This window comes from Rattus norvegicus, chromosome 11 (genome assembly GCF_036323735.1).
Source record: "Rattus norvegicus strain BN/NHsdMcwi chromosome 11, GRCr8, whole genome shotgun sequence".
Taxonomy (NCBI): Eukaryota; Metazoa; Chordata; class Mammalia; order Rodentia; family Muridae; genus Rattus; species Rattus norvegicus.
The window spans coordinates 5,125,687-5,197,775 of NC_086029.1; the positions used below are offsets into that span (position 1 = coordinate 5,125,687).

General features: G+C 43.1%; 1 protein-coding gene across 1 annotated transcript; it reads left to right on the top strand.

The window, feature by feature from the left end:
* Window positions 1-30,694: 30,694 nt before the first annotated feature.
* Window positions 30,695-32,882, top strand: LOC134481123 (Y-linked testis-specific protein 1-like). The gene is made up of 2 exons (XM_063270959.1): window positions 30,695-30,818; window positions 31,851-32,882. The coding sequence occupies exon 2, from the start codon at window positions 31,993-31,995 to the stop codon at window positions 32,656-32,658; it is 666 nt and encodes a 221-aa protein (XP_063127029.1). The 5' UTR covers window positions 30,695-30,818; window positions 31,851-31,992; the 3' UTR covers window positions 32,659-32,882.
* Window positions 32,883-72,089: the final 39,207 nt, after the last annotated feature.

Consider the following 72,089-nt stretch of genomic DNA (forward strand, 5'->3'; position numbering starts at 1 on the left):
ATTTAATATGAATTATTAATATTCACTATTACACAAGGGTGTGAAAGAGCAGAATTGAAGAAACAAGAAAAAATGCAAGACTATCTCATTATATGCTGAAAAAGCCTTTGACCAAATCCATCATCATTCCATATTAATAGTCTCAGGGAGACCAGGGATGTCAGGCACATACCTGATGCAATAAAATACTAAAATAAATACAAAAAATATTACATAAAATGCAATATAGCAAGCCAACAGTTAATACCAAAATAAGGGGGGGGGAAGCAAAAGGCAATTCGACTAAATTGGAGAATGAGAACAGACTGCTCATCTCGCAGCATCCTTTCAGGAAATTCCTTAAATGTTCAGCTAGAGCAATAAGATAACCAAAGGAGGTCAAGGGGATGATATCGCAAAAGGAGAACTCAGTGTATCGCCATTCACGCATCATATAATAGTGAACATATATGATCCCAATGTTTTACCAGAAATGACCTACATATGAAAAACACCTTCAGCCAAGTGGACGGATGAAAAATTAAATGAAAATAATCTGTCATGCAAATGACAGAGAGGCTGAGAAGAAATTATGGAAGAAATGCCAATCACAATGGATATATGTATATATATTATAAAATATGAAAAATGAAATAACTCTAACTCTAACATGTCTGGTGTGAACTCCAAGTCTCTGAAGAGAGAAACTGAGGAAGGTAGCAGAAGATAGAAAGACCTCTCATGCTCACGGACAGGTAGGATTATGGGAGTCAAAGACGCCATCTTACTTTTGGGTGTAGATTCAAATCTATCTCACAGTCAGGTGTGACATGGTTGCCAAGGTGCATGCAGGACAAGAGGCAATCTTGCAGTCACGTGTGGAGTCAAAAACGACATCTTGTTGTTTGGGTGTGAAATGGTTGCCCAATGGGCACATGTGACATCGTTGGATGTGGAAGCAGGGTCAACCTGAAACATCTCTGCCTTTCTAGCATGCAGATGGTGTCACAATTTCTAGATCACATCAGTCACCGAAAATAACGAGGGTAAAAATCTCTGACAGAGTGATGGCGGCCATTACTGGAGAAGGAAATGACTTTGATGTGCGTAAGAACAAACTGCTCATGCCACGGACATTCTAATACCCCAAGCATCATGGGATGAGGAGCTCTAGATTTAGAGACTGAATGTTTAATGTTTTCTTGGGAAATTTTAGTCTGCTCCCGACGGTTCACTGTTATCAGGAAATATTTGAAGTGGAATACTATGCAGCTATGAAAAATAAGGACATTGTGAAGCTGCGGTCAACTAGATGGAACGAGTTGAGAAACCTGAAACTTCTCTGGGTGAGAGCATTGAAGACCTCGAGAAAAAGGAACACTGGGCCTGGGTCACTGAAGACACAGATGACCATAGAAAATACAAGAGTCATGACTGAGGAAGAAACAGCTGTGTCTACTGGACTATGGAGCAATGGTTAGAGCCCCTACAAGGGGAGATCTCTATTAACAGAAAATTTGATCCAGAAATACTGTTGAGGAAAGCTTGTTGGAATTTCCGACTCCAATGAGCCCATAAAGGAAACACAAAATCTGGTTATTATAATTATAATCTATAAACGTGTATTGGGCAGATCTAACGTTATCATAACTTATTCCCCAACCGTAAAACCCCTTGCTACATGTGCTTTCTCCAGGCCATATGGATTGTTTCCATCATTACTTCCTCCTCTTTTTTTTTTCAGTCCTCTCCCTTCCCCTCTTACCCTCTTCTGACTCTACCTAACCCCACCCTCAAACCTCTAGTACCAACTTTCCCCTCCAGCTCTCAGTAATAGGCTCTAGCATTTACTGACCAGTTAAAATGGGAAGAAGGTTCATATGCGATCACCTGAGTCCATGATAGAGGGCTAGTCGGGGGGAAACCTCCTTTGAGGAAACAGATAAATATCAGGATAAAATTGCATTTGCTGGGGGAAGAGGAAATCTGAATAATGCTTTCCATATCTATCCAGTGGATTCTGAGAAATTGGGAAATATTCTTCCTAAAGACCCAGCTATACCACACCTGATCTTATATCTGAAAAGACCTGCCATACCGCAAGGACATGAGCTCCATCATGTTTCTAGTGGATTTCTTCATAATGACCAGAAAATAGAATTAAGCCAGATGCCCCTCAACCAAACAATGGCTACAGACAATGTGGTTCATTTACACAATGGAATACTACACAGCTATGAAAAATAAGGACATTGAGAAGCTGCGGTCAAGTATATGGAATGAGAAAGTATTGTCCTGAATGAGGTAACTGAGACCCAAAATAACATGTACATACTCACTTAAAAGAGGGTATAAGCCATAAAGTACAGAATTCACACACTATGATCTACGGAACCAAAGAGGATAAACATGAAGAAAGACCCAAGAAAAATGCTTGAATTTCACCCAGAAGGAGGAATAAACTAATGAGAGGAGGCAGATGGAAGGAAAGGATTGGGTGGCTGAGGGGATGGGACGGGAAATGGGGTGTGAGAATCATTTCTTGGGAGAGACGGGCAAGAGGGACAGAGGGCAGGAGAATAGACTGAATCAGTGACTGTCCAGGGTGGGCGCTATCTCTATGATTATCCTGCAGTCTGGGACGGGTGAGGCTGCCCTGGCGTCTATGAGGGTGACTTTAGCTGAGACTCGGTGCAGTGGGGATACGGAGACTGAAATGGTCACTTTCTGTATCCACGGAGGACCCCAGGTGGAAGGATAAGGACACAAACACACCCCCAAAATTTTGACCCAGATATTGCCTTCTCTATAATAGACACAGGGACAGAGATTGAAGAGGAAATGAGGGAATGACCAAAGGATGAGTGGCCGGATGTGAGACTTATCCTATGGGCAGACGGCAAACCCTGACATTATTGATGGTCCTTTCTTGTGTCTGCAGACGGGAGGGTAGCGTTATTGTCCTCTGCAGGCCCCACCGAGCAGCCGACTGACACAGAAGCACAGACACACGGACAAATATCGGATGGAGCTCAGTGAGTCTCACTGAAGAGCTGAGGGAAGGACTGAGAGAGGCAGAGGAGCACAATGGTCCTCACGTGGGGTCACTAACCTGTCGCTTGTCTGTGGATCCTGTTCTCCCCCCCGGCTGCGTTTTCAGGACCTGGTGGGAGACGCTGAATCTCGTCCTGCAGAGACATGATGTGCCAGGGGAGAGGGTGCACCCAGAGGGGTCCTCCACTCTCTCAGAGAAGAAGGGGGGAGGATAGGAGGAGGGACTGTAAATGGTGGGAACCTGGAGGGGTGTGGTGACAGGGCCGCATTCAGAGTGTTACCTGGTGAATAGATACAACCATTCTAGCAAGGAGGGGGCCGGGGACATGACATCACAAGGACGGGGGCGTGACATCATGGTGGTGGGGCATGACCTCGTGGGGGTGGGGCGTGACATCAGGGGTGTGGGGAATGACATCATGGGATTGAGGAATGATATCATAGGGATGGGGGCATGGTATCATGAAGCTTCATGGAAAATAGTTAGAACTAGAAAAAAAAAATCAGCCCGAGAGGGAGCTGAGACCTAGAGACGCAAACATGGCGGCATTTACCTATGGATGGTATCGGCTGTGAGATAAATCTTATTCTATCTACAATCCACACATGCAGAGAGGACACAGGAAAGGAGAAGGCCCGTGAGGGGGAAAGCACCGACCTCTCTGAAAGGAAAAGTGGAACAGATTCTGTGGGTGAGTGAGGGCGACTGAGGACAGGAGAGGAAGGTCGGTGGGGACGATGGAGGGAAAGCGCGGTGCAGAGAGAACCAGCCAGAATTAGGGGACACATGGGTTAATGCAGACACTCGATGGATGCGCTGGTTAATTCATGGTGTCTAGAGGGCAAACTCCGGAGGATTTAATCTGACAGAGAACACAGAGTCTGAACCTTCAATCCTTTGAAATCGAGCAAGTGGGACCTCGGGGTGGGGATGGGGCACATTCAGTGGAGTCGGTGTCTGAGGAGGTCACATGGAGATCCCTGAACAGCAGACCGAGGCTGGGACAGAGATTATAAAGATATAGCAAATGAGGCTTTCCTGGTACCTTAAGCCTCCATCGATGTAAATGCACCCGAAAACCCCTTCCCGCTCTCCAAGGTTTGTGTAGCCCTCGTTCACCCTGAGTAAAATATATGCACACAGCGCGTCCCTGAACACCTTCTAACAGAGCTGTGACACGGAAATCCTTGGAGCAAATACAAAACTCACTTGCAGGCAGAAGAAGATTCTGTTGACCGACTAGTTCCTGAGTCCCTCTTCATCCTTTTGCACCTGGACACTCGAGGCAGCATACATCAGAGATGTGTGCGTGTGTGTGTGTGTGTGTGTGTGTGTGTGTCTGTGTGTGTCTGTTTGTCTGTGTATGTCTCTATGTGTATTTTTATGTGTGTGAGTGTTTGAATGTGTGTGTGTCTGTGTGTGTCTCTGTGTGTGTACGTGTGTGTGTATATGTGTGTATGTGTGTGTCTCTATGTGTGTCTCTGTGTGTGTATTTTTATGTGTGTGAATGTTTGTATGTGTGTGTGTCTGTGTGTGTCTCTCTGTGTGTATGTGTGTGTGTATATGTGTGTATGTGTGTGTCTCTGTGTGTGTCTCTGTGTGTGTGTCTGTCTGTCCGTGTCTCTGTGTGTGTGTCTTTTTGTATGTGTGTGTGTATGTGTGTGTGTGGGTGTGTGCATGTGTGTGTGCATGTGTGTGTGTCTGTGTGTTAATCATGCATAAGCTAACCATCCTCACACACAGACCGTCTGGATTGCTTTTCTTTTGGAAGGTTGGCGAATCTTTCTCTTGTCCTAAGAAAAGACCACCCTGGTTCTCACCTCTCTCTGTGAAGTCATGACAGGTTGAGTGATTTTCATGTATGAGGAGTCAGTCCTTGTGAAAATTGCTTTCATGGATACAATAAACCTTGAAAACCACATCTCAACATTTACTTTTCTTAGTCTGTGATCCCTTGAGGGGATTATTCCATTATTATTATTATTATTATTATTATTATTATTATTATTGTTATTATTATTATTATTATTATCATCATCATCATCATCATCATCATTATCTTTATTGTTTATTATTATTATTATTATTATTATTATTATTATTATTATTCCAGGATTATTTCATTATATTATTTTTGCGCTGTTACCAGTTTGCTAATGTTCACTGATGGCAGGAAGTTTTTGCTTCATGTGGGTCCCATTGGACGGCCATGTTTTGGTTCTTGAAACGGAAAGTTTTATTTACATGTTCCCAAGAGAAAATACATGCAAGTACAGAAAGTTCCTTGGTCTTCTACATGAGAGTGACACCCTCACGTAGTCCTATGATCTATTTGAGAAACAGAATTTAGATAAGCAATGAAATGGTTGGTGACCAAAGACCCAAGTTAGGGAGACATAAGACAGTTTTTCACAATGTTTCGGGCTTTGGGGATTGGTAGACATTACATAACCGTCTTTTCATTCATTGCAGGAAAAGTCAAAATTATCAAATAATAGTAGGCAGAAAATTTTAACAACATGTGTGTGCTGGCTAATTTAAATTCCCGTATTTCATCTCTAAAACATTATATATTCTCTTTCAGGTTCTTCTTGAAATTCTTTGAAGGCGTGAAAACTGGTATGTGTTTATGTGTTCACATTCATAAAGCATGGCCGTCGCTCTAGTGATGGACACGACACGACTGTCAAGAGACAGACTGACTTTCTTGCCAAAGAAATAAAACTTCAACTTAATGAGGCAGTTTCGTTCTTAGGTGCAGAAGTTTAAAATCCCATGAGAAAGCTTCCTACAGCTACCATTTAATGTATATTGTAATATCCTAGGAAATGGGTTTTCTCTTTGCATGTTGTTTCAAGTGTTATAATCTACAAGAAAGTTTGACTGCGTGTACTATTTGGAGATGTTGTTTTTCTTCTTTTCTATAGATGGATTCTGGGTTGTAGACACTCAGGCATTTTCTGAATCATCTCTAACAGTAAGGGCTGCAAATGAGATGAGTCTTCATTAGGAATAAAGGAGAGAAGACAGATAAGGTAATAGATGACTCCCTGATGTATTTATCCCTGTGAATCTGAGGTGACTGTTGTCATCAACCTATATATATAAACTTTAACTTTACAACAAAGTACACTCACATGAGTTTAAACCTTTGTACTTTTCATTGTGTAAATATTTGCAATAAAGAGAGCTTTCAAAGTGATAAAGTTGTGTGATGTGTGTAACTCATTTAATAGATTCTCTTGTATAACTTAAAAGAATATATAAATGGTTTTCCTTCATGTTGAATGTAATAAAGACAGTGACTCTTCTAACAATATATGTAGTACTTTTGGCCTCCATATAATTTAATATGTTCATCCTAAACATCCACCACAATTACTTATGAGATACTTCCTATACTTACTCAGTGTTTTTTCCTAAATATTGACTTTAAAATGCATTTAGCAGAATAGATATTGAGGCAGATCGAGGGAGGGAGGAAACTGAATGGGAGGGAAGGTAGAGAAGGGAGTGGATAGGAGGAATTAGGTAGAGTGGGTTTGGAGGAATTAGGTAGAGTGAATGGAGGGAAAAGGGAATGGAAATCACAAGTGTGGGGTGCGCATCTCTAGGAAGTGCCAGAGACCTGGGAAAGGTGAATCCCCAGGGTGTCTATTGGGGTGACTCTAGCAGTCGGGATACAGATCCTTAATTGTCCACTTCTGTAGCCAGGCATGACTCCCAGTGATGTGAGGAGGAAAAAACCCACCCACAAAACCTTCAATCCAAAATGAACACAGACTACAAGACCTTCAGAAACAGAGATAGATAGAGCAGACATGGAAGGGTCGTCCAACCAATGGTTAGCACAGATTGAGATCTACCCCGAGTGTACCGTGCGTGACTTTCCGCCGGCAAGAAGCACGTGGACATTTAGAAATCCTTGCTATGACCAAAGTGTATTTTAATCTTAAAGAGAAGCGCCCGCCGTGCCAAAATGGCACGCTTATAAACACCCTAGTGCGGCGCAACCACACCTGATTGGTCGCTTACCCATGATCTCAATAGGCACGCCCCGGAGTGGGCAAAGACCTGGCACGAAGGCACTCTTGCACATGCGCACACAGTTAACTTCCTGAAAGGGGGCCGGCTGGCGCGGCGAAGGTTGGCGCCATCTTGTAATGGCGGAGGCTACCCTGGCCTTCCACATGGGGTGCAGTGGAAGCCAGCACCATCTAGTGGTGGCAAATGTTATTGCGGCCCTCTACACCCGAGGGCAAGCAGTGATCTCTGACACTATTAAAGATACTCTATCGTGCTTGCAGACAGATTCCTAGCATAACTGTCCTCTGAGTGACTCTACCCAACAGCTGAGAGAAACAAGTGTAAAGATTCACCACCAAACATTAGCTGGAGCTTGGGGAGTCTTTAAAAAAAACATGTGAAGAATCGAGGCCCAGATGGTATGAGGGACTCCACAGGAAGACCAATAGAGTCAACTCACGGGGACTCTTGGAGTTTGCCAAAGACTGAACCACCAACCAGAGAGTGAACATGGACTGAAACTGAGCCCCCAGGACATAGGAAGGAAATGTGTACATTTTGTATTTTTACAGGTTCCCCCTACAATGGGTGTTGGCATCCCATGAAGATGGAGACCGGTTTTGGGATATAAAGTGAGTAAAAAAAATTAATGAATTTTAAAGACGCAGATATCCCATCTACAGACAACATGTTTTGGGAAAGCCCAATTCTAGTTGTTCGATACCCGCATGAAGACAAAGCCTGTGGAGTGCCTATGCCCTTAGAGGCCATAATCCTTTTCATTCTGTTCTTCCATCAGAGTCCCAAGCTCCACCCGTGGTTTGGATAGTGGGTATCTGCTTCTGTCTGAGTGAGCAGCTTAGTGGAATCTCTGAGAGGGAAGCCATGATGGACTCCTGACTGCAAGCATAACAGAGCGTCATTAATAGTGTCAGGGATCGGTGCTCATCCATGGGGTGGGTCTCAATCTTCACTAACCATTGGTGGATCATTCCTCACTCGCTGCTCTATGCACGGCCCCTGCATGTCCTGTGGTCAGAATAAATTTTGGGTCTAAAGTTGGTGTCTCTATCACTCCATTTGGGTTGCTCTCTGGCTCCAGGAGATGACTTCTTCAGGTCCATATCACTGAGGCTGTGAGTCTCAGCTAAGAAAACACCCATGATTCATGGGCATCTCTTACCCCAGCTCTCTGCCTTTCTTGATGTGACCTCTACCACCCCACCCCATCCATCCAGGCTGCTGTGTCTGGCCTCAGTAGCAGAGGGTGTGATCACAGAGACTGGATATGCAAGGTGAGGGGATACCCGTGGGGTCCCCTCCTGCTCAGAGGAGAAAGGGCTGGGGGAAGGATTGTGAGAGGGGTGAACTGGAGGGGGGCAGTGTGCAGCATGGAAAGTGCATAAATAAATAACTATGAAAATAACTAAGTCTACTTGAAGGTAAGAAGCAGGTGTGTGTGTGTGCATGTGTGTGTGTGTGTGTGTGTGTAACTAAGTGAATTTGAAGATAAGAAGCAGGTGTGTGTGTGTGCGTAAGTAAACGTGACGGTAAGAGCTGTTATGCATGTGTCTGTGTGTGTATGTGTGTGTGTGTGTATATATATATATATATATATATATATATATATATATATATATATGAAGGTAAGAAGCTGGTGGGTGTGTGTTTAATATTAAATTATCACATTTGAGAAAACCGTGGTCTATGCAATAGTCAGGACAGCTTAGGCACTATATTTACAAAGAAGTGGCATTTGCTGAAGATGAAGAAATGATTCGGTGATTAATAGCATTATCGGTTCTTCCAGAGGACCTGGGGCCGATCCCCAGCTCCGGAGTGACAGCTCACAAGTGCCTTAATTTCAGCATCACGGAATCTCACACCCTCTTCAACCTCCTGGACACTAGGCACACGTGAACAAGCAGGTAAAACTCTTACATATGTACAACAAAAATAATAAAAACAGAAGAGCAGTTCCTAATTGACATAATTTGATTTTCGTGAATATTCATGACTGTGATCACAGTCAAATAAACACTTTATTGATCTATAATGCAATCAAAGCCACTAAAAGTTAATGATCACGAGTCACTTAAAATCTATTTATTAAAAAAATTGCAATAAAAATTTGCAGTAATGAAATTAAATTTTTATTAATATACAAATTAATAAACATTGATGTTCTCATATAGAGCTGAAAATAATACTTTCCACATATTTGTTTTGCTTTTATAAATATTGCAGCTTGTGGTTAGTTTGTTGTTGGTTTTTGTAGGAGTTTATTTCCAGGTATTAACCCATAAACTCTATAACCTCATGCAGAATACACTACAGGAACGTAGGCTCTCCTGTGTTGAATCCAGGAAGGTTGCTATCTGTTTTCCTTCTTGTGTGATCAATTTTCTCTACGTACAATTCAAGGATATTTTTGTTCTTAGATTCTTGCAGTTTTGTCAAGCTGACAGCTGATAGCTGATAAATGGAGAATATTTAATTTTTGAAGATCACTTTTGAAGCTATTTCCTGATGTCTGCACTATCAATGTTCTCAATTTTCAAATTCGTGGCCAAATGAACAGCTATTCAGGGACTGAACATGACTTATAGCTACTGTTGTTTTGACTTTTTGAAAGAAGAAATAAGATAGGGATGGTGTTTGGAGTAAGTGACTCTGTTTGGGAAAACGACATAAATAAATTAATAAAATAAATAAACACAAGAAATATAGCAGAATTCAAACTATACAAGTAAATCAGATTTGTTTGATAGGTAAAAGTATGGTTTTATATCTTAACCTAATTTCTGAAATCTATATACTTTAATCAATCTAATGACTAATTCTCAAAAATCAGAAAAATTTAAAAAAATGTTACAAGTAACACAGTAGGTTGACCAAATAATAACAACAATATTTCTAGAACTGTACACTTTCTATGCCCGTATCCAATCCAGAAATCCAGTTGACATTTAGTTATTGCATGAATTATGTCATTCTATTCTGTGATAATTCATCACTATTTTTATCTTCTGTGATCACACCTTTGAAGATAAATAATTACTTTGCTAGAATGTCTCTGAATTTGTATTTACTCAGTGATTTTTCTCTTTTAGGTTGAGATTATACGTATTTGACACAGATACCTAAATGTGTTTCTTGCTTTGCTTATCACAGTTAAGCATTAGGAGGACGCCTGTCATCTTAACAACACACAATTACGGAGCAATGAAATTATTTTAAATTATTTTCCTTTTGTAGATAAATTATTTTAATGTATTGTTCTTTCGTATTTCCTATTAAAGTAATAGAAGTTATAGGAGAATCACCTAAAGCCTAAAGAAAGACTGTGTGTCTCTTCAATACTTTAGGCTTTATTTTCACCATCTCGGTCATTTTTTACTAACATTTTGACCTGAATGGTCCTTACTGCATGTAAGTAGACTCAGAAGCATGAGTCCGAGGATTATGTAATTATTGTCTTTCTGTTAGGGTGACTCATGCCTAAAACATTACTGTAGTTTTAGTGTCATGATAATTTTTCTTAATGTCTTCCATTTTTTCAGCACAATAAAATGGAATTTTATTTTTGTTTCATTACACTCATAAAGACTCAAGATTCTAATTTTATGTTATTTTATTTTCTTGTTGAATAGCAACCTGAATCTAATTATCTGACACTAGCTGACTTTTATATTTGTATTCTGTCACTTGTAAACCCACCTGAATTCCTGTATAATGAGTGCATGCATACTTGTGTGTGTGTGTGTGTGTGTTTGCATGTGTGTCTATGCTTGTGTGAGTGTGTGCTTGTGTGTGTTTGTGCGTGTGTGTGTGTGTGTGTGTGTGTGTGTGTTTATCTGAAACTATGATATTGATGTAGAATCACCTGGCTGAAATTTGTTTAAACAGCGCTATTAGAAATCAAAAAGTGGAGTAAAGACTACTCCTCTTCCAAAATGATAGGCCCTGGGTGCCCAGAACTGACCAAATGGAAGAGAAACCAGAGGCTAAAAATTCACTGTCCTGAGAACTACTTAGCAGTTCCAGTCCAATGCAATGAATTTACATGTACTGAGGGATATGGAATTGTAGCATAACGAGCTGAGATCATTTACAAACAATTTCTGGATTGGATAAGAATGGACACAGAGAATTTTCAGGGCCCCTGAGACATTAGCATGTGGTTTAAACTCTGTCCAGAGTTAAAAATTTTAAGTACTGGACTGATCTACTAAAGTAATTTAGTAGCAAGCAAACTTTACAATTCATTGCAATTAAACATGGTGGTGAATAAAGAGAATACACTAAACAAAGTTATGTTTCTTAAAGTTTGTTTCAAGACAGCAAGAAATATCACAGTGATTTTGTTTTCGTTCTTTCACAGACTTTGCACCTTTTTGAAACAGCACTTTGGGATCCTTAATTACCTATTTATTATCAGAACTTTCTTCTGACCCAGAGTCCTTCTCAGTGCTGCCGTGACTTCTTGGTTCATTAAGCTATAGGTGATGGGGTTCAGCATGGATGTCACTGTGGTATGGACTATGACCAAGAATTTATCAACTCCTTGTGGGTGGTTAGATTTGGGCCTCAAGTAGTTTTGTCCCAACCCTGCAAGGCAACCTATTCCTCATGAAACAATTGCCAAATGGGCGCATACCTCACGACTCATTTGGGTTGCATAGTGAAGCAGGGCCATACGGTGGCCAAAGGCCATGACTGCCAATAGGAAACACTGAGTTATACAAAAAGTGTGAAGAACAACATCTGCGGTGCACATCCCTCCTGAGAGACTCCTCAGATCTCACTCACACGGCTCTCCATATCTTGGGTATGACAGAGCCAGTGTGACCAATTTCCAGGATACATAAGTTCACCAGAAAGAAGTGCATGGGGGTGTGTAGAGATGGACGGGTGCAGATAGCAAAGGCCATGAGAGCAGGATGAGGGTGAACAGAGGGAGCATTCTCCAGGGACCTCACAGTTCTTGGCAATTGCAAAGCATTTGAGAGACAAGCCCCTTTCCTGCCACAAAGTGCAATTGACACACTCGACACTCATCTCCAGAAACACAGAGCAGTAAGCCATTAGTAGGATTCTTGCAGATAAGATATATTATTTTTTTTAGTATTTTAGAGGCTCAGTTACATCAGAGTCAAAGTCTTTGTCTGCAGTCACAAAAATCAAAGCTTAGAAAAGATTTTTTCTCACATAATTTCATAGCTAATACTTTCTCTCTTAACACCAGGGAATTTTTCAAAGTGTGATAAGCATTTAGCCAAGTGTCCAAATACTTACAATAGAAGGTGGAAACATGTAGTCCTGGATCTAATGAAGCTCAGGCAGAAGGTTTACCTTGGGTCTGAGTTCAGTTTCACATGCTGCATAATCAATCATTCAAACGAAGGAAAAGAAAACCTTGACTGTATCTCGATTTTTACCCATTCTTATCATTAACTAGTTATCAATGTTATACAGAAAAACTGATCAATCCACTCATCTCTATGCTTTCCTGATGACACAGGTATAGCCTCTCCAACTACCCTGTATGTGTGTTGGGCCCCGACTATCCTCTGATTGCTATTATGAATATTCAAACCCACACAATAAAGGTATTATTTCCTCAAGACTCATTATTTTTGAAGACAAAGTAATATCAAATAATCATTTGATAAATAAATGATTACTGGTTTTAATACATAGAATTAAGGCAAGGCACATCTCACTATCTGCACAGTAACGACGTCGTCAGAGAACATTTTTAAGAAGTGTACAGTGAGCCATGAAAGTGAAGAAGGATCAACCAAACAACACCAGACCCCTTCATTCCACAACCTTCAATATGACAGCTGGCATTTGTAACTTAATAATTACTGTCTCTTTATAGAATATGTTTTCTTAGCAGACATATCACTGCATAGGCATTAAATGTCTGTTTTCTTAATATTGTTCATGATATTCTATCAATCAGTCTATTGATTTAAATAAAGAAAACAAGAATAAAAGATGTATTGTCTGGATATGTAGTCCAGGCTAACCTGAAATCCCTAATTTCTCTCCCTCAGTCTCTTGAATGTGAGTATTCTAAGAGCAAGACATGGTGCCTGGCTTGATAGAAATTCCTTCCTATTCTTTCATCTCAACATCTTAGAATTCCACCAAACTACCTGTATTTCTGTACACATAGTATCTACACAGTTCATTCCTCTTTGCTCACTTTTGCATATGGCACCTGCTGTGTGCTTGCTTGGTTACTTACATGGAAAACTGTTCAGGTCCAGCACAGCCTTGTCTGTTTTCAAATATCATCCTTCTCTTCTGTCTATAGTTACACTCTGTTTTTCACAATGTGACTGCTAAAGTAGCTGTTAGCTCTGTGGTGGTGACTCTTTCTCACCTTGTTCACATTGTAGCCTTATATGGAGACTGAGTATGGACTGCAAAGTTCTTATCATTATGTTCACCATCCTCACCAATCTATGAGTTCTCGTGTATTGAGAAGCTCCAGGTTTAGCTTACTTTGGATCCTTGGAGATTCTGCCAGTCCCTTCCCATTATATCTTCTGCAGTTCAGTCTCATGTCCCTCAAATATTGGAACGTGGCAAACTCATTTTTCTCCCCGTCTGATAACTTTTCCCTTTAAATGAGATGGCCTTTCCTGTTTTGTGGAGTGTATATGTCTTTGCTGAAGTTTGGGTTTTCTTTCCAAAAATACATCACTTTTTCCTGACAAGTGTAGAATAGGAGATATCACCAGCCTGTTAGGCTCTCTCTCTATTCACTTGATATGATGAAATGTCAGAGATATGTGAGTAGATCAGCACATGGTTGATCCACAAATCAAATGTGATTTTCAGTATTTCCAAATTATAAATAAACATGTTACCTATGTTTAAAAATACCATATAAGACAAACACACATACAACCACATATGAACACACACTCACACGTATGCCACATACACGTGTCGGCTTATATATTCATGCAGAAACACAGACACAGAGAAACACAATAGAGAAAGAGGACATGGAGATTTACATGAATTAAAATGTCAGTATAAACAACAATGCAGGGTAACAGTATTTCTTTACATCCTTTTTCATCATTTGGTCAATTTTAAATGCAGCGAAGAAAAAAAATGTAATCCCTATGAGTTTGCTTCTGTGTGAATTAAGTTAATTTCCCAAATCACTTAAGTTGACCTGGTGTTGAATGCTTGTCAGCTACATGGGACAAGAGCATGAGTGCATGTCTACACACAAACATTTTAGATTTACCTTTGTGTAAACTCTATTTAGGGGAGTTTCTCATCACAACACATAATTTTTGTTTCTATTCACTAGTTGATCACTAGATTAATTTTCTATTGGGGATAATGAAAAACACAGATACCCAAACTACAACAACAAAAAAGCAAAACAATACAAAGTTTTCTCATAGGAGCAGACGACATAGTCAGGTATACTAGCTCATTAGATCTATTAGATTAGATCTGCACTCATTCATGAAAAACTTATAAAAATCTAAGTGTAGAGAACATAGGACAGACTTAAAGCTCTGACAATTAGGAAGCAGGAGGTCTGTTGTACATACATGACCATCAGTGGACTCTGCTCTTGTAGAAAAATTGCTGGAATGAAGAGGATTCTATTGTGATGCATTTCACACTTATTTTGATGTACTGTAAACATTTCTCCTTATTAAAACAAACAAACAAAAAACAAGTAAACCATCTTCCCACAGACAAAACAGAAAATGAATACTTTTCTAAATTTGAAATATTTTTAAAGCAACGTCCTTTTCATTAGTAGTTTCTGTATTTGTATAGGTAGCTCGCTAGTTAGAGAGTGAGGCCTTGCCTCTCCCAGTTAAATTTCCAGAATATCAACTCAAGAACCAGAATGTTATACTTACATTTGAATTTGTGCAATAAAAAATGATTCAGGAGAAATCCTGAGGTTTCATAAAAGAAAGCTTACTAAAGTTAAAAGCACACATTGCACCTGACATGATAATAGTAGGAGATTTCAACAACCCCCTCCCATCACTGGAGAGATCATGGAAACAGAAATTAAACAGATATGTAGAGAAAGCAATAGAAGTTATGAACCAAATGGATTTAGCAGATATTTATAGAACATTCCATTCTAAAAAATAAGGATATACCTTCTTCTCATGATCTCGGGAACCTTCTTCAAAATTGACCACATAATCGATCCCTCAACATTCCTTAACAGATACAGGAAGATAGAAATAATCCCATGCATTCTCTCAGATTACCACACACTAAGACTGGTCTTCAACAATAACAATAATGACAGAAAGCCCTCATATACATGGAAGATGAAAAATGCTTTACTCCATGACAACTTGGTGAAGGAAGAAATAAAGAAATTAAAGACGTCTTAGAACTTAAAGAAAATGAAGATAAAACATTCCCAAACATATGTGACACAAGGAAACAGAGCTAAGAGGAAAACTTATAGCTCTGAGTGCTTGCAAAAAGAAACAGGAGAGAGCATATGTCAGGAGCTTGATAGCACATGTAAAAACTCTAGAACAAAAAGAACTAAGTAAACCCAAGGGGGATAGAATGCAGGAAATTATCCAACTCAGAGCTGAAATCAACGAAGTAGAAATGAAAAGGACGATACAAAGAATCAACAAAACCAGGAGCTGTTTCTTTGAGAAAAACAATAAGATAGATAAACCCTTAGCCAAACTAACCAGAGGTCAGAGAGACAGTATCCAAATTACAAAAATCAGAAATGAAAAGGGAGACATAACAACAGAATCTGAAGAAATTAAAAAAAAAATCATCAGCTTGTGCTATAACAGCCTATATTCAACAAAACTGCAAAATTTGGAGGAAATGGACAATTTTGTAGACAGATAACAGGTAGCAAAGTTAAATCAGGAATATATAATCTATCTAAACAACACCATAACTCCTAAGGAAATAGAAGCAGAAATTAAAAGTTTCCCAACCAAACAGAGCCCAGGTTGAGATGGGTTCAGTGCAGAATTCTATCAGACCTTCTGAGAAGACCTCATACTAATATTGTCAAAACTCTTCCACAAAATTTAAACAGACGGAGCACGAGCGCATTCCTTATATGAATCCACAATTACTCTTATACCTAAACCACACAAAGACTCAGCACAGAAAGAGAACTTCAAACCAATTTCCCTTATGAATATTGATGAAAAATACTCAATAAAATTATGGCAAACAGAATCTAAGAACACATCTAAAAAATCATCCATCATGATCAAGTAGACTTGAACCCAGGGATGGAAGGATGGTTTAATATAGGAAAATTCAAAATTTAATCCATCATGTAAACAAACTCAAAGATAAGGAGCACAAGGTCATTTCATTAGATGGTGAGAAAGCATTTGACAAAATTCAACTACCCTTGGGGATAAAAGTCCTGGAAAAATCAGGAATTGAAGGCTCATATCAAAACATAGTCTAAGAAATATGCAGCAAACATGTATCTACCATCAAACTAAATGGAGAGAAACTTGAAGCAATCCCACTGAAATCAGGGACTAGACAAGGCTGCCCACTCTCTCCCTACATATTCAAAACAGGACTCCATGTGATAGCCAGAGAAACCAGACAGGAAAAGAGGGTCAAAGGGATTCAAATTAGAAGGGAAGATATCAAAATATCACTATTTGCAGATGATATGATAGTATATACTTAAGTGACCCCAAAAGTTCCACCAGAGAAATACTTAACCTGATAAATAAGTTCAGCAAAGTGTCAGGGTATAAAATTATCTCTAACATACCAGAAGCCTTCCTCTCCTCAATGGATAAACAGGCTGAGAAAGAAAATAATGAAATCACACACTTCACAATAGTCCCAAATAATATAAAATATCTTGGTGTGAGATTAACCAAGCAGGTGAATGGTCTGTATGACAAGAAGATCAAGTATCTGATGAAAGAAATTGAGGAAGATCTCAGAAGATAGAAAGAGCTTCCATGTTCATGGATTGACAGGATTAATATAGTCAAGATGAACATTTTGCCAAAAACAAACCACATTCAATGCAATATCCATCAAAATTCCTACTCACTTCTTTAATAGAGATAGAAAGAGCAATTTGCAAATTCATTTGGAATAAGAAAGAGCCAGGATAGCTAAAACTATTCTCAACAATAAAAGAACTTCTGGGGGAATCATCACCCATGAACTCAGGCAGAATTACAGAGCAACAGTGATAAAAACTGCATGGCATTCATACAGAGACAGATGGATAGACCAGAGGAATAGAATTGAAGACCCCAAAATGAACCCACACACCCATCATTTGATATTTGGCAAGGGAGATAAAACCATCCAAAGGAAGAAACATAGCATTTTCCAAAAATAGTGCTGATTCAACAGAAAATCAGCATGTAGATGAATGCAAATTATCCCATTTTTATGACCATGTACAAAGCTTAAGTACAAGTGAATCAAGGACCTACACATCAAACCAGAAACACTCAAACGAATAGAAGAAAAGGTCGGAAAGAATCTTGAACACATGGCTTCAAAGAATGACGTCTCCAAGCACCTCTCCTTGAAACAAGTGCTTGTTCCTATGGGGGTTGTGGGGGGGCGGCGGCATTTCAACCTCAGGCCCTGGAGAGTGACGGGTCCAGAACTTCACGAGACGGCTCAGCGTGCGATGACTTAGGTGAAGAACCACTAGCTTCCTCACTTCAACTAGCCCAAGGAAGGATGCTCTACTCAGTCTCGCTGCCTTGGAAAGACACCTTCATCCCTGTTGCTCATGCCCAAGGCTTCCTATGGTCCTCACCTGTTTGCTTCTGAGTCAGCTGAGATGTGTTGACACACCTCACTGTGTGCGAGCTTTCCTTAGGAGCTCTAAACCCACTACCCGTCCTGTACACTCCATCTCTATTGTTCTATTTAGCTTCATTTTTTTTCTTCACAAAACATGAGCAGGAAGTGGATGTCTCAAACGGCTGATGATTGCAGTCTTCTAAAGCTGAGGCCCAGGTGAACGAAATGAATTGTGGGCAGTGCCTCACACAGACAGATCTTTATGCCTATTTTCTTGGCTTTTGATGATGTTTAAAATGTGAGGTTTTGGGGCAGGAAATTACAAAATGGTAGCAACAACGAACCATCGTGTGTCTCCGTTAAGGTTTGTTTTATTCAAAGTGACAAACGCTCCTCCCATGACTCCATATTGAAGGAGGTGAAGAGGTGAGCTAAGTCCATAAAACGATGGCCTTAGGACCCAGGACTGGCGGTTGTCTTCCCCAGGTTGTCCTTCAAATATATCTTGCCACCAACCGGTTATAGCTGCGGTTCACAACCTGTGTGTGGGTCACGATCCCTTTGACAAACTTCAGTATCCAAAATGATTACCGACTACGATTCATAACAGAAGAAAAATTACAACTATGAAGAAGCAACAAGAATAATTGTGTCATCAAGGGTCGTAACAACATAGGAGCTGTGTTAAAGGGGCGGCATTAGGAAGGTAGATCACTGACTTATATTCCAAGAAAGAGCGTCTAGCTATGGGCCAAATAAACAAAATACAGGTTCTCCAGCATGCCAGAAACATGGATAAAATGCAAGGTGGGGAGATAGTTTTGTGGGAAGCGGTACCTGCTGTGAAATTACCAGCACCTGCATGACAGCCCATAACCCATGATTGGAGGGATAATGACAGGACACATGGAGGGTCCTACGGCTCCAGCCACATATATAGCAGAGGATGGCATTGTCTGTCATCAATAGGAGGAGAAGCCCTTGGTCCTCTGAAGGCTCATTTCTCCAAACTGGGGGAATGCCAGGGTGTTGAGATGGGAGTGGGTGGGAAGAAAAGCATCATCACTGAAGCAGGAGGAGAGAGAATGGGAAAGAGGGGATCCAGGAAAGGGGATAACATTTGAAATTTAAATACATAAAATTCCAATAAAAAAAGAGTCAGGAAGTGTTTATTTTGACCCATTGTTTGAGCTGGTACCATCCATCATGATGGGGAAAGCATAGCAACTGGAGTGTGATGGTCACATTGCAGACCTGGAGGGTGTTCAGCTTTCTTTGTTCTTTCTTTCTTTCTTTCTTTCTTTCTTTCTTTCTTTCTTTCTTTCTTTCTTCCTTTGTTCCTTTGTTTCTTTGTTTGTTTGTTTGTTTCTTTCTTTATTTCCTGTTTTAAATTCCATATATGGCTGTTTCCCTTTCTTTTATGAATCTGTATAAAAGATACATATACAGAAGCCACAAGAAACTTAGGGAAGAAAAGCAGGTATAGCTGTCAATAAGACATGGGAGGCCACAGGCTCAAGTCAGTTTCCCTCACGACCACATGTGTACTCACCAATACAGGAGACAGGAGCAGGGCACAGAACTGAACAAGAGTAATCAATGCTTGTGAGCCACCATGTTGGTGCCAGGGTCTGAACTCAGGTCCTCTGCAAGAGCAGTAATGGTTCTCAACTACCAAGACACCTCTCCAGTCACACACAATCATTGTTTATACAGCCCCCCAAACACAGCACCACTTGATGTGTGTAAACACGCCTACTAGACGTGTGGTGTGATTTATTTCTGTGAGTGTTCAGTCGGTGTGATACAAACGCTCTTGTGTTCATAAATTTTGGCAAAGCTGTTTTCACTTGTAGGTTCTCTTCATGCTCAGCTTTGGTGTTTACATACATCATCAAGAGAGGAACCGCCCTGTCAGCCTACCCCCACCTACCCCCGATTTGCAGCTATGCCTGCCTTGTTTCACTAAGTTAAACACCACCTCAGACTCTACTCTTTCATTTTGTTCAATGTAGGAGACTCTCCAAAACCACAAAATGGCATCCCAGATGCAGAGGGAAGAGTTTTGCTGTTTGTTACTTTGTTTGCTCTTAGTTGCTTTTTCCCACTTCCACTGGTTTGAACTTGTGTCCCATTCAGAGGCAGGTACTTAATTCAGCCAGCGTTTTGAGAAGGGCTGTGGGTGGAGTGTGATAAAAGGAAAATTACTGGAAAGAACTCAGTGGGATTTCGTCGATAAATACAAAATGTTTACTGACTTGATTTTTCACTCACACAAAACCCTGGACGGCACTGACTCGAAATAAAACTTCACATCTGACTATTTGCTCCAAGGAACTAAAAAAACTTAAAGACAAAATTGATCCAACAAAATAAGCCCTAAGTTGTAATGATTGACCCTCTATAAAGAGAAACATTAAACTTTTTTTTAAAAAAATGATGTTTTGATGTTCTTGTTTAATAATTTCATATACTTATATAATGAGTTTTAGACCTTTCCTTTCTGTATTTCCCTTCCCAATTCCCCTCCCTCATCCCCCTCCCTCATTCTCCCATCCCATCCTTCAGTTCTCCCTTGCTTCCTCCCTCATCCTCCTCCGTCATCCCCTTGGTCAACCCCTTCTCTCACGCCATTCCCTCTCCAATTGGCACCAATATTCTCAATAAGTCCCCCCTCCTATTTCATGTCTCCTTTCTGTGTGTAGTCCCTAAGTTTAATTAATTACATGAGTACAGAGGAATTCGACAGAACAACTGATCTATGGGTACAAGAATGAAGAAGGGAGTGAAGCAGAAATTTCTGGTTTCTTTGGAGACTCAACTGTGTCATGGATGTTGTTCTGGAAACTGTCTTAGGGGAGGATGTTTTGGTGAGAACAAACACATGGTGTTTCTGGTCTCTGCCTGGGAAAAGGGCACGTGATGTTTAGAAAGGCTACGAGTATAACCCTGGACAACAGTCGGCAACCCCACGGCATTGGCTAGCCTTGCCACTCTTCGATGATGCTCAATGGACTTTGATGACACTGGTCTTCATGGACCATGCTGTGGCATTGGTTCACCTTTCCTTCTTCACTGACCACTGTTTGTCATGGCTTTGTAGAGAGAAAAGCACCAGAGAACTTCTTGTGGTGACATTGCGGTGGCTTCTTGCTGCCTCGTCGAACCCAGGCCAATTGGAAGAGCTCAGCAATTTCTTCTGGGTTGAACTGTCCTTGGTGATTCGTGAATGGTGTTTGAAAGTAGATCAACCTACCTCAGCTGACTCATGTCAACTGAACTGATATCCTGATGATGAAGATTGCAATCCCCCCAGAGAACTATTTCTAAGCAGGTCCATATCGTCCTTTGTTCGCCCTAATATCCTTTCCTTTCCACTACCTCTGGTGGGTGGTGGGATAGAGGAAGGTAAAAGGGTGTAAAAACTCTTACTAAAGTAGGTCTTGAAAAATCTAAGCCTGCAGGATAGAACCCTCCTCCAATAAAAGTTGATTGCCAAGGGAGGGGAGGATCTTTATGGCATCTCCCACCTGTGATGAAGTGTGGAGGGGCCCAGTCTTGTGCCCATGACCATAGCTGCCATCAGTTTAAGAGTTCAATGACTAGGTCCAATCTGAAAGATATCCTTTTGCTGTCCCCTTCCCTATCTTCTGGTTCCTATATTCCTTCCACCCACTCTTTCATGATGTTCTCTGAGCTGTGGAGGAGAAGACTTAGCTGTCCTATTTCCACCTGAACAGTCCAACACCACTGATTCCCAGCAATTTGTCCAGCTGTACGTCTCTGCCCATGGTAGTCAAAGGCTTCTTGTCTGATGAGAGATGAGTGCATCGCTGATCTGTAGATACAAATATGGATGTTTGGAAGGAAGTTCGACAATGTATTTAGCATTAGGTTCTTTCATAGGACCTATATCACCATAACCATAGGTTCTTGACCAGTTTATAGAACCTGGTGTGTATTCCCTCGTGTGGCATATGCCTTGTATGCGATTGGAAAGCCACTGGTTGCTCCCATGACTGCGATGCCACTAACACATTAGGGGCACATCTTGCCTGACATTTTAGCTTGAATGGTTCACCCCCAAGTAAGGTTGTAGATGATTTTCTCCCCTGGAAGCCTACATAACACTTTCTTGAACCAGGAAGGCTAGCCATTTTAGAAGATGCTTCCACCTAAGCTTCAGATTGACACTTCTGTGTTCTGTGACCAAAAGGATTCAGTGTCCTCAGCAATAGGGTCTTACCATCAAGTTCTGGAGGGCTACGAAGATCAATGGCAACAACCTGTAAAGTTGTGAGGGATTTTGGAATCTCGCTGGTCAGCAACTTTCAGGAAGACATCCCACATCTGGGACTGTGATTTTTGCTTAATTTTGGTTTTCTATTGCTCTGATGAATACACTCACCAAAGCCAGCTTTGGAAGGGAAAACTTTATTTCATCTTATCTCTTCCAGCCATCATCAAGGAAAACCAAGACAGGATTGTGAAACAGAAACTACAGAGACTGCTCACTGGCTTGCTTCTAAGCACACATTCAACTACCTTTACAGAGTCCAGACACACCCGCATAGGGCGGTGCTGCCCACAGTAGACCAGGCTCTCCTACATCAGTGAACAGTCAAGGAAATGCCACCTGAACATAGTCAAGGCCAATCTGATGGAGGAAGCTCCTCGATAGAGGTTCTTTCCTCCTAGACTAGCCATCACAAGAAATCAATGAAAATAAAAAAAGAAAAGAAATCAATAGCTTCAGGGGGAGCATGGCTTATCCATGGAGGGTGCCTCAACTGAACTCAACAGTTGATCTTGTAGATATATTCTGTAACCTGTTTTATAACCCCTCTCACCAAACCACGTTCTAACCTAATCACCTAAAGGGAGATGGAGTGGAAAGTAAGTTTTAAAAAAAAATAATTGGATCAGAAAGAAATGCTTCTTGGAAATAAAGCAAAAAAGGAAGCATTTCTGCATCCTAGATTCTTTCCTCGCATCATCCTTGCAAAGATAATGAAACTGTTACGTTCCAAGAACAATAATATCCTATGTTACAAATCATATAAATAATACTGCTTATCATTCATAAAACACATTGGCACTAATTGTTTTGATGTGTTTTTCTAACTCACTCCTAATGTAGATCTGATGAACTGGAATTGTTCGCCTGCTCACTTATACATGAGGGAAGTGAGGTTTAAATGTCGAGCCAATTTCCCAATACTCTAAGCTAATAAATGGCAGAGTAAGACAGCTGCACTTTCTCTGACTTCATGGCGTGGCCTCGTGAGAAATGCAATTCAGGGAACCTTGGCAGGGAATTCCAAGGATCAGTACATGGCAGCTGAAAGTTGTCTTGGATGCAAGACTGGGAGTGAGACTCAAGTCAGCCGAGCCCCAGCTCAGGATTCCTGAAACAGAATACCAGAATATGTTACAGAGCGAGGAGACTAAACTAAACATCTGGGAGTCCTCAGCAGATTGTACAGATCCAGGGCTGAGGGTTCATAAGTATGTTGGTCTTTGTGGGGGTGGAAAGGAACACTTATTTAGATCCCCACCTCCTACTATGTGCTACTACAGTGGAGGCAATGCCTTAAGTCCAAGGTTTTTTTTTTGTTTGTTTTGTTCCTGTGTATGTGTGTCTGTATCTGTGTGTGTGTGTGTGTGTGTGTGTGTGTGTTTGTGTACATACGTGCACATGCAGTGTATAATGTAGGGACTAATCCATTTCTCTTCTACCTTATTCATTGAAGCTGCATTTCTCAGTCAAACCCAGAGTTCACCAATATGACTAGTCTTGACAGCTATCTTGCCCTGGGGATCTGCCCTATCTCTACCTCCCTGGAATGGGATTCTATGTGGGACACAAAGCCTGCCCATCATTTACCTGAGACCTGTGGGCCATCTCCTCACCTGCTAAGGTTCAAGTCTTGGTGTTGGACCCATCTCCTTTACTTTTGTTTTCTTATTCTTCTTTTTTTTTTGTCTTGATCATAATATCAGAACCAGGTTAAGGTATGACTGGCTCACTCAAACAATCACTCAAATCCCGCCACACAAATGTGTTCTAATAAGGAGGAGGACCCTGCTGACTCTCTGTTCTGTAAAGTCTGACCTTAACAGATGAGTTAAAGGATGGGATTATCCCAGTGGGTGATTGTGGATGCTGTAGTTGATGTTGAGGGAGGCTGGCAAATGAGGGGACACAACTGAGTCACTTATAATAACAGATACAAAGCTGAGTGTGGTAGTGCATTCCTATATTCTCAATACTCGCGAAGATCACAAGTTCAAATCCAGCCGGGCTACATAGTAATTCCAAAGACAGCCTGGGCTACATCGTAAATCAAGGCCAGCCTGGGTTACAGAATAAGTCCATGGCCAGCCTGGGCTACATAGTAAGTCCAAATACAGCCTGGACTATATCATAAATCAAGGCCAGCCTGGGCTACATAGTAAGTCCAAAGACAGCCTGGGCTACATATTAAGTCCAAGGCCATCCTGGGCTACATAGAAAGTCCAAGTTCAGCTTGGCCTACTTACATGACTCTTCTCCAAACAACAACAGGTTGTATTTTTTTTCCTTTTTCGTTTCTGTCTCTCCTATTTCCTCTACACTGATACCAGTGCTGTAGTTTGGGGGTGTGGGCAAGAAGTTTCATCATGTCTGATGGTCCAGGATCTCCCAAGCAGCACGGCAGACCAAACAGTGCAGCAAACAAGTCTGTTTCGATTTTTGCAGAAAAATATGACACATGGGAAGTGCTGTCTGAAGAATTGTCTCTAAGATGGGACAACGCCTCGGGAGACTGGGCTTGGATCTTGTGCTAGTTTCCTCGTGAGAAAAACAATGATGTTCTCAACCAGAGTCTGTATTGGGAATACAACACTGTGCTTCCATTTCAACACTGCACAATCTCCATATGGCAACCCTGGAAATCTTGTCTGATACTAAACAGATTATAGGAGAGACAAGTTGAGGATAAACACAGTCATTAAAAAGAGTTTAAACGATGAATAATTTTTTTTTAAATTTTTGTCTGCGGTACCAGGTTCAGTGTTCTGCATAAACTCTAAAACATGGTAATTTCTTTTTTTTTTTTAAATCGCCAAACAGAATGGATCTTATATTTTTCTATCTAGGTCTAATGGAGACGTAAAAATAAAATTCTTTGTTTTAAAAAAAACTGATTGTGTTTTATTGGCTTTTTTTTGTTAATTTCTTATTTTTAGTGTTTAGTGTTTTGGGCTTCATTTTAACAATTATTTTTTCATTGAATTAATTATTTTCTTACTTTCTAGTGTAGATAAAAAATTAGGTTGCTGGTCTTTGTTTCTAATCTAAGAATTAGTGTTGTAAATAAAGTTTCCACTTAGCACCTCCATAGTTATGTCTCACACATTTTGATAGTATGTTTCCTATCTTCTTCTTTTTTTCTTACTTTTACATAGTTTCATTATTTCTTGACATCTCTATTACTTGTGAATGTGTGATTTACTGTTTCTGGACTGGGAGACTCCTGTTGTCTCTCACTGAAGACATCTATTTTAGTTTTGTTGTATTAGCAGAACAGATCCCGAGGGGCTGGATATGCAGCTCAGTGGACAGAGTGCTCACTTGGCTCTCAAACAGCTCTGGGCTCCACCTACAGTACCTCATCAGCCTGGTGTGGTGGTCCATCCCCATAGTCCCATTACCAGGAGGAGAACCAGGAGTTCAATATCATCCTTGGGTGCATAGTGTGTTTGAGGCCAGCCTGGGCTACATGAAACCTGTATACAGAAACATGTCCCACAAGACATCCTTTCTTAGGTATTTGCCACAATTTGTTCTGTGGTTTCTGAGTGTCTGAAAAGTCCAGGGTACTTGAAGGAAAAGATCATCCTGCTGCTAATAGGACTGTCAGTCAGAGACATTGGCTGGTGAAGCCATCTCATCCCAGCTGGTTTTCTGTTGCTGATGGGCTGATCCAGGTCCACAGCTTTTCTTTTAATCACCCTCCTTCCTTATTAACTGTACCCATTCTTGCTTCCTGCTGAGGCTGTGATGGAGTTAGTGACACAAAGAATTGGGGTCTCCTTCCTGCCCACTGATTCTCTCAACAATAAGTTCTTTCTCTGTAGAAATAGTTTCTCTGTTGCCTACATTATCAGAAATAAATAGAACACTCTTTTCTGTTCTATTTTGACACTGGGTTTCATTATGTAGGTAGGGCTGGCCTGAAACTCACTGTATAAACCAGGTAGGTCTTGAACTCACAGAGATCAGCTTGCTTCTGAGTGCTGGGATTAAAGGGGCATACCTGGGTCCTTCTTTTTTTAATTTTTTTTTAAATTTATCTCTTTGGGGTGTGTGTGTGTGTGTGTTTGTGTGTTTGTGTGTGTGCCTATGTGTGTGTTTATGTGAGTGGGTATGTGTGTGTTTGTGTTTGTGTGTGTTTATGTGTGTGTGTATGTGAGTGTGTGTGTGTGTGTGATTGCGTGTGTATGTATGTGTGTATGTGAGTAGGTGTGTGTGTGTTTGTGTTTGTGTGTGTGTATGTGTGTGTGTGTTTTGACCAAAGAGTCCGTCAGATCCTCTGCACCCTGATCCTCTGCAAGAGCAACCAGTGTTCCTAAGCAGTGAGCCGTCTTCCCAGCCCCTTCTGCCTGCTCTAAACTCCACTTCATTGTTCATCTTGCCCAGACATGCCTTTAATTCCTACTCTTAGTGTTTGTTTTAATTCAGTGATTCCTATTCGATTTTCTCTTGTTTTTTCTATTACATCACCAAGATGACGTGTATCCTTTTGTTTTGGAAGTTTCTCATTGACAACGCTTGAATCCTGGCTTTAAAATCCTTGCTGATGATTCTGACATGGGTTTTCTCTTGGTGCCACCACCAGGGAACTGTTTTTTCTCCTCTGCTTTTCATTTAGGGGGATGGTCATGGTGTGACGTGATTTCCATTTTGACATCATTTGTCTAAGATGTCAGCAGTCCTGACACTCTGGGTGCAGTGGCTGTCTATCCTTTATAACCTTATGGTGGTGTTTTGGTTTTTCTGGATTTGCCTGATTGAATAAAAGGGATTATACCTCCAGTCCACACCGACAGGCATATCTTAGAGGAATCAGGAAGAGAGGTTCTCGACCTTCCTAACGTAACCTTTTCATACAGCTCCACCAACTGTACAATTATTTCATTGCTACTTCATAACTTTAATTTTGCTATAGTTATGAATTGTAATGTAAATGTCTGATGTACAGGATATATGATATGTGACTCCTGTGCAAGGGCCATGTGAGATCCCAAAGGGATCTCAATCCAAGGGTTAAGGACCACTGATCTGGACTTAGTGGGATGCCCTTACCGACGTAGATGGGTTGCCCAGTTTTGCCGGGGATAAGTCTCCATCTCTGGAAGGCAAAGGATCTTACATGATCAGGCTTTTTCCTGGGTCCTTCTGGAATAGTGGACATACTCTTGATGGTTACTGATGGATCAACTGACTCCAGGCAGTTTTCTTTTACATCATCGAAGATGAGGATTCTAAAATGGGTTCTGCTAGACAAAAGCAGTGGCTGAAGCTATCCCTCGCAATCTTTCCCCTTCCCTAATGGCTCCTTCTCCGCACAAGGCCTACAGTACATGTCTGAGTCCCTCCCAAGCTGCACCTTTCCAATCTACACTCTTCCTCTGTGCTGTTTCTTTCACGAAGAGCACACACGCTAACCCTGAACCCATGTTTTCTTCAGTCAGCACTAAAAACCTATTACTCTCTGCCAGTTTCGTTTTCCCGTATGACACGGTTGCTCAAAATTCTGAGTCATATTCACGCATGTATGGACAAAGAGAATGTCACCGATTGGCTAGTCTATAATGATGCAGATTCTGTATGATTCTGATTCAGAAGCCTGTAAATCAGAGATGAAGAGACCATCGACAGAGGAAGAAGTTCTTGTGAGATGTTGTCACCACAGAAGGGATCCAATGGGCTAGGAATACAAGACAGGGAGCCAAACTCCCTTTCATAATTGAACCTTTTTCCACAATAGCATCATTAATGGATCTTTATTTGTAGGTCGCATCCCTCTTGACCTAATCAATTCTTCACAACTACATTTTCACTGGGGATTCATCTTCAGAAAATTACTTCTGGGAGAACACATTCAAACCAGAATTGAGGGTGAATATTTGGAAATCTATAGTGGGGGTGGGCATTATTCTTCCCACGTCCTGTACAATTAAGATCTCTAACTACCTCCTTCCCCACGGTAGCATCACTGAATGACGTGAATTCCGGGTGATTGATGAGGTAGAGACACCAAAGCTCACTGCCATATCCTGTCACCAGTATCAAGCTCGAAACAACAAGAGCCACCTGTGGGAAGATAAATATGAATAAACTTTATGATATCTCTAAACTATAAACCCCCAATTTAATCAATACATTGTTTAAACTCAGTTCTCTTATATTGATGTGCTTTAAATGTACAAGTCAGTGGGCTTGCTGGTGACTCCTTGTACAGGTTTATACTGTACATTAGCCATCTTCATCCTCACAACTCACCTCCATTTTTACCTACACACACTCACATACACACACACACACACACACACACACACACACACACTCCTGCTCCCCGTCCTCTTCCTAAATGCCCCCTTTCACATAATATCCCTTATTAAAATCTAAATTTCACAATCATCTGTTTGAGTCTGGCTTGTTTCACTTAACATATTGTGTTTTACACTCCCATCGGTTTTTCTGAGAACAAAACCCTTTGCTCTTACACATAGATGAGAATCACATCAATGTATATCACATTTTTTAAGCCATTCATCCAGTGATCAACAGCTAAGGGTATTCCAATGGCTTGTCTATTGCACACAGTGTGGCAATCAGAATGGATGTGCAGGGTCCTGGGTAGTTTTTATTATCAGTTTGACTCAACCTGGGAAGAAGGAGCCTCAGCTGAAGAACTGCCTCCATCAGATTGTCCTATGGCCACATTTGTAAGGATTTTTTTTGATGGTTGATGTGGAAGGGTCTAGCCCACTATGGGGAGAGTCATCCCCTATGAAGGTGGCCCTGGGTTGTATGAGAAGGAGAGAAAGCTGAGTAGGTCATGGATAGCAATCCAGTACCCAGCATTTCTAAGTTGTCTCTACTTCCTTTCCTGCCTCCAGAGTCCTGCCTGAATTCCTGCCCCAACGTCGCTCAGTAACAGACTAGTACCTAGAAGATAGAGTGAGACAAACTCTTTCCTCCTCAAGTTGACGGCTATGACGTGATTGTTCTTCTTGTTGCCTACTTGTTTTTCCCTTTTTTGAAAGTTGTCTCTGTTTATTGTTCTTAGAAAGATGATATTACCTGTTGCCTCATGGGCTCTCTGTCTCTCACAGTGTCTCTCTCTGTCTCTGTCTCTCACTGTATTTGTGTGTTTGAGTGTGTATATGTGTATGTTTTTGTGTGTGTTTGGGTGTGCATGTGTGTGTGTTTGTGTGTGTATGTATGTGTGTGTTTGTGTGTTTGGGTATGTATGAGTGTTTCTGTGTGTATGTGCGTATGTGTGAGTGTGCGTGGGTGTGTGTGTGTGTGTGTGTGTGTGTGCGCTTTCCAGGCTTAAGAAAATGCCCAAGGCTGTAAATCTCAGCAGGTGCCTAGAGAAGGAAGATGAAGGGGAGAAAAAGGGGAAAAAATCATGTCATGTGAGTTAACCCCACATTGAGGTCAGCCACATAGTGGACAACAGTCACATAATGGCAGAGGAGTCATAAGAGCAGAGAGAGAGGAAAACTCAAAGTGTGAAGGAAAATGTGCTTAAAACTAGGATAGAAGGGAGAAAAAGAAGACGGTGCACTTAGAAAAGTGGACAGATTTTAAAAAGCTGCCATAAGTTGTTAAGCTCTAAGTACATTTAAAAAATTATAATGTTAATGTGGAAGGGAATTACTGGGGAGAGGGAAGGGAGGGTCAGAGTGTAGTGGGTACAGGGGAGGGTTCTGAAAAGAATCCTTTTGAAGATCTGAAGAACTATGTGACACAAACTATTAAAGTGCCCTGTAATTTACAGGTAAATTCCACACTTACCTGCATCCAGTATTCTGTCTACCCATATTTCAAAAACAAAATTACGTCATCTATTTCATCCTGTTTTGCTGCATTTGATCTAATAAATTCCTTGACCTGAAGTGCTGGTTAATTTTAAGACATTTAAAATACGACTGGTCGATATCGGGTTTGTCATCAGTTTATCCCGACTTTGGAAGCAGGTCCAGGAGCTAATTTTTCCTCGCTCTTTGCAAAGAATCCATAATTCATGATTGCCATTGACTTCAATACAAGGTATTTAATCCTGTCAAATTCCAGCTTTGTTTGAATAAAAATGGCCCTCCTCTAATGTGGGTTTTGACAAAGCTAATTTTGGGGTGCTATCCAGTGGGCTGCCTCGGAGAGAGAGGCTAGCAATATTTCTGATATGGAGAATGACGTAAAGATAACCAAAGGAAAGATAGGAGCTGGGAAAATAACCACCAAGGATGTTGGTGACTCAGAAACCAAAGACTTTTTCAGAAAAAAAAATGCATGAAAAGAGCTTCTTGGTCAGTCTGTGACTCGAGTCATCAGAATATTTGGGTGGGGACTTTATTTTGGGTCTCCAGGAGGCTACAGGAGAAGCTAAAACCTAGATGCTGGACGTTTCTAAGCGTAACTAGGGAAGGAACTGGGCTGAGAGGGCTTCTATGACGTAAGCAGAGCCTGGATGATGTCACAGAGAGAAGGGTGGAGGTTGCGCTTCTCTTCCACTTGGGGGCGCTAGACTCCCCTGAAGGTGGGTTCACTATCTTCGCAGCGGGCTGTGAAAGCCAGTTCAGCTCCTGAACCCCACAATTGTTCAACAGGCTTTTGGACACTGACCGGTTTCAGAAGACAGAATCTGGACGACTAGGACATTTTCACTCGGTAAATACGTTTATGAAGATAACTGGGACCCTTGTAGCCCAGAAAGCTAAAAGTTTTCCCTCGTACAGCGAGTAACCGTATGTTCTGATGTCTTCCACGTTTGAGAGCTCGGCTGATGGTCTAGGCTAGTCAGTCTAAGAGTTTATTATCCTTTGCTAAAAATATCTAATTCATCATCCTACTAAAATGCCAAAGCACCTCTCTGTGCCTGTGCATTTTAGGAGATAATATTTCTTTTTTTTTTTTTTTGGTATTTTTTTTCAGAGGTGAGGACCGAACCCAGGGCCTTGTGCTTGCTAGGCATCTGCTCTACCACTGAGTTAAATCCCAACCCCAGGAGATATTATTTCTAAATGGCTGTTGCCTACATAAAATCCCTTGATGCGGTTGAAGATGCAACAGCGTCGCAGAATAAACCTGGGGCTGGGTCAGGATGCACAGTACAGAAAGCCAGTGGACTAGTGTGCTGTGTCTCTGGGCAGACACTTGTGGATGTTGCCACATAGTTCATAGTTAGAGGGTAGTAGAGGGGTGTGGCCACCCTTCTGGCTCCTTTGTTATCCTTTCTCTGTTCTGCTTGCTTAAAGTGGGGACAGGGATACTTAAACCCACACTGACCTAGCCATTCAAGGAGAGGTTCCTCAGCAGAGGCAAAGTGCCTCGGGCTGAAGAACTGTGTCTGAATATCTTATTTTGAGCTGTTGAGAACCATTTTTTCATTTCCCTTTGAACTTTAGATTTTGATTTTTGAGGCAGGGTTTTTCTGTGGGTAGCTTTGGCTACCCTGGAACTAACTCTGTAGACCAGGCTGGCCTTGATATCACAGGGGTCTGCCTCCCTCTGCCTCTTAAGTGCTGGAATTAAAGGTGTGCTCCACCATTGCACAGCCCTCCTATGAACTTCTGATTACGACAGAATAAGATTCATATGCTCAAACCTGTTTACCATCGCCTTCCTCACCTGCTCCAAAGTTCTCTTAGACAAGAGCCTTGGTCCATCGCCCTCCCCACCCCACCCCCATTGTTCTTGCAGGCACTCACATGACAGAGGCACCAGCATTCTGTCTGGTTTAAGCAGGCGAGCTCTTCAAACCCAGGCCATGGGCATGTATGAAGCCTGAACACAGAACGATAGCCACAAGACAGTGGACCAGGATGCCGTGGCCTACCACACTATGTCTACAGCCATGAAGAAGAGGATGTCTCTGAGGAGGATGAGCACACCATCCACACAGAAGCGGGGGAGGAGGAGGCCTTCTCCCCAGGCCCTGGGGAACATTGTGGGCTGCAGAATTTCTCACGGATGGAAGGAAGGTGATGAGCCCGTCACCCAGTGGAAGGCCATCATTCTAGATCAACTGCCAACAAATCCCACTCTCTATCTGGTCAAGTATGATGGAATTGATTGTGTCTACAGACTGGAACGTCACAGTGATGAGAGGACTTTAAAGCTTAAGGTCTTGACTCACAAAGTAGTGTTTCCTCAAGTGAAAGACGCACATCTCGCAAGAGCCATGGTTGGCCAAGCGGTGGAGCATAAATTTGAGGGCAAACATGTCTCTAAGGAGAACTGGAGGGTGGTGGTCCAAGCCCAGGTGCCGATCATGAAGGACTGGTTTTACATCACCTACGAGAAAGATCCAGTCCTATACATCTACCAGCTCCTGGATGATTACGCAGAAGGTAACCTCCGTATCATTCCAGAGACTCCTTCAGCAGAGGTGAAGTCAGACGTTGACAGCGACATCTTAACAGGTCAATGTGTGCAGTTCACCAGAAGCGACCGGTCCAAAAAGATCGGCAAAGTCATTTACCAAGGTCTAGCCAAGCCTTCTGTGTAGTTCACCAAGTTTGATGGCGACGTCCACATCTACGTCTATAATCTGGTGGAAAAGATCCATTAAGGTGAAATGCACAAAGTGAGGGGGACATAGATGGGGAACTTATAGGATTGGGGGGAAAATGTTTGTTTTTCTGTGTTTCAGATAACCAAGGGCCTTTGACAACCCCAGTATCTTTTCCAGTGGAATTTGTTTTGCTCTAAAAATTAAAATGTGCGATGTGACGGGTTGTGTGTGAACACTTTTGTGGAGGAGATGGACTGTGGTGGATGGAACATGGAGAGGAAGCCAGAAAGGTCAAGGCTGTGAACAGTAATTCTGATGTCACGTAGGCTAAAACAAACAGAACTGAACTGGTCTGGTATTTAGGAAGAGAAAAGAACTGGAGATGAGGCTTAGAGGAGCAGGGATGGCACGGGGGAAAAAAGATGGTTGTTTAGGAAGCAGAGGAGAGGGGCCAGACATAGATAGACTCTCTGAGGTGAAGTTTGAGGGAGAAACAGACAGTTGGGGAAAAAGGGGCAGGGAACAGGGAGGTGATCTTGGAACTCAAGGGGAATCCCAATAAACTGATCCAAGCAGACTGAGAATCAGAGAAAGTCAGGGATTGTTTGACTAACGAAACCTAATGAAACCTGTTTCTCATCTGTAGATGTATTATTTTTAATTATGTTGGTGGGGGCAGGGCATGAATACAGGAGACCACAGAGACAAGAATAGTCAGGTCCCCTGGAGCTGGAATTAAAGGTGATTGGGAGCCATTGGACATGAGCTCAAAGAACAAATCCAAGTCCTCTTTCAAAGCAGACGAGATCTTGATCCATTGGTCATCTCTCCAGTCCCATAAGTCATCTTTTTAAATACATCCAACCTTCACATGCAGAGAAGAGACCAGGATGAGGGTAAGAAAGATTAAATTGATGGGGATGTGGAAGAAAGACTAAAGAACACATGAGGAAGTATAGGACACTGAGGGACGAAGGAATTCCAAATGGAGTTCTCAAAAAGTGAAGCAGGAGACCAGGAAGAACAGAACGGGTCTAGAATGAGTTGAACTTGGGCCACATCGATATTGGTGTCTTTGGTTCCTTAAAGAATAGCCAACCATCACTACAGAAGGTTGATGTGAGGTGGAGGCTTCCCCAGAGGACATTTTGACGAGGATAACTCAAGAGTAGTGAATGCCAAACCAAGTTTTATCTATCGATTCCTGAAAGTATCATAAAGCCCATTATTTTGTATTATCAGTAAAAGTAATTTAAAAGGGAAGATGAGGAGGCTGTGAGCTTCTGTCAGGTGTTACGTGGATCCTGTGTTTAGCTTCCCTAAGCACGTTAGACTCTGTTGCATCCTGTAATATTTTTGAGGTCTCTTCTCAATGCCCCTAGATGACCACAAAGAGCTCCTCCACTGGCTTGTCTTCCCTGGCTCTCCTTCGACTGGATGGCTTCCTACACCTGTGGGCCCTGTTACCCTATCTAGCCCCAGGAAGTTCCCGTCTTTTACTCACATGTATGCTTAGACTCAGAAAACTCTTGATGGTGCCTCCAATGCAGAGGTGCTGAGCTCTTTCCTATGCCATTTGCCGAGACTTTAAAATGCTTTGTGGTTCCTGACCATGTGGCTCTCTCCTCCTGAGAAGCCCCTGTGCACCCCATGGGGTCTCCCTGAGCCACATTTACGCTCCAAGAGTTTCTTTGGAGACAACCATATCTTGGACTCATTCATTGCTGTTTCTTCTCTCAAGAATAAGTTTCTCACTGCAGGACTTGAAAATACTTTCTATAGTTGATTAATTCTGCTATTTGGGGGGTTTTATACTGGCAGGTTGTCTGACGGTTTTATTGCTCCAAAAAGACACAATGACCAAGGCAACTTGTAAGGGACAACATTTTTTTGGGGGTTCTTTTTTTTCGGAGCTGGGGACTGAACCCAGGGCCTTGCCCTTCCTAGGCAAGCGCTCTCCCACTGAGCTAAATCCCCAACCCCAAGGGACAACATTTAATTAGGACAGGATTTCAGATTCAGAAGTTCAGTCTATTTTCATCAAGGCAGGAATCATGGAAGCGTCTAGGCAGACATGGTGTTGGAGAAGAAGCATATCACCCCCACAGTGATATGCTGTCTCTAACAAGGCCACACCTACTCCCACAAGGCCACGCCTCCTACTTGTGCCACACTTCCCATGCGACAATCACATTCTAACCACTGCCCTGATTTTATGCCAAGCTAGAGTCATCAGAGAAGAGGGCGCCTCAGTTGATAACATGCGTCCATAAGATCCAGCAGTAGGGCATTTTCTTAGTGATTGGTGGGGGAGGGCCCGGCCCACTGTGAGCGGCACCATTCCTAGGCTGGTGGTCCTGGGTTCTATAAGAAAGCAAGCTAAGCAAGACATGAGGAGCAAGACGGTAAGCAGTGCCCCTCCATAGCCTCTGCCTCAGTTCCTGCCTCCAGGATCCTGTCCTGTTTGAGTTGCTGTCCCAACTTCCTTAGCTGATGAGCAGCAATGTAGAAGTGTAAGCTGAATAAACCTTTTCCTCCCTAACTTGCTCTTTGGTCACCGTGTTTCCTTACAAGAATGAGAACCCTAAGTAATACAATTTCTTATAGAAAGAGTGAGTCTAGTAGAGCCCCAGACGCTTACCTCATAACCACAAATAGAGACGTATAGACACTTTGTTTTAATTTAAAGGTAAGACTTGCTCATGTACTGACCTGTGACGTTCTAGTTTGCTTCCTTCTCTCCGTGATGAATGCCATGATCAAAACTAACTTGGAGAGGAAAGGGTTATTTGCCTTACAGGTTACAGACCACCACTGAGGGAAACCAGAACAGGAGCTTGAAGTGGTAACAAGGAGCTCTGCTTGTTGGCCTGCTCCCTGTCTTAGTCATTGTTCTGTTGCTGTGAAGAGACACCATGGTCAAAGAACAACAATAATGAAAGCATGTAATTGGAGGCTACCTTACAGTTTCAGACGTCTGGTCCATCATCATGGCAGGGAGCATAACACGGGAGCAATAGAGAGCTACTGCTCTGTAAGCAGAGAGAGAGAGAGAGAGAGACAGAGACAGAGACAGAGAGAGAGACAGAGACAGAGACAGACACAGAGATAGAGAGACAGAGAGAGAAAGGGAGGGAGGGAGAGAGAGAGGGAGGGAGAGAGAGAGGGAGGGAGGGAGAGAGAGGGGTGAGGGAGGGAGGGAGGGAGAGAGAGGGAGAGAGAGAGAGAGAGAGAGAGAGAGAGAGAGAGAAACTCTGGGAAGCATGGGGCTCTTGAAAACTCAAACCCCACCCTTGTCGACACCCCCACTTCCTCCAGTGAGGCCACAACTCTTAATCCTTCTAATCCTGGAAAATACTGTCACTTCCTGTTAACTAAATATTCAAATATATGACTGCAGGAGCCTTTCTTATTCAAACCGCCACTTTCCCCATGGCTTGCTCCATTACTATTTCTTACAGCCTAAAAGGCTATTCTTTTTACACATGACTACGGATGAACTTGCCCACAATGGTGGGCCCTCCCACAAGAATCATTAATCAAGAAAATGTTCCATAGACTTACCCAAAAACTAATCTAATGGAGGCAGTTCTTGAATTGTTCTCTCTTCTCAGTTGGCTCCAGATTGTCAAATTGGGGGAAAAAAAGAGAAAGAGAGACCCAGCACCGTAATGTTTCCCTTACTCCATGTTACATACTCACCACCAGCCACTGTCTTCTCTCAGTGTATAGACCCACTTCCCTGTATGGCAGAATTGAAAAGTAACTACTGTCACCAACATGAACACTCGAGGATATATGACAAGAAATGAATACATTCTACAGCTCCCAACGCTAAGCAAAAGCATTTTAGTGTGTGCTGCACTTACTGGGAGACTGTCAGTCACTGGCTATTTAATGGGTCACAGTAGACCACAAAAGCAAAAAGTCAAAAACTACATATCATCTCCTCTCAGCAGGAGACATAGCCCTTTCTCAAAACCCATGAAATTATCTGTGGGCTTAGATTTTTTCAAAACCTACTTTATTTATGGTTCTTAAACACTTCAACCACCCTTCCAGCCCAATAATAGAGGTAGCAGAGAGAGAAAGTTAACAGGAAAAGGGAGAGAGTTGTGGACCTATTTAGAAGTAATTCTTTGGGGTAACTCCAATCTTCATGGTGCAGTATGGTCCAATAGCAAACGCAAAACACGAATCAGTAGCAGTGCCTTGAACTGTCAGAGACCCCAAGGCTGTAACCAACAAGAAGCAGCAGAAGCAGCGAGAGGCTGCCCGGATATCACAGGCTCTTTTGTGCATTTCTCACTATGGAACGAAGACCAGCAAAGACCATCGAAGTATTGCAAGGTGTAGCAATGTAAAAATGTCCTCTCCCTCTCTGTGGGATTACATTTATATTCTCCATAAACATTCTGTCCCCCTTCAAGCGTGTGCTCCAGCTAAATATCTTATGCCTTCTCATGTGTCTGCTTCAGCAAAACATCCTCTCCTAACATAGCTTCCAGAAAAACATCCTGTGACACAAGTGAGATTCCAAAGAAACCAAAATTTTTCCACTTCATCTAGCCTCATCTCACACTCGGCCGTGACGTCACAAAACGTATAATGGCAGCCTTGCAAGGGTCCTAGGCCTCAGCCTCATCAGCCACTGGAACTTCTGCAATTGCACTCCGTGAGACTCAGCCGCTATCGTGAGCACAACCTTCACTTATTCCCGTAAACATTGTGCTCTCTCCATCTTTGCTCTCAGCCAATAGCTGTCCAACTTCCAGCCAACTCAGCTTTGACCAGAAAAACCCTCATCAAGAAAGCCAATGAATTTGACTTGATTTTTTTTTTCCCTGACGGAACGGAGTGTTCTCCCTGCCTGGTTACCCTGGTGTCTGACTCATCTGTAATAAAACCCACTACTATTAAGATCAAAGTCACAGGAACTATTACAAATAGCAAATCACACGACAAGCATCACAGTTGGCCAAGCCTTTTCTGCAGCCTTATTAAAGTATAATTTACATACTTAAAAAATCCATTTATTTTAATTGTGTAATTTAATGATTTTACAGCAAAATTTATAACTTCCTTCCCTTTTTTAATACTCATTTCCCACTAGTTCATACGATATCAAAGTCTATTAAAAACACAGAAGTGAATTCAGGAGAAGGACCAGAGTGGGAAGCAGGAGGTCCTTGATTTGCTAAGACGACAGATACATTGGCAGAATCTTCTGGATAAAACCACTTGGGAAACATTGGGTCTTCTCTTAGCGTGCAGCCTCCAGACAAAGAGTTTAAAGGATTGAGTCTTGGGTCCTCCTACATCAAACCCGGACCTGACCTGGTATGGTCACCATCACTTTTGGCCACTTTCATGTTAATCCATTCATCACTCTTACACGTTGCCTAGCAACTCACATAGTAAACAAACTTATTTTGGTTCATAGTTTCATAGGTTTCGGTCCATGGTCACATGACCATGAAAGGGGCACGGTAGAGCTCAACTGCTAACCTCACTGTCATCCAAGAAGCATCAACACAGGAAGAGACCAAGGACAAAAAAACACCCTCCAAGACATGCCCCAAATAACCAAGTCCCTTAATTTCCTATCTCCTCATTTCCTGCCACCTTCATACACATCCATCAACAGATGAACTCATTGATTACAACCCACTGGATCCAATCGATATTCATAGTCCCACCTTTGAACATTGTACTGGGACAATGTGTATCTTAAACCCATAGGGCAGGGCCAGAAGGTTGTGTCAGAGGTCTAAACGTCACCTCACACTATAAACAGCTGGGTAGGTTTCTCAACATCCCCTATTTCTTTCTGGGACTGAGCTACACCATGTCTGCATTGCAGCATTTTGTCTGGGGTGAGATACCATCAGCAGTCAATTGTAAAGACGCCCCCCACCATGTGTGTGCTTGAATGTAAAATGGGACATCTATAATATAGACACACACGCATATACACAGACTCACAGAGAGTGGCAAAAAGGGATGGAGTTGAGTCTTAGGAACCCTCAAGGAAGAGGGAGTGGAAATACAAGATACAGATGTCAGCCAGAACCAGAACAAAGCAGTGTCTTCTATACACGACAGGACCACTATCCCTCAGCCCTAGCTGATAGGGAGAGTCAGTTTTCTACAAAGATATAGCTGGTTATAAGCTGGCCAGGCTCCAGGGGCTTGCCCAAGGCTCATGAATTTATGGGCAGCATAAATGACTTGGGTGGGTTGTTACAGAGGACAGAAAGGGAGCTTGAAGTTGGGAGAAGGGATTAGGTGGGGATGGATCAGGGAGGAGTTAGGAAGAGACGTGAGAAGTAAATTCTATCAATATATAATGTACAAAGTTCTCAAGGAACTAATAAAAGTGGTTTTTAAAATACCATATCTGTACTGAACACATACAAACCATTTTTCTTGTCATCTCCTAAATAACAGCCTCTCATGATTTCATTTAATTAAGTACCAAAGTAATGCAGAGATTATTTAAAATGTAGGAGGGTCTGGGGAGATGGAAGAAGGGTAAAGACAAGTTTGTGGTCACACATGCAAACACGAGTGCTTGGTATGGGAACTGGAGGATGACCGGGGCTTCCTGACAGTGAGCCTCACCTCAGGTTCAGCAGGGGACCCTGTCACAAGGGAATACAGTAGGGAGTGAAGGAGCAGAACACCCTCTACCCTCCCCCAGCCTCTGCACTTACATGTCTCTATGATCACACGCACACATACACACATATAAATATGACTAGAGTATACGAGAGGCTTGCATAGGTTATATGCAAATGCAGTGTCGTTTTATCCAAGGAACCTGAGGACTTTAGATCATTGGGAGTCCTGGGGCCAACTCTCAGATGACACGATATATCTCCTTATTGTGCAAACGAATCCTTGGTTGAGTGTGTGTCAGTGACTCCACACAGTTCTCCTCCTCTAGGTTCCTGTGTATCACAGAGAATGATCTGGAAATACTGAAACAAATATAAACTAAAGGCTTCGTTGGGGTTTCTAGGCTTGCATTAAAATTATATTTATCACGTTTTATTAAATGGAAGGGAAATCTTCAGCTACCAGCAACAATAGACTCAATCATGTTGGCTTCTGTTTTATCCCATTATGAATAGCAATTAATTGCACATCAATAGCTCCCCATGCTTTGAACTAAATCAGGATGAAGGGATATGTTTCCGTAACCCCTATGTGGATAATCAAGTAGAAAGGGGGGAGGTATGATGCCTTTGGCTTATGGGAGAGTGATGGCTTGATTGGAAACTTGTTATGCAAATAACCCTAAACTCTGAGATATGAAATGTAATGATAAAATATACTACCAAATGTTATGGACACTCATTACCTGATTTCTTTTAAAAGAAAAAAAACATACTTTAGGATTTTGAATAAGTGTGACCCTCAGAGGTTCAAATACTTGAATATGTTTGGTTTCCAGTGGGTGGATTGTTTAGAAAGGATTGGGAGTTGTGTTTTTGTTAAAAGAGATGTGTCAATGGGAGGTGGGGGCCTTGAGATTTCAAAAGCCCACCAGGCTTCACTCTCTCTCCCTCCCTCCCTCCCTCCCTCCCCCTTTACCTCTCCCTCTCTCTCTCTCCCTCTCTCCCCTCTCTCCCTCCCTCTCTCTCTCTTTCTCTCTCTCTCCCTCTCTCCCTCTCTCTCTCCCTCTCCCTCCCTCTCTCTCTCCCTCTCCCTCCCTCTCCCTCTCTCCCTCTCCCTCTCCCTCTCCCTCTCTCTCTCTCTCTCTCTCTCTCTCTCTCTCTCATCTGGGGAGCAGGATGTGGGCTCTCAGGAACTACTCAGCCAGGCCTGCCTGCCTGCCAGCCTGCTGTCATGGTGTCTACAACGATGGTCCACGGACTCACCCTCTGAAACTTTAAGACCACAATTAAATGTTTCCTTTCATACATTGATTTGGTCACGGTGTCTATTCACAGCAATAGAACAGTGACTAAGGCACACATCTTCCTGTCTATTTTTCTAATACTTCTGTATTTATTTCATTAAAGTTACCTGTTGTCCATTGGACAGTTTTATGAATAAGTTTGAAGTTTAAAGACAAATAGTGAACAATAGGAGTGGCACTACTAGGAGGTTTGGCCTTGTTGGAGTGGGTGTGATCTTGTTGGAGTATGTGTGTCACTGTGGGCATGGGCTTTAAGACCCTCACCCTAACTACCTGGAAGCCAGTCTTCTAGCAGCCTTCAGAGGAAGATGTAGAGCTGTCAGCTCCTCCTGCACATGCCTGACTAGATGCTGCCATGTTCCTGCCTTGATGATAATAGACTGAAAATATGAACCTACATGCCAGCCCTAAGTAAATGTCCTTGTCAGACTTGCATTGGTCATGGTTTCTTTTCATAGCAGTAAAACCCTAAAACATACATACATATATACATATACACATACACCCAAGATTACACACACACACACACACACACACACACAAACACACACACACACACCATTTACAGGGATTTTAGATCTAGCCAGGGCCCCTGCGGTTTCATTGGTCGATCTGATACACGAGTTCATGGAACATGTCTCTCTCTGTTTCTTGTTCTAGGAAGTACATCTGCAGACTCGCTTCATTTTGCTTTATTCTCCTCTTCAGGCTTAGAAATCTCAGCTTACAGAGAGGGGAAGACGGGAACTTGGTTAAATAGCTCTTTTTGTCTGTGGGTAGCTTACATCTCAAGTCACAAAGGGAAAATAAATATAACAAGAAATAATAATACACATCCAAACCGTGATGGGAAGTTCATATCCGTTCCCCTTAATGAATGTCAACTTTGGAAATTGGAATCCACAATGAGATGAGACTTTTGAAAAATCCTAATTCTCAGGCAGGCTTTGGTATTTCTCTTTCCCTGAAGAGGAAAAGCACTAGAAAAAGACAGAAGGTAGGTTGCTTTTGTCCACAAATCAAATCAGAAGCATTTGATAATGATCATAGAGGGGGCTACCCTATGTTTACCAAAGAATAAAGTAATATGGGGGCGGGGGAGACATCTAGAGAACAGTTGGTGCCTTATAGGTATTAAAAAAAATTCCTGAAGTCAAGAAATAATATTTGACAAAAGAAAAAACTAGGTTTTCATTAGGCAGAACTGTTTTTAAAATAGCCTTCATTTGAGTCATGGAAAGAGGGGGGTGGAGCAGGTCAGTCTGTAGATAACTAAAGTCATTCCCATCAAAAAATTAAGAAAAATGTGGATTGTTAATGGACTTGAATAAAATTAGAAATTTTATCTTTCAAAGGGGAAAAATTGTGTTCCAGAGAGAGAGAGAGACAAAGGAGTGTCCAAACTCATACTTGATTCTTTCAATAAATCTACCGGTAACTCATGTGTTTGTTGATATTTGGATTAAAACGCAGGTTGGATATCTCGACTTAAGAGTGTAACACGTGGGGCTGGGGATTTAGCTCAGTGGTTAGAGCGCTTACCTAGGAAGAACAAGGCCCTGGGTTCGGTCCCCAGCTCTGAAAAAAAGAACCAAAAAAAAAAAAAAGAAAAAAAAAAGACAGTTTAATGTGTGTGAATAGCTGCCAGTGGAAAGACTTGTCCTCGGATTTCGCAAAAGGCATGAAAAAGCCGCCGTGGAGTTACTGGATTTTGTTTCAAAGACTTTAGCTCCTTGTCTGCAGGGATGCAGGGCCTCAAAGGAAGGGCCTGAGACGTCCTAAGAGGTAGCGTCCAACAACTGAGGCCATGTGCACAGAGGGAGGTAGCCTTTCTCAGAAAATGGAGCTACGAGAGCTAAAAAATGAAGGCGACACATTGATCAAATCGCTGTAATAGAACGACGGCAGCCAGTTCACAGAGCGAGGCAGCTGTCAGCGACTCGGCCAAGAACTAAGAGGATTTGAAAAGATAATAACAACACAGAGTTCACAGAAGCCACTATAGACTCATGGCGTCTGCGAATTTAATCCATGTGCTCTGGGCAGAGAAAACAATCCAAACCAGAGATCCCTCTTGCTCAGCCCGACGGAACGCTGTGCCGTGTCCCGGATGTCCCATGTCAAGGACTCAACCTAGATGCTGGAAGCCTGTGAGAAACCTGAACTACGTCATTTCAGTGCTGACACCGGAAATGGCTCAAGTCTCCACCTTCATTGGAAGAAGAAATAAGTCACACAGCACCGGAAGTAATCCTTGCCAGGGTCTGTGTGAGGTCGGAAGTGGACACTGCCTACACGTGTCGGGTTAGCCCACACAACTGAGGAAATGGTTTTTAAATTTAAACACAATTTCTAATAACTAGTAACTTTTAAGTGTCCAGCTTTAGCACAAGCTTCCAGATTCACAAGCTTCACTGAACCTGGTGAAACATTTCCTACTGTCCTAGGAATCCTAGACGTGAGAGGAAACCAAGGCAGCCTGCGCAGCCCACGTCAGTCTCCATACAAAGTGCACTTTGCAGGCTGACACCCACACGGCTAGTCTACAGTTCACCAATCCTGGTCATGAAGGCATCGAAAAACAGTAGACGCCCTCCCTGGTAGAGCGTCTGTCTCTGGTTCCTGTTTTCTGGAGGCTCCACGTTCATTCCACACTTAACTCTCCATCATCCTGTTCACAAGTGTCTGGGCTTTATCTTTGACTTAGGAGTATATTTTAGTCCTTTAGATCTCTCTCTCTCTCTCTCTCTCTCTCTATTTCTTTCTCTCTCTCTCCTTCTCTCTCTCTCTCTTTCTCTCTCTCCCTCTCTCTCTCTTTCTTTCTCTCTCTCTCCCTCTCTCTCTTTCTTTCTCTCTCTCTGTCTGTCTCTCTTTGTTTCTCTCTCTCTCCCTCTCTCTCTCTTTCTTTCTCTCTCTCTCTGTGTGTTTGTGTGTGTGTTTGTGTGTGTGTTTGTGTGCGTGTGTGTGTCTGTTTGTTTGCGTGTGTGCTTGTGTGTGTGTTTGTGTGAGTGTTTGTGCGTGTGTGTCTCTTTGTTTGTGTGTGTGTTTTTGTGTGTGTTTGTGTGTGTGTGTGTGTGTGTGTGTGTGTGTGTCTGAAAATGTTATAAAGGTTAACAAAAAGAAAAAGTTTCTGGTTCCAGTAAACATTTAAAATAAAGATTCTTTTTTTTAAAAGCTTTATTCATTTATTCCATGTATGTGAGAACACTGACACTGTCTTCAGACACACCAAAAGAGGGCATCAGTTCCCATTACAGATGGTTGTGAGCCACCATGTGGTTGCTGAGGATTGAACTCAGGCCCTTTGGAAGAGCAGTCAGTGCTCTTAACCACTGAGCCATCTCTCCAGCCCTAAAATAAAGTTTCTTAAGGAGCAGTTTAGCGTGGGAAGCAATAAAGACCCCATTTATGGATGAGCACTCAGTCTCTTTAAACTCCTGGGACTCGGGAAGCATCTTGGACAAGGAGGTGGGAAGAGTGTAAGACCCAGAGGGTGGGAAGAAGGGCTGTGGTTTGCTGTCTTCTGGACAGGACGTGGCTGCTGCAATCGTGAGCTCACAGCAGCTGTGGTCACCTGCATAGGTCTATAAAGGACCACCAGCTAGACAGAATCCCTTAATGAGGAGGTTTTCGGGTGCTGATGGCTGCTGGGGTAAAAGAATTTTTTTTCTCTGAGGGTTTGGTCACTGGTAGAATTCTCACATGCCTGTAGATGGTCACACACCCATAAGTACATAACCAATGCTAATTGGGCTTAGTGGTTATAGGTTGAGAAATAGGATATGAATTTTGAGGGATGGTTATTGGAAGGGAATTTGGTGAGAGCAGAGGGTGAAATGGAAGAGTTTATGGCCATGTTTCATTGTATACATGTATGAAATTCTCAAGGACAAAGACAATTTATTATTTAATAGAAAATTTAGACTATTCGCTTTAGCTATGTAATATAAGGCTGTATGTGTCTAAAGAATTCAAATATTGAACATAAATCAAACAAATTGACTGCCTTATTATTTAAGGAGCAAATTATACATACTTAATGTAATGCACTTTCTCCCTCTTTCGGTCTCTTTCTATATCTTGTCTCTCTCTCTCTCTCTCTCTCTCTCTCTCTCTCTCTCTCTCTCTCAAACACACACACAAACACACATACACACTCACACATGCAGGTGCATACTTACATTATTTTTATGTCAACGTATTAAAATTCATGATACAATCAATATGAAGGAATAGAGGTTTGTTTAGGGCACACAGTCACAGTCATTGGGTTCAGACTGTCGTGGCAATGACCACATGGCCACAGTGTATTGATCTGCGTCACTGAGAGCCTGCATGAGCCCTGCTTATATTTGGGTGGATCAGGCGGCCAAGAGTTCGGTCTGAACCAGCCAGTTCCCTCCTTCCTGCCCCAGTGACCTACTTCTGCTAGGGCACAGCCTGAAAGATTCCTCCACCTTCCTAGACAGTGCCATCAGCTTGAGACAAAGTGTTCCCACAGCTGAGACCCTGGGGAAATTTCACACTCAAGCCCCAACGACATTGAGCCAGGCAAGTGCGAAATGTTTTGTAAAAACAGTTTAATTTCAGTTCTGTAAACAGGACAGGGAGGAACCCTTTGACATGGATTGATTTAGTCTTTAGCTTACAGAGTGCACCCCCAAAAGATACATAGTGTATAAAATGCACAGTTTTTTATGTGGAAGCATGGCACTGAAAACAACACACTAATGAAAGTAAAATGCAAAGAACTGGGATATATAGTGACAATTCCAATCAGTGTGAAAGGCTCTTTTATTTACATATGTGAGCTGTCGTTATTAGTTCCCTACTGGGTTGATTTTACAAGGAAAGAAAATCGCAAGCTCTGCCAATCCCATCGACCACGGTGTCATGCATCTCGGTGTTAGGGGGCTTTGATCTAGGGATTAATCATCAGTGTTTGACAACAAAATCCATCGTCTCAGTACTTGAGGCTTTAGGGGAGAAAGTGAAGTTACAAGTATGTAATGCCCTTTAGTGTCTTCTCTGCCAGTCTGTTGTATGCATGCCTTGTTGTTGACTATTGTCGTTGGTGGCGGTTGTTGTTGTCTTTAAATATTTAATGTTGAATGCGAGGGCAAGTGGCAGGGATCCGATAGATCTTTGCATCCTCACTTTCTCCTTCCCATCTCGCGCTAAGTCTCCCAATCCTCAGCTATCATTCATATACACTAAAATAACCCAAATATACTGAAACAAGGTGAAATCAAGACAGTGACACAACTCAAATATACCCAAACAAGGAAAAGTCAAGATGCACTTGCCGTCTCTAATTTGTGTTTACATGTTGACCGTAATCGTCTCGTAAGCCATAAAAACCACAAGATGGGTCTTAGGAGGATCGGAGGGTGAAACTGCTTGCTGCCTAAGTAGACCCGAACTCAGATCCCAGTCACCATGAAACAGGCAGGGGAAACTTGTAACCCCGGGGACAGGAAGGGGGAACAGAATCACTAAGGTCTTCTGGCTTCCAGCCCGGATGAATATATGAGAGTTTGGGATCAGGGAAAGACACCACCTGTCTTAGTTAGGGCTTAACTGCTGTGAGGAGACACCATGACCAAGGCAACTCTTAATAAAGGAAACATTTAATTGGGGCTGGCTTACAGTTTCAGAGGTTCAGTCCATTATTATCATGGTGGGAAGCATGGCAGAGTCCAGGTAGACATGGTGCTGGAGAGTGTTCTATATCTATATCCGAAGGCAGCCCAGAAAGAGACTTGCAGCCACAGGCAGCCAGGAAGAGCATCCATCTTCCTCATTGGGCAGAGCTTGAACACTAGGAGCCCTCAGAGCCGGCCTACACAGTGACACACTTTCTCCAACAAGGCCACCCCTACTAGTGGCACTTCCCATGGGCCAAGCGTGTTCAAACCACCACAGTGTATCCAAAGAAAATGGCAGAGAGACATAGAGAAAGATACTGCATGGTATCCTCCTGTAGCAAGGTGCTGCAACCCTCCCCCCGCCACACACACATTAACCCATGCACATGTGCACACATAAGCAGATTTATTTACTTATTTATTTACTTTGTTTTAATTTTTTTCCTTAAGAACTTGGTACATACACATAATGTGTCTGAGCAAATCCATCCCCATTCCCTCCCCTCAAGTCCCTCCCCTTTCCTCCCTCCAAATTCCATCTGCATTTTAATAGAAACTGCAGAGTCCATTTCATTCTGACTAGATGTGTGGGGTGGGTACAAACATCCAGGGGAGCATGGACAGCCATCACGGGCCAAATCCATGAGTAAACGGGCCCTCTGCCCTGTAGTCATCACTTCCCAGTAGTTCCTCAGTTGGGGTAGAGGAGCTTCCAGAGTCTCCACCCGTCTATTCTGGGATTTATCTTTGCAGAATTTGTAGATGGGATCCTGGACACTGTGAAACACATGAACGCACGCACACACACACACACACACACACACACACACACCCCAAAACTAAAAACCACAGAATGTTTTTTTTTCCTTTAATATTCTATTCATTTACTATACATACGAGCACACTGCAGCTGTCCCTAGACACACCAGAAGAGGGCATCGGACCTCACCACAGATGGCCGTGAGCCACCATGTGGCCGCCGGGACCCGAACCCAGGACCTCGGGAAGAGCAGTCGGTGCCCCCAACCACTGAGCCATCTCTCCAGCCCCAGAGAATGGTTTTTAAAAGGTTACACAACGTCCTAAATTCAGTTCCTTGGCGGCGAAATATTTGAATTCCACACCAGATCGTAATACTATCTATATAAAATTAAATTATTCAAATGAATATCTTAAAGTACAGCAGATCTTTATCTGTTAAATAGCAGAGGCTGAACGAAATCAGTTGGTGCCAAACCTCCCTATGCCTGCACAAGAAAAATTGTAAATCAGTGTTCAAAAGTGTGATTCCACAAGGGTTAGGGGGTCATCAGAGATCAAGGACCTACAGGATAGTGTACGGAGGCTCAGTAGACCAGACAGGTGGACCATAAGCAAAGAGCCTGGAAAACGGGCCATTCATACCTTGACAACCTTCAAAGTCTAGGGTAAACGCAGGGATAGGTAGCCCCCGAAGTGGGAATAAAAAAACTTTAATACATTTACAGGACACTTAGATTCTAAATACAGTGTGGACTGGAATCTACAGTGTGAAAGACATAGGAGTAGTAGTGTCCAGTTTTCCCCTTACTGTGACAAAATTGTGTCATTTAGGGGCTGGAGAGATGGCTCAGCTACTCAGAACCCTTAGCATCCTCACAACTGACTCTGGCTCTGGAGATCTGCCTCCCTCTTCTGGCCTTTGCAGGTTCTGCAGCCACATGACATAACACAAAAAAGACCCACGAACAAAAGTAAAAACCAGAACTTAAAATGAATCATTTAGTTGAGGTTAATGCACTGAGGTTTGTAGAGAGAATCTCTTAAAGCATCACCTGTCAATAAAAAAGTCTATGACCTTTGAACTGAGGCAGGAAATAGAAGGCGGAACCCTGGCAGGAAGAGAGGATTCTGGGACATAGTGTACAAAAGGAGACCCAGGGAGGGACGCTGCGGCAGATGCTAAAGGAGATGTTGAGGAAGATGCTAAGAAAGGGGATGAAAGCGCAGTACATAACCATGTAGAAGACACAGAATAATTTGAATGGGTTAAATCAGTTAGTCCGGAAATGAGCCAAAGTTTGTGGCTTAGGAATTTGTTAATAAATAATTGGTTTCAGAGTTGTCATTGGGGCAGCAGGAGATGGGAAGGAAAAAAAGTACTTTTTTTCCAAAGGTTAATTTCTCCTAAGTATTTTCATATGATGATGTAAGATGCTAATATATGGAAATCATGTATAGGTTATATGGGAAACTTCAACTATCCTAGAGATTTCTAAATAAATGTGTTTTTTAATGCAAACTCGGTAGTGATATTTTTCTCCACTTCCATTTTTCAAGTCTCTGTCTATTCTAAAGTATATGTGTTTATTTTATCTACAGTAGAAAATGTTATTGTGATGTAATGAAACATTAGTGAGCCCCACTAAGATGCTTTCTGGAAGTCAGTTAACCTCAGGCACCGAGAGCTGTGATGACTTAAGATGGGCCCAAAGCCCTTTTGGGATCGTGATCTGATGAGCATGGGCTTGTGGACACATTCACCCCCAAAAGTGACCACACACACACACACACACACACACACACACACACAGCCGACATCACTGACTCAGCTAGATCTGTGGCTTTGAGAACCTGGAGGAGGTGGCACTGGGTTTATATGGCCTTACACTTTGACACAAGCAGACAGCCACAATCACAACTCTCCCTCTGGTCCGCCTCTTCCTTCACAACGAGTTCCAACACAATTTGTTATTTTTGATTTTATCTATCCAGTCCGGGCATCCGTCCTCCAGATCTTAACTTTTTGGTTCAGAGTGTGTGTGTGTGTGTGTGTGTGTGTGTGTGTGTGTGTGTGTGTGTGTGTGTGTAAGAGAGACTCTGTGTGTGTGTGACAGAGACAGAGACAGAGAGAGATAGAGAGAGAGAGAGAGAGAAATGATTAGTCACCCAGTTAACAAATGTGCATGCACACACATGTGGAAGCCCAAGGTACACTCAGGAAATATCCTTAATGTCTTGTCTGTCTTGTTCACTGTGGCAGCAACTCTCACTCACAGGCAAAGCTCCTTTTGGTGTGGGTCACCGTTCCAGACAGCGTGCTCTGGGCATCCTGCCTCTGCCTTCCAAGGAGGACTTATAGGATGGTATCCACATCCACGGGGCATCTATGTAAGTTTCTGGGGAGCAAGTGCTTAACTGCCAGACTCTCTCCCTAGTCCCTTCCAGAACTTTCTGTCCCAACTCCCCTTTACCTTTCTTTTTGAGATTTATCGAGTATGCTTGACAAATGGAGACTGTATACATTTGGAGTATGAGGTATAGTATTCTGATCACATTATACATTGAACAGATACTTTAATATCAAGCTCATTCTCTCTCTCTCTCTCTCTCTCTCTCTCTCTCTCTCTCTCTCTCTCTTTCTCTCAGATCCACTGTCTTAACATACTCCACATACACAAAACCTCAGTGATAATCAGTTCACTGTTCCAAGTCTCTGATGTGTTGTTCATCCCGTAACCGAGTGATGTTGTACATACTGTCCAATCTACTTCTCAAAAGGAAAAATGAGCACGGCAGTCACCGGTTAAAACACTCAAATGGCTCCATGACACTGAGGGTAAGTTGAAAAGCCCCTCTGTTGAAGTCCCTCTGTTGATAGACAGATGCTGTTCCAGAAAGACCAAAAGCTTTGACACACCATCCCGAGCCTGGGAAATCATAAATTTAGCTTCTTGTGTTTGTAAACTGAACAGAAAATGGGGTTTACAAGACAAGGAGAATGTAAAATTACGTGTTGCTAGAATACTCAGTCACATAGGTTATAGAGAGGCTGAACTCAGGGTTCCACAGGGGTGTGGTTGGGGGAGTCATGTGTGTGTATGAGTTGAGTGCCTGTTCCCAAGTGCGACGGCACATACGTGTGTACATATGTGCAGAGATGAATAGAATGTGCATTATCTTCCTCACTGCTCTCTGTCTCTCAGTGAACCACAGCCCACCATTTTGACTAGTGTGGCTGGCCAGGATGCTCTTGGCAATCCACCTGCCTCCACCCTACCATGTTGCAGACATGATTAGTCATGCCTGGAGTTTTACAAGGGTGCAGAGAGAAATTGAACTCTTTGGGCTTTCAGAGCAAAGGCTCTTGCCCACTGAGCTTTCTTCCCAGTCCCCATCAGGATATGCTCTATCACAACCTTCATGCCCTGCCTTCAGCTGTGTGTGTGTCTCAGTGTATGAAGGGATATTCTCTCACAGAAATGGTTCCATCCCCACATTACACCCAGAACAGAGTGTCTCTTTTATCAGGAGAACTAATTCAGAGGTGGACATGTTCTGATTGCAGCCCGTGAGGGACACAGAAGACTGGCTGCATCTTCAAGTCTTGGGCTTTCTTACCCTGTGAACTAAAAGCTGGTGTCCCTCCCTGGAGGATGGAGAAAAGGAGAGAAGGATGAGGGAAAGAGAAGGAGGCAAAGGTGTAGGGGAGAGGTTGAAGTCACATTAAAAGTTCCGAATTAGCATCAAACCTGAAGAGTAGACAGGGAGAAATTGACAGTGTTACTGCTGTCACCAAACACACACACACACACACACACACACACACACACAGACACATACACACACACACAGACACACACAGACACACACACAGACACACACACACAGACACACACACGCGCACACACACACACACACACACACACACACACACACACACACGTGTCTGCTGTGCTCAGGTGTCATTGCCCCACTAAATAAAATGCTCTATTAAGCTTATCTGTCCCTCTCACGAGTAGCCTGTAATTAAATAACGGCCTTTTAAAATCCTGCTAGTCTGAAAGAAAGCCATTTGAGCATTTTCCTTAGCTGATGAATTACACGGACCAGTGGTCCTTGATAAACAGGCCTGTTCTAAAGCGATGCATGAGAAAAAGTAAACACTTCTAAAACAATTGATGGGGGATTAGATCCCACGTCTTAGCCTCACTCAGTAGACTCTGTCCCTAGCAGGGAGCAGAGCCCAACTAGGACCAGCTGCAAGACTGATCTTCCAGAGAGTGTAAGATCCAGGAGGGACACTTCCTGGACTCTGTCAGACCTTGCTTTTCCCAGAACAAATGCTGTTGCTGCCCATGCTGAGACACTGAAGCCGAAAGAGTGAGGACAAAACAGCTCCCTTTGGGACTATCTCTCCTAAGGAAGTTACCCATCAGGGCCAGAGGTTTTTCACTGCTGCTTCAGGGCCTGATCATGGCTGTGATGGATGTCTGTGGTGCTGACCTTTCATCATAAAGTTCTTTCTAAAGAGTTATTTGTCTCCTCTTCCTTCACATGGAACCCACCTTGCCATTTACATAACAGATGTCAGCGTATCTTTTTAAAGAGAACACAACTCAATCCAATTCTACCCTCTGGCATCCAAAACGCTTGTCATTTCCATAGCCATGTACTTCAGAGTGCAGACTCACTCCTGAACCAAAAATCTCATCTAAATCAGTTCCTGGTGAGACTTGGGTATGATTCCCCGTGGGGCACATGACTGCACCGTTTATGAGTCTACAGAATCAAGAAAGCAAGATGCATGCTGCAGCTAGCAGAAACTGGTTAACTATAGCCTCTGATCAACTCAGCATCATTTGAAGAGAGAGAAAGACAGACAGACAGACAGAGAGACATACAGACAGACACACACATGAGTGGGGGCTTAGCAAATGTCTTATTGTGTTATTGTGTTGGTCTGTGGACAGGCCTATGTGGAATTGCCTTGATTGTTCACTGACTTAGGAGGGCCAAGCCCACCGTGGGCAGCACCATTCCCTAGGCAGGTCGTTCTGAGATGTATAAGAAAGCTAGTGGAGCTGGAGCAAGCCAACAAGCAGAGTCCCTTGGTGGCATCAGCCTCAAGACCTTGTTGTGGTTCCTACTCTGACTCCCCTCCATGACCTGAAAGTTGAATTCAAAACATTTTCCTCCCCTACACCACTTTCCATCCAAGCATTTTATCACAGCCACAGAAAGGAAACTGGAACAGACTCCATGGGGCAGCAGGGAGGACTGAGGCCTCACAGATTCCCAGTAGCCTGAGCTTGCAGCTTCTAGCTCTTCTATCACTGTAAGCCACAGTGACCTGGGCAGGCTCAAGAGAAGGTTGGACAGGCGGCATTACCCAGGAGATGACACAGTCACTTCTGTCCTTATTCCACGGACAAGAAAGAGTGCTAATGACCCAGCGGTTATAACGTTTAGCAGTGGGAACAGAAAGAGAGGAGGAACTTAATGCTTCCCACAGGGCCAACGAGAGGACCAGAGGCAGAGGAGAAGCTGGACTCTGCAGTGCATTTCCTGTGTGGGCTCACTTCCCCCACCTAGTAACCAAACAGAAGGTTCTAAGTCAAGAAAGAAAGAAGAGAGCCTCAAGACAAAAGAAACCCAAGTATCTCAATAATGCCCCTGCCTCAGCGGTACTGCCCAGAGGTTTGTGGGTCTGTGGACATGTCTATGAGTAACTGCTTTGATTGTTCACTGATTAGGAGGGTCAAGCCCACTGTGGGTGGTACCATTCCCTAGGCAGGTGGGTTCTGAGCTGTATAAAAAGACCCAGTCTTGGAGCTTGTCCACTGCTCATGTGGTGTTTTTTCAGCTTTTTGTTTTCTAACTGACAGAAAGGGCTACAGTATTGCCTACAGCGAAGCATTGAGCCTGCTGCAGAAAACTCAGCAACTTACTGTAAAAGAACTCAAGGAAAATTCCAGATCTCATTAAACAGATAGCGGCCACCTTCCCCCCTTCTACAATTTCTAGTCATTAACGAATTTTTAAGCTACCGTTATCCCACCTTAACCACAGCACATTCTGATCTTCATAAGACTGATGGCACTCAAGCAGTGCAAGCCACCAGACAGAGGACAGAGGTAACAAATCTAAACATCCACTGCTGTTCCCAACTCAAATGCTTACAGAAGCCTTTTCAACCTTCAGTCAAAACAGGCATCAAGTTTCTCTTTACCTACCCTTTAGTTGTCAAAACATTTGCATGTCTAAGTTCTATCTGTTAAAGTTTTGGGATACTCCTCTCTACTTTATGAGCCATTTACCAGCAGATACCCTCTGTGCCCACTTGTGCTTCTCCAGGTATAGATCTGTCTCTTGTGGCAACAGGCAGGGGGCTTCCTCCCAGCAACTCTGAGGAGCAGCGCGATGACACTTTATGGAAATCACGGCACGAGAGAAGAGAGGAAAGGTGTCCTTCTACGGCTCATAGACAAGAGGTCAGAGACCTGAGTACCTGCTTCTAACTGAGTACAGAGGCACTCCCACAATGTGAGTATGAACTGTGCTGGGGTCTCCAATCTATGATAATATTCACTTTTGGTCCATCATTTCCTGGCAGAAGGAGAAGACACACAGCTCCATCTAAACTCACACAGAGAAGCAGGCTGGTTACGGCGTGGAGGACAAGAATAAGTAGCAACAACACAGACATACACTTACATGCAAACAGACATTCATGAAACATATATCCACATGCATATGCACACCAAGAACATGTGCACAGATGCATGCATGCACACATAAGTATACATACATGGAACGCACTGATAATTTTATAAATACACATATACATATTAGCGTGTGTGCACTTAGTTTCACACATGTGATACCATTATACTTATATATACAATATACCATATATATACAACACATACACTCACATATATATATATACAAGAAATACATATACATATATATACACATATACATATATATGTATATATATACATATATATCTATATCTAGATTGATAGATAGATAGATAGATAGATAGATAGATAGATAGATAGATAGATAGATATGTATATAATCCTAGTTTTGTGGTATCTGATTTCTGTATTCACCCTCGAAAAAGTCAGCCATTTGGTGCCCATTCCAAAATATTTTTCTTTTAAAATGCATGACTGCAAAGAAGCAGGTCACTAGGTCAGTAAAGTGTCTGCCTCACATATTAGTCTGCCTCTCTACAGCTGTGATAAAACACTGTAGCCAAAAACAACTTGTAGAAGGAAAACATTTCTTTGGCTTGCACCTTGGCTTACCAGCTTTTGTGGGCAGTCAGACAGGAACTCGAGGAGAGAATTACAAAGGAATATTGTTCACAGCCTTACTCACTACCCATGCTAAGTTGACGTTCTCATGAAGCCCAGACATCCTGGCCTAGGAATGATGACACCCACAGTGGGCTGAGCACAGCTTCATCAACTGTTATTCGAGACAGTCTCTCACACATTAGGCCATAAGCCAATCTGATGGAGGTAGCTCTTCAGTTGACGTTCCCTCTTCCCAGGTGACTCTATGTCAAGTCTCTTCTAAATTATGTTACGATGTCAGTGAAAACTAACAGGATACCTCATAAGAATGAAGACCTGGGTTTGATTCCCAGAACCCACATCAAAATGTGAGTGGAGAAAGCTTCTAATGCCAGTTGGGGAAACAAGGACAGGATCCCAAGGATCTTCTGACCACCACAGCTGGCATGATTGGTAATCTCCTGACCAATTAGAGACCCTGTCTCGAAAACACAGAACATGCCTGAGGATGTGGCTTGAGTTTGTTCTCTGATTCTACCAGAATGTGGAGACATATACACACATCTGCACACATATGCATCTACACACACCCATGTACACACCTTAGATAAATAGATGATAGATATTAGATAAACAAATGGTAGATAGATAGTAAATAGGCAAATTATAGATAGACAGATAGACAAATGATAGATAATAGACAGACAGACAGATAGATAGATAGATAGATAGATAGATAGATAGATAGATAGATAGTAATTAGATGGATGGATGGATAAATAGATGATAGATTATAGACAAATGATAGATTAGATAAGATAGACAGCCAGGCAGACAGACAGATAAGATAAATAGACAGGATTGTATTTGAATGCAAGTACTACAGAAGAGATTGGAGCCCCCCCTCCTTCCCTTTCAGAACATAACCTGTGTTACAGGGGAACTCACAACTTCCCCAAAGGAAACAAGCATCCTTTTCCAGCAGAGATGTAGAAACAGATGTTTATGTTTTCCCTGTGCCTGCGTTGGTCAGCACTGTGTATCACAAGATGAAAAACTTGCCACCATAATTAAGTGTTAATTTCGTTGTGGCAGAAAATAAAAGAACTGCACCTCAGTTAGCAAGGAAGGCAGCTCCAAACAATGACTACATTTGACCCGAGCTTTGCTGAGCCCTGAAGTAAGAACTGTGGTTCCCTGGAGGCCCGAGCCACCACACAAGGCTCCTGTAGAGTGAAAAGTTCCTCTCCCTACACGAGTGATAGTTCTCCTTTAACTTTAAGCAACTTCTGTACTGGCTGTGTCCTCCCTGAAGCAAGTGAGGTTATTGTAGTGCTGTAGGTTCATGAAGTATTGGATCTGGCCAATGTTGATGTGGATTGTAGGATGGCTTCCTGCCTGGTGGTATCTGGACCAGCACAGAGGTGCAGGGATGAGGGGCGAGGATGAGGAACATCCTTCCTCCCCTGGGTCCTCTAGAACCTGTGCCCAATACCCTGCATTAGCTTTGCTCCCTTAGCTACCTAGTTCTGGTTATATTAACATAGGGTGAATTCTGCTACATTTTAACCTACATGAATGTCTAGCAGCTTATGTTACGTGACCTGTCCTGGGTAGACCTGAACAATGTGTGTTCACCTCATGTAGACCTCCGACTGCAAACGATTCCAGCCAGGTCTACCTTATCATGGCTATTCAGGAGCAGACAGTGCCTCAGACAACTCTGTCCGTGAAAACCCACACCAGCATGGGTGACACTCAAAATAGTTACATCCTGTAGCTTTCAGCGCAACTAGCAGGCAGCTCCACCAAAGAAGCCCCCTTCATCATGGCTGCCCTCGACCCCCGGGGCAATTGTTCTTATCTTATTGCTCTTTGGAACAGGATCTGAGCGTCATAACCTCGAGAATCCTAAGCCTTAAAGGTTTCTTAAGCTTCCTGAAACTTCTGAGCTTCTTTATTCCCTCCTGAAGGGAATGCTTCAATTCCAATGGATTCCCAACACAACCCATGAGTAAATAAACCAGAGGTCCCGAAACAACGTTCATTCAGTCAATGTAACTAAAGCCAGAGGAAACAATGTTCTTGCTAGTGATGTCCTTTGGATACTAAACGTCTCCCAAGGTCCCGTGCTAAGGGAGGGAGTGCTGTATAGAATGGCTGTTGTTTCCCCAGCAGCACATCCTAAGACCTAAGGTGTGCAGTGTGAAAGAGCCAGGATCCCTGCCCAACTCCCCGGCCTCAAAGAAGAAGATACAAGAAACCCAGAGAGGAAAATAGTTAACTTGCAACAACCTCGCCCGCTACTTACAAAGTTGTGATTTAGTTGAACAGAAGATGTCCCGCGCGACCTCTCGCCAGCAAGAATACGCAGGAACACACGAATCTTTCTGGAGCCAAAATGCTTATTCTTTATTAATAATTGAGAGGGCACCTGGGACGCCAGCATGGCGCGGCTTATATACACCCTAGCGCGGCGCATCCACACCTGATTGGTTGCTTAACCATGATCTCATTAGGCACGCCCCGGAATGGGCAAAGACCTGGCAGGAAGGCAATCTTGCACATGGGCACACAGTTAACTTCCTTAAAGGAAGTCGGGTGGTACGGCGGAGCCAGCGCCATCTTGTAATGCCGAAACTATCTCGGCCTTCAACGTGGGGCGCAGTGGAAGCCAGTGCCATCTTGTGGTGGCGAATGTTATTGCGGCCCTCTACAAGAAGAAACTACATCTCCCAGCTCCACCCCTTTCCAGAGGTTACTTTAGCATTAGCTCAAAATTTCAAACCACAAGTAAAGGGACCCAGAGTGATGCTACCGGAAACTGAGGTGAGCAAACAAAACTGTGCAATGAGGATGCACAGGAAACACAAGGGAGCCCGCAGCATGCTGGGCTCAGTTCTACCCCTCAGGCTGCCGCCCCCTCCCTTCTCCACAGAGTGCACCTGCCTTTGCAGGCAGAAATCCACAAGTCCTGCCCCTCTAAGCAGCTCTGACAAGCTCCCAGGGGAGTTAAGAAGGACTTCCTACACCATCAGCCGTGTCTCCTCTGTGCTGACATGAATGAGACATGAAGCTGGGGGAAGTGGAGAGAAGAGAGGCTCACCTGGCAGAGTATAGTTCTCACAGTTCTGCACATAAAGACCCATCCTGAATTCTCAGATGGTGATAAACAGAAGGGAAGGAAGGAGACCCACACTGAGCAGTCCTGGGGCTGAGAGGATTTACCTGGTGTCTAGCACTAAGAGAGGAATAGTCCCACACATGCAGTGCCACTGTCCCAGGAGAAGCCCCAGCAGTGGCTCCAGCAGCAGACATCCCACTAAGAGTTGGCTGCTCATCCTATCAAGAATAGCACTTGCTTAAGAACAGGGTCCTGACTACAATGGGCCCTGGGATATACAACCACTCAACCCAGAGAGCTGAGATCTATGACAGGATGTACACGGGTTATCTCAGGGCAAGCATCTCCCCCTCTGTGTGCCCATTTCATCCCCACTGGGCTTGGGCCAAGTTGAAAGCAGCAAGGGATTCAGTGTGATGCCCCAAAGTGACTACAACCCATGCCCATACATGGGGGATATCACAACAGATGCTCCTTCTCTCAGCATTCTAGAAGGTGAGTGTCTAGAGCCTAAGTGTCAGTAGGGCGCACGCAAACACACACACACACACACACACACACACACACACTCACACACACACACACACTCAGAGAGAGAGAGAGAGAGAGAGAGAGAGAGAGAGAGAGAGGGAGAGAGCTCCCTGCCCCTCCCCTTGTTTCTGCAGGATGCCACCATCCTTTGCTTGTGGACACATGTTCCATCCCTGCCTCTTTTGTCACATAGTGACGTCCTCTGCTTCCCATTCTTCTCATGGGCTCAGAAGTCCACAGCAATGGAGCAGGAGCCAACTCCAGTCCATATGTGATCAGCTCAATGGGTAAGGCCCTGCCTGCCAGTCAATGACACACATAGACATTTGCATGTAAAGATGTCAACTCGTCATTCTGGAGGGAGACAACAGCGTCTTCACCAACTCATCATCCAGCACAAAGCCAGAACGGTACCCTTGGCTCTCAAGACTGCTTCTAGTTAGTTGAACTGCTATTAATTGCTCTAATCAGTTCCCTTACTGTCATAACAAAGTACATGACAGAAGATAAAAGAGGTTTCCACTGTACACTGAGCTCCCATGATATAGAGAAACAGGCTGGATCAGGGACAGGCAGGCCATGCACCTCGCAGTCTGCCTCAGTGGCTCTATGGCTGCCAGCTTGTCCCCGTGTCCAAGATGTTCCACAATCCCTTCACAATATGGTGCCAGCAACTGAGGTCCGACTGTTTAAACATGTGTGCCCCATAAATGAGAATTTCTAGGAAGAAGCTCTCTGCGAAAGCTGACTGGCTGGTTAGAACTGCAGTGGTGAGGACATGTTTGAATGTTTCTCATCCAGAGGCTACTTACCTGAGAGTTTAGCCCCCAGAATTCTTTGCCTACCTCTTTGTCAAAACTAATCTATGTCAGAGATTTAAAAAAAAAAAAAAAACCTTTTGGAATCTATTAACTTAGTAAACCCCTAGCTACCACCAATCCAAAAGATAAGAATGTCATCAGATAGCATCGTGGGGCAATAGAAAAAATCCCCCCAATTTGCTTTAACTGCCTTGCTTGTGTGCCCACCAACATATTTTGCATTTGCCTTGCATTATAATTTTCTTTGTTCTGTAAAACTATGAAACTTCGTGAAACTGCGTCCACACTGGGATAAGGGGTGACCTAAATCTGTGTTCCTGAACCATGATCACTCTACATGGCAGACCTGGCCACTGTCCCGGGCAGACCTCGAGACTGCCCCATTCAGACCTCGCGACTGCTCCGTGCAGACCTCGAGACTGCCCTGTGCCGACCTGGCGACTGCCCCATTCAGACCTCGAGACTGCCCCGTGCAGACCTCGAGACTGCCCCGTGCAGACCTGACAACTGCCCCATTCAGACCTCGCGTCTGCCCCGTGCAGACCTCGAGACTGTCCCGTGCAGACCTCGCGACTGACCCATTCAGACCTCGCGACTGACCCATTCAGACCTCGCGACTGCCTCGTGCAAACTCGAGTACAGCCCCTCTCGAGCTTTGGTTGTTTCCTGAGATCAATGGTCACTCGAGATTTCCCTGCTTTGCCTTCCGGACTTGTCCACAGTTCTCGGGAGAGAGAGAAATACTCAAAGGATACAGCTCGACTGATGCTCACCATGACTCACCACTGCCGAGTCCTTTCACTGCCCCTTCACGGGGTAGTGTTTAGAGAGGACAGAGAGCCTCATCTCGGACTTTACCTCTGACAATGCACCAGCGATTTCCCAGCCTCCATGGCCTGGGATCCCCTTCAGAGTCCCCCGAGATGATTATAACCCCGGAGTGCAGCAGGGGAATCAGTGGAAGGATTCCCAGCCGCCACAGCCTGGAAGCCCATTCAGTGTCCCCCAAGCAGATTATAACAACGGACTCCAATGGGGGAAGAACTTGAGGGTTCCCAGCCTCCGCCCCCTGAGACCGCCTTCAGGGTCCCCCAACCGGATTATAACATCATACCCCAACGCGGGAAGCACTTGAACAGCAGAGACCCGAGCGACTTTCCACCTCCAGGACTACATAGACGGACTCGGCACAAGTTCAGATGCCCAAAACCGTATGAAGACCAGAGATTCAAAAAACCTGATGCTCGTGTTACAGAAATGCTGCAGAAGCTCAAAGGTCATATAAAGCCTTCAGTCAGTAAGAGGGCCCTAGACCCCTGAAGTGAACTGACAGAAAAGAAGAAATGGACACTTCCACTTCCTCTGAGGGTTCCTGAGGGCATGAATAATCCACTGACCAAATATAGCAGATCACTGAGTAACCCACTTGCATAATATATATGTCGTATGTATGTAGTATGTGTATAGTATGTATGTGTGTAATATATGTGTATATATGTAGTACCTATGTATGTATGTATGTATGTATGTATGTATGTATGTATGTATGTACACCCATGTGCAGTGACCCACGGAGGTCAGAAGAGGGCATCAGACTCCCTAGAGTTGGGCACCATCTGATATAGTTGCTGGGAACTGAACCCGGGTCCTCTGAGAGTAATGCAAACCATCTTAACTGACATTATTTCAGTTTCCCATCATTTGTGAAACATCTTACCATCCATTGTGTCTTGTACTATGCAGTGTTCGTTTCTTGGTGCAATGGTGTCCCTTCAGTCAGGCTGGGTTTTGACGGTCTGTTGAACATGTAAGTCCGTCATGGCAGAAGGATAGCATGGGGGGGCTTCTCTGATGCAAAGAGGGACATTGCACTAACTGCTCAGTCACTGTCTCTGCTGGCCTGCACTCTGCAGCATGTGCCTCCTGCGAAGAGAACAGCTTTCCGTGTTTCCTGAGCTAACAGCCTGTGCAGCCTCCTCTAGGTCCTTCTCTGTACATCCACAGGGGATCATCCTGAGGGATCCCTGAAGGGAAATCCCTGATATAAATTCTCCAGTGCTTACTAGAACCTCAAGCTAAAGCCCAAACTCCTGGTTGGGAAATAAAACCAGCTCCTAGTCCACCACAGCCTGACATCGGGTCCCATCCATCCTGCCTGCCATTCAGCCCACTAACACTTCTATCCTGATAGGGTCAATGATCATATTGGATTAGGGGCCCAGCACACTCCAGGGTGGCCTTCATTATAACCACTTACATCCGCAATGACTCTACTTCCAGTGGATATCACAGCCTGAGCAGCCAGGAGTTGGGATGAAAAGAGAGGCTGGTGCATAAGCCAGACACTCAGCCTGTCTGGGATACTGACTTACTTTATTAAATGACCAAAAATGTATAAAAAATTAGAGAAGTTCACACCCGAAGAATGGATTAACACTTTCATGTCTATCATTCCTTCACCTGCTCTCTATAAGCACCTACTACATCCAGAGACTCAGATAAGCCAGAATTCATTCCCTGTTTCCACTCTAGATAAGGCACAGGTAATCCATCAAAAACTGCTAAGCTGAGACTTTAGGAAACCTGTTGGAGACATCAGTTCAGGAAGCCAGACACCCTGGCCAAGACCTTCGAGATGGGGCTTCACAGAGATGGCAGATTTGGAAAGACGACAAGGTTGAGGACATGATGCCTTTCTTGCTAAGGAATTGGAGACATGCCCTTCAGAGAAGATGGCTTCAAAGAATGAAGTCTCCAAGCACCTCTCCTTGGAACAAGTGCTTGTTCCTATGGGGGTTGGGGGGGGCGGCTGCATTTCAACCTCAAGCACTGGAGAGTGACGGGTCCAGAACTTCACGAGTCGGCTCAGTGTTCAATGACTTAGGTGGAGAACCACTAGCTTCCTCACTTCAACTAGACCAAGGAAGGTGCTCTGCTCTGTCTCGCTGCCTTGGAAAGACACCTTCATCCCTGTTGCTCATGCCCAAGGCTTCCTGTGGTCCTCACCTGTTTACTTCTGAGTCAGCTGAGGTGTGTTGACATACCTCACTGTGTGCGAGCTTTCCTTAAGAGCTCTAACCACCCAACCCGTCCTGTTCACTCCATCTCTATTGTTCTATTTAGCTTGATTTTTTTTTCTTCAACGAAACATGAGCACGAAGTGGATTTCTAAAATGGCTAATGCTTGCAATCTTCTAAAGCTGAGGCCCAGGTGAACGAAATGAATTGTGAGCTGTACCTCACACAGACAGATATTTATGCCTATTTTCTTGGTTTTCAATGTTTAAAATGTGGGGTTTGGGGATTGTTGGAAGGAAATTACAAAATGATAGCAACAACGATCCATTGTGTCTCTCTGTTAAGGTTTGTTTTATTCAAAGTGACAAACGCTCCTCCCATGAATCCATATTTAAGGGGGTAAAGAGGTGAGCTAGGTCCATAAAACGATGGCCTTATGAACCAGGGCTGGTGGTTGTCATCGCCAGTTTGTCCTTCAAATATATCTTGCCACCAACCGGTTATAGCTGTGGTTCACAACCTGTGTGTGGGTCATGATTCCTTTGACAAACTTCAGTCTCCAAAATGATTACCTGCTACAATTCATAACCATAGCGAAATTACAACTATGAAGTAGCAACAAGAATAATTGTGTCATCAAGGGCCGTAACAATATAGGAAATGTGTTAAAGGGGGCAGCATTAGGAAGGTAGATCACTGACCTATAGTCCAAGAAAGAGCGTCTAGCTATGGGCCAAATAAACAAAATACAGGATCTCCAGCATGCCAGAAACATGGGATAAAATGCAAGCTGGGGAGATAGTTTTGTGGGTAGCAGGGCCTGCTGTGAAATTACCAGCACCTTCAGGACAGCCATAACCCATGATTGGAGGGATAATGACAGGACACATGGAGGGTCCCATGGCTCCAGCCACATATATAGCAGAGGATGGCATTGTCTGCATCAATAGGAAGAGAATACCTTGTTCATGTGAAGGGTCAGTTCCCCTGCGTGGGGGGATGCCAGGGTGTTGAGGTGGGAGTGGGTGGGAGGAAGAGCATCCTCATAGAAGCAGGGGGAGAGGGAAATGGGAAAGGGGAGAACCAGGAAAGGGGATAACATGTGTGGGATGCCTATGATAGCCAGGGACAGTGAGTTTTGAGTTCAGTAAGAGACTTTGTCTCAAAAACTAAAGAAGAGGAAGATGAATGAAGAGATGTGCAGGGTCTCCCTCTGTTCTTCTCATGCACATACACAGAAATATGTGTAGACACAAACACATACACACACACGCACAGCTGCATTAGGACAAACACTCAAAGAATTTGAATTTAGGATTTAGGTTGTCTTTTGGGTGTCTGATCACACCTTTCCTTCCATAACTTTCACTTGGATAACTATATCAAAGGCATGCATGTCAGATACATTTCCCATTAACATGAGACCATTTTTTCTCTGAAACCTATAGGTTTTGATTCCTGTTAGAAGTCATAGACCCAAGACACAGCTACACCTGGAAGGAAGACTTAGATATTTGAGCTAAGAATTTGCATTCCAGGGCCGAGGTCTATGATGTCACAGAATGCAGAAGGTGGTCAATAGAACTGATATGTTCTCGGTGCCTCGCAGTGTCCCTGACTCCCAACGAGGGCTGCTGAGAATAAGTATACATAATAGACTCTAGTGTAGCTATATGTGACACTCTCCTTGATTGTATTTATGAATGACATGAAGTTTCGTTTCTCACAAAGAGAATAGATCATCAAGAGTCTATGCTGACGATGGCCACACCAGGTCCGTGTGAGGGTCCACGCCCTCTCCAGGCTCTGTGGATGAAGACAAGAGAACCCTGTAGGGCTCAGTGATGCACTGACTCTAATTCACATGGCCCTGATATGAGGAGGGCACATATTGATTCTTCTTGTTGTTGCTATGACAAAATACAAAGCAAAAACTTAACGAAGACAGGACTGCTTGTTGACAGGAATCTGAAATGGATGTCCCCTGAGAGGCTCCGCCAGAGCCTTACTGATACAGATGAGGATGCTTACAGCTAATCATTAGACTGAGCACCCAGACACCAATGGAGGAGGAGTCAAAGAATGGACTGGAGGAGCTGAAGGGGGTAGAAACCCCATAGGAAGGGCAACAATATCAACCAACCAGACACCCCCAAGAGCTCCCAGAGACTAAACCACCAACCAAAGAGTACACATGGAGGGTCCCTGCCTCCAGCCACATATATAGCAGAGGATGGCATTGTCTGTCATCAATAGGAGGAGAAGCCCTTGGTCCTCTGAAGGCTCATTTCCCCAAAGTGGGGGAGTGCCAGGGTGTTGAGATGGGAGTGTGTGGGAAGAAAAGCATCATCACTGAAGCAGGGGGAGAGAGAATGGGAGAGAGGGGATCCAGGAAAGGGGGTAACATTTGAAATTTAAATACATAAAATTCCAATAAAAAAGAGACAGGAAGTGTTTATTTTGACCCATTGTTTGAGCTGGTACCATCCATCATGATGGGGAAAGCATAGCAACTGGAGTGTTATGGTCACATTGCAGACCTGGAGGGTGTTCAGCTTGCTTGCTTGCTTGCTTGCTTTCTTTCTTTCTTTCTTTCTTTCTTTCTTTCTTTCTTTCTTTCTTTCTTTCTTTCATTTTCTTTCTTTCTTTCTTTGTTTCTTTGTTCCTTTCTTTCTTTCTTGGTTTCTTTGTTTCTTTCTTTGTTTCTTTCTTCCTTTCTTTCTTCCTTCCTTCCTTTCTTTCTTTCTTTCTTTCTTTCTTTCTTTCTTTCTTTCTTTGTTTCCTTGTATTAAATTCCATATATGGGTGTTTCCCTTGCTTTTATGAACCTGTATAAAAGATACATATACAGAAGCCACAAGAAACTTAGGGAAGAAAAGCAGGTATAGCTGTCAGTAAGACATGGGAGGCCACAGGGCTCAAGTCGGTTTCCCTCACGACCACATGTGTATTCATCAAGACAGGAGCAGGGCACAGAACTGAACAAGAGTAATCAATGATTGTGAGCCACCATGTTGGAGCCAGGGTCTGAACTCAGGTCCTCAGGAAGAGCAGTAACGGTTCTCAACTACCAAGCCACCTCTCCAGTCACACACAATCATTGTTTATACAGCCCCACAAACACAGCACGACTTGATGTGTGTAAACATGCATACTAGATGTGCGGTGTGATTTATTTGTGTGAATGTTCAGTCAGTGTGATACAAACACTCTTGTGTTCATAAATTTTGGCATCGCCGTTTTCAATTGGAGGTTCTCTTCATTCTCAGCTTTGGTGTTTACATACATCATCAAGAGAGTAACCGCCCTGACAGCCTACCCCCGCCTCCCCCCCATTTGCAGCTATGCCTGCCTTTCTTCACTAAGTGAAACACCACCTCAGTCTCTACTCTTTCATTTTGTTCAGTGTAAAAGACTCTCCAAAACCATAAAATGGAAACCCAGATGCAGAGGGAAGAAGTTTTGCTGTTTGATACTTCGTTTGCTTTTAGTTGCTTTTTCCCACTTCCACTGGTTTGAACTTTCGTCCCATTCAGTGGCAGGTACTTAATTCAGCCAGCGTTTTGAGAAGGGCTGTGGGTGGAGTGTGATAAAAGGAAAATTACTGGAGAGAACTCACTGGGATTTTGACGATTAATACAAAGTATTTATTGACTTGATTTTTCAGTTACACAGAACCCTGGATGGCACTGAGTCGAATTAAATCTTCACATCTGACAATTTGCTCGAAGGAAAAAAAAAGCCTTAAAGACAAAATTGATCCAACAAAATAAGCCCTAAGTTGTAATGATTGACCCTCTTTAAAGAGAAACATTAATTTTTTTTTTTAAAAAAAGACGATTTTGATGTTTTTGTTTAACAATTTCATATACTTATGTAATGAGTTTAGACCTTTCCTTTCTGTATTTCCCTTCCCAATTCCCCTCCCTCATCCCCCTCCCTCATTCTCCCATCACATCCTTCAGGTCTCCCTTGCTTCCTCCCTCATCCTCCTCCGTCATCCCCTCAGTCAACCCTTTCTCTCACGCCATTCCCTCTCTATATTCAGAATAAGTCCCCCCTCCTATTTCTTGTCTCCTTCTGCGTGTAATCCCTAAGTTTAATTAATTACATGAGTACAGAGGTATTTGACAGAACAGCTTATCTACGGGTACAGGAATGAAGAAGGGAGTGAAGCAGAAATTTCTGGTTTCTTCGGAGACTCAACTCTGTCATGGATGTTGTTCAGAAAACTGTCTTAGGAGAGGATGTTTTGCTGAGAACTAATACATAATGTATTTGGTATCTGCCTGGTAAAGGGCTTGTGATGTTTAGAAAGGGTACGAGTATAACCATGGACAACAGTGGGCAACACCACGGCATTGGCTTGCCTTGACACTCTTCGCTGATGCTCAATGGACTTTGATGACACTTGACTTCATTGACCATGCTGTGTTATTGGTTCACCTTTCCTTCCTCACTGACCATTGTTTGTCATGGCTTTGTAGAGAAAAAAGCCCCAGAGAACTTCTTGTGGTGACATTGCGGTGGCTTCTTGCTGCCTCCTCAAACCCAGGCCAATTGGAAGAGCTCAGCAATTTCTTCTGGGTTGAACTCTCCTTGGTGATTCGTGAATGGTGTTTGCAAGTGGATCAACCTACCTCTGCTGATTCATGTCAACTGAACTGATATCATGATGATGAAGATTGAAATCGCCCCAGAGAACTATTTCTAAACAGGTCCACATCGAACTTTGTTTGCCCTATTATCCTTTCCTTTCTACTACCTCTGGTGGGTGGTGGGCTAGGGGAAGGTTAAAGAGTTTAAGAACTCTTACTAAAGTAGGTCTTGAAAAATCTATGCCTCCGTGATAGAACCCTCCTCCAATAAATGTTGATTGCCAAGGGAGGGAAGGGTCTTTATGGCCTCTTTCTTCTGTAATGAAGTGTTGAGGGCCCAGTCTTGTGCCCATGACCATAGCTGTCATCAGTTCAAGAGTTCAATGACTAGGTACAGTCTAAAAGATATCCTTTTGCTGTCCACTTCCCCATCTTCTGGTTCTTACATTCCTTCCACCCACTCTTTCATGATGTTCTCTGAGCTATGGAGGAGAAGACTTAGCTGTCCTATTTCCACCTGAACAGTCCAACACCACTGATTCGCAGCACTTTGTCCAGCTGTATGTCTCTGTTCATGGTAGTCAGATGCTTTTCTCTGATGGGAGCTGAGTGCAACCATGATCTATTGATACAAATATGGATGTTTGGAAGGAAGTTTGAAAATGTATTTAGCATTAGGTTCTTTCATAGGGCCTATATCAACCTAACCATTGTTTCTTGACCAGGTTACAGAACCTGGTATGTATTCCCTCGTGTGGAATATGCCTTGTATCCGATTGGAAAGCCACAGGTTACTCCCATGACTGCAATACCACTAACACATTAGGGGCACATCTTGCCTGACATTTTAGCTTGAATGGTTCACGCCCGAGTAAGGTTGTGGATGATTTTCTCCCCTGGAAGCCTACATAGCACTTTCTTGAACCATGAAGGCTAGCCATTATAGAGGATGCTTCCACCTCAGCTTCAGATCAACCCTTCTGTGACCTGTGACCAAAATGATTCAGTGTCCTCAGCAATAGGGTCTTACCATCAAGTTCTGGAGGGCTACGAAGAACAATGGCAACAACCTGTATAATTGTGAGGGCTTTTGGGATCTCGCTGGTCAACAACTTTCAGGAAGACATCCCACATCTGTCACTGTGATTTTTTGCTTAATTTTGGTTTTCTGTTGCTCTGATGAATACACTCACCAAAGCCAGCTTTTGAAGGGAAAATTTTATATCATCTTCTCTGTTCCAGCCCATCATCAAGGAAAATCAGGACAAGATTGTGAAACAGAAAGTACAGAGACTGCTCACTGGCTTGCTTCTAAGCTCACATTCAACTACCTTTACAGAGTCCAGACCCACCTGCATAGGTTGGTGCTGCCCACAGTAGACCAGGACCTCCAACATCAGTTACAGTCAAGGAAAAGCCACCTAGACATACTCAAGGCCAATCTGATGGAGGAAGCTCCTCGAGGGAGGTTCTTTCCTCCAAGACTAGCCATCACAAGAAATCAATGAAAATAAAAAAAAAAAAGAAATCATTAGCTTCAGGGAGAGCATGGCTTATCCATGGAGGGTGCCTCCATTTGAACTCAAGAGTTGATCTTTTAGATATATTCTGTAACACAACGTTTTATAATCCCTCTCACTAAACCCTGTTCTAACCTAATCACCTAAGGGGAGATGGAGTGGAAAAGTAAGTATTAAAAAATAATTGGAGCTGGAAGAAATGCTTCTTGGAAATAAAGCAAAAAAGGAAGCATTTCTGCATCCTAGATGCTTTCCTCTCATCATCTGCGCAAAGATAATGAAAACCGTTACGATCCAGGAACAATATTTTCCAATGTTACAAATCATATAAATAATACTGCTTATCATTCATAAAACACATTGGCACTAATCGTTTTGATGTGTTTTTCTAACTCACTCCTAATGTAGATCTGATGAACTGGAATTGTTCGCCTGCTCATTTATACATGAGGGAAGTGAGGTTTAAACGTCGAGCCAATTTCCCAATACTCTAAGCTAATAAATGGCAGAGTAAGACAGCCACACTTTCTCTGGCTTCATGACATGGCCTCGTGAGAAATGCAAGTCAGGGTACCTTGGCAGGGAATTCCAAGGATCAGTACATGGCAGCTGAAATTTGTCTTGGATACAAGACTGGGAGTGATGCTCAAGTCAGCCGAGCCCCAGCTCAGGATTCCTGAAACAGAACACCAGAATATATTACAGAGCGAGGAGACTAAACTAAACATATGGGAGTCCTCAGCAGATTGTACAGATCCAGGGCTGAAGGTTCATAAGTATGTTGGTCTTTGTGGGGGTGGAAAGGAACACTTATTTAGATCCCCACCTCCTACTATGTGCTACTACAGTGGAGGTAATGCCTTAAGTCCAAGGTTTTTTTGTTTTCTTCCTGTGTGTGTGTGTGTGTGTGTGTGTGTGTGTGTGTGTGTGTGTTTGTGTGTGTACATACATGCACGTGCAGTGTATAATGTATGGACTAATCCATTTCTCTTCTACCTTATTCATTGAAGCAGCATTTCTCAGTCAAACCCAGCGTTCACCAATATGACTAGTCTTGACAGCTGTGTTGCCCTGTGGATCTGCCCTATCTCTACCTCCCTGGACTGGGATTCTGTGTGGGCCACAAAGCCTACCCATCATTTACCTGAGACCTGTGAGCCATCTCCTCACCTGCTAAAGTTCAAGTCCCAGTGTTGGACCCATCTACTTTACTATTGTTTTCTTATTCTTTTTTTTTGTTTTTCCATCTTGGTCATAATATCAGAACCAGGTTAAGGTATGACTGGCTCACTCAATCAATCACTCAAATCCCTCGACACAAATGTGTTCAAATAAGGAGGAGGACCATGCTGACTCTCTGTTCTGTAGAGTCTGACCTTAACAGATGAGTTAAAGGATGGGATTATCCTAGTGGGTGATTGTGGATGCTGTTGTTGATGTTGAGGGAGGCTGGCAAATGAGGGGACACACCTGAGTCACTCATAAAAAAGGATACAAAGCTGAGTGTGGTAGTGCATACCTATATTTTCAATACTCGCGAAGATCACAAGTTCAAATCCAGCCTAGGCTACATAGTAAGTCCAAAGACAGCCTGGGCTACATCATAAATCCAAGGCCAGCCTGGGCTACAGAATAACTACAAGGCCATCCTGGGCTACATACAAAGTCCAAGGTCAGCTTGGCCTACTTACATGAATCTTCTCCAAACAACAATAGGTTTTTTTTTCCTTTTTGGTTTCTGTCTCTCTATTTCCTCTACATTGATACCAGTGCTGTAGTTTGGGGTGGTGGAGTAAAACTTTTGTCATCTCTGATGGTCCAGGATCTCCCAAGCAGCACTGCAAACCAAAGAGGCAGCAAACAAGTCTGTTTCGATTTTTGCAGAAAAATATGACACATGGGAAGTGCTGTCTGAAGAAATGGCTCCAAGATGGGACAACGCCTCGGGAGACTAGACTTGGATATTTGCTAGTTTCCTCGTGATAAAAACAATGATGTTCTCAACCAGAGTCTGTTTTGGGAATACAACACTGTGCTTCCATTTCAATACTGCATATCTCCATATGGCATCCCTGGAAATCTTGTCTGATATTAAACAGAATATAGGAGAGACAAGTTGAACATAAACACTGTCATTAAAAAGGGTTTAAACGAGGAATATTTTTTTTTCTAAATTTTTGTCTGTGGTACAGGGTTCAGTGTTCTGCATAGGCTCTAAAACACGGCAATTTCTTGCTTTCTTTTTTTTTTAATCGCCAAACAGAATGGACTTTATATCCTTATATTTTTCTATCTAGGTCTAATCGAGACGACAAAATACCATTCTTTGCTTTAAAAAAGAAAACTAATTGTGTTTCTTTGGCTTTTTTGTTAATTTCTTATTTTTAGTGTTTTGGGGTTCAGTTTAACAATTATGTTTTCATTGAAATAATTATATTCTTACTTTCTAGTGTAGATAAAAATTTAGGTTGCTGTTCTTTGTTTCTAATCTATGAATTAGTTTTGTAAATAAAGTTTCCACTTAGCACCTTCATAGTTATGTCTCACACATTTTGCTAATATGTTTCCGATCTTCTACTTTTTTTCTTACTGTTACATAGTTTCATTATTTCTTGACATCTGTATTACTTGTGAATGTGTAATTTAATGTTTCTGGACTGGGAGACTCCTGTTGTCTCTCATTGAAGATTTCTATTTTAGTTTTGTTGAATTATCAGAACACATCCCGTGGGGCTGGAGATGCAGCTCAGTGGACCGAGTGCTCACTTGGTTCTCACACAGCTCTGGGCTCCACCTACAGTATCTCATCAGCCTGGTGTGGTGGTCCATGCCCAGAGTCTCATTACCAGGAGGAGAACCAGGAGTTCAAAATCATCCTCGGGTGCACAGTGTGTTTGAGGCCAGCCTGGGCTACATGAAACCTGTATACACAAATATGTCCCACAAGACATCCTTTCTTAGGCATTTACCACACTTTGTTCTGTGGTTTCTTAGTGTCTGAAAAGTCCAGGGTACTTGAAGGAAAAGAACATTCTGGTGCTACTAGGGACTGTAAGTCAGGGACATTGGCTGGTGACGCCATCTCATCCCAGCTGGTTTTCTGCCTGCTTCTGTTGCTGATGGACTGATCCTGGTCCACAGTTGGTGCACCCACCTTGTCCTGTAAGGAAGACGCAACACCATCAGATCCTTGTCAACAGCCTTTATTGCAGGACACCTTCATTGCTGATATGGGGAACCCAAGCAGCAAGATCACTCGCCTTATATAGACAGCAGGCTGAGGCTATGCTAATTTTCCTTCAGGGATTGGCAGAGCATGAATCAACTCATTAGCATGATACAGCTCCCTCATTAGCATATTACTGGCCAACTGATGCCAGCTGCAAAGCATGCCCATGCACAGTACCGTTGTTTACCACAGGAGGGCGCCCTACATCCCCCATTTTTTGTTTAATAAAATGACTGGTCAAGATCTGGGTGTCACATCAATCTTGTCATTGCTCCTGTCTTAGGTTGTTCTTATCCAAACTCGGCCTTATCCGTCGTAGAGTTACCCTATTGCCACCGGGCACCATGTATTAGGTTGGTCCGAGCTCGAGGAAAGCTGCGTGTCTTTGGATACAATGACTCCACATGACAGTGACAAAAATGATCTAGGGCGCACTCTTGATCTTTCAAAGAGGCCAGCCATATATTTGGAGAAGCACCCTTTTTAATGGTCATAGCCTGGTAAACAACCACTTTTGTCTGGCATGTTCTCTTTGTGAATGGCAAATAAGCCAGAGACCTACTCCGCCTACCAGGAGGACAATAACTCCCCAGGCAAACATGCCTGCCCACTCCTTGACAAAGGGAGAAAGTATTGGTAATCCATGAGGTAAAGTCTTCAACTGTGTTGGGGTCCAGTCCCATGCTGCTGAGGACAGCAATACACATCAGCAATTGCCTTGATAGTTGCTCTGCTTTTATGGACCAGTTTCCTTTCAGGTAATTTGAGATTACTTTGCACTGTTGAATATGCTGAGAAAAGTTAACTCGCAAAGGAATAGAGCATAAACTCTAAAAGAGGAAACACAAGACAGCTGCGTCATATGATACAGTGCTTCAAATTGATCTTGAGCTACATCTATCCTTTGATTGTATAATAGAAGGCCAGATGCCAAATGGGT

Excerpts from the sequence above, each read along its gene's own strand:
- LOC134481123 (XM_063270959.1), top strand. The coding sequence starts at position 31,993 with ATGTCTACAGCCATGAAGAAGAGGATGTCTCTGAGGAGGATGAGCACA.